Below are 72,089 nucleotides of genomic sequence, written 5' to 3'. Positions count from 1 at the left end.
TTTCCAGGTGTTGTGTGTCTCAGTTCCCCTGGCTAGGAAAAGGGATTCCCTTCCCCCTTGCGCTTCCCAGGTGAGGCAATGCCTCACCCTGCTTCAGCTCTCGCTGGTCGGGCTGCAGCAGCTGACCAGCACCGATCGTCTGGCACTCCCCAGTGAGATGAACCCAGTACCTCAGTTGAAAATGCAGAAATCACCTGTCTTCTGTGTCGCTCGCGCTGGGAGTTGGAGACTGGAGCTGTTCCTGTTCCTTGAAGAGTGTTTTCAAACTTAGTTACATTCTCCACATCACTTTCAAGTACACCAATCAAATGTAGATTTCTTCTTTTCACGTAGTCCCATGTTTCTTGAAGGCTTTGTATGTTCCTTTTCATTCTTTTTTCTCTAATGCTGTTTTCACACGTTATTTCATTAAGTTTATCTTCAATCTCTGATATCCCTTCTTCCACTTGATCATTTCGGGTATTGAAACTTGCGTATGCTTCATGAAGATCTCGTGCTGTGTTTTTCAGCTCCATCAGGTCACTTGTGTTCTTCTCTAAACTGGTTATTCTAGTTAGCAATTCCTCTAACATTTTTTCAAATTTGTTACCTTCTTTACATTGGGTTAGAATGTGCTCCTTTAGCTCGGAGGAGTTTGTTATTACCCACCTTCTGAAGCCTACTTCTGTCAATTCATGAAACTCATTCTCCATCCAGTTTTGTTTCCTTGCTGGTGAGGAGTTGTGATGCTTTAGTGGGAAAGAGGCATTCTGTTTTTGGAATTTTCAGCCTTTTTACAGTGGTTTCCTCCCATCTTCATGGATTTATCTACCTTTGGTCTTTGATGGTGGTGACCTTCATATGGGGTTCTGAGTGGATGTCCTTTTTGTTGATGTTGGTGTTGGTGCTATTCCTTTCTGTTTGTTAGTTCTCCTTCTAACAGTCCAGCCCCTCTGCTGCAGGTCTGCTGAGGTTTGCTGGAGGCCTACTTCGGACCCTGTTTCCCTGCATATCACCAGGGGAGGCTTCAGAACAGCAAAGATTGCTGCCTGTTCCTTCCTCTGGAAGCTTCGTCTTGGAGGGGCACCCACCAGAAGCCAGCCAGAGCTCTCCTGTATGAGGTTTAAGAAATGGTGGGAAGTGTCTCCTCTCAGGGACTCACCTGAGGAGGCAATCTGACTGTCAGCCATGCTTGAACTCTGTGCTGGGTGATCCGCCGCACAGAATCAACAAGCAGGGACATTTAAGTTTGCTGAAGCTGCACTCACTGCCACCCCTTCCCCCAGGTACTCTGTCCCAGAGAGATGGGATTTTTATCTATAAGTCCCTGACTAGGGCTGCTGCCATTTTTTTTTTTTGTTTTTTTTTTTTCAGTGATGCCCTGCCCAAAGAGGAGGAATCTAGAGAGGCAGTCTGGCTATGAGCAAAGATCCAGCAAAAATCTAGAGAGAATCGTCTGGTAGCTTTGCTAAGCTGCAGAGGGCTCTGCCCACTTGGAACTTCCCAGTGGTTTTGTTTACGCTGTGAGGGGAACACTACCTACTCAAGCCTCACTAATGGTGAACACCCCTCCTTCCACCAAGCTTGAGCGTCTTAGGTTGACCTCAGACTGCTGTGCTGGCAGCAAGAATTTCAAGCCAATGGAGTGGGTCTTAGCTTGCTAGCCTCCATGGGGGTGAGATTCACTGAGCTAGACCACTTGGTTATCTGGCTTCAGCCCCCTTTCCAGGGGAGTGAATTGTCCTGTCTCACTGGTGTTCCAGGTACCACTGGCATATGAGAAAAACTCCTGCAGCTAGCTTGGTGTCTGTCCAAATGGTCACCCAGTTTTGTGCTTGAAAACCAGGACCCTGGTGGTGTAGGCATCCTAGGGAATCTCCTGGTCTATGGGTTGTGAAGACCGTGGGAAAAGCATAATATTTGGGTCGGGGTGCACCATCTCTCACAGCACAGTCCCTCAAGGATTCCCTTGGCTAGGGGAGGGAGTTCTCCATCCCCTTGCACTTCCAGGGTGAGGTGTCACCCCACCCTGCTTTGGCTTGCCTCCGTTGGCTGCACCCACTCTCTAACTAGTGCCAATGAGATGAATTGTGTACCTCAGTTGCCCATTCAGAAATCACCTGCCTTCTGCATTGAGCTCACTGAGAGCTACAGACTGGAGCTGTTCTTATGTGGCCATGTTGCCAGGAGTCCCAAGAGGCCATTATTTTAAACTTGACTCATACACTAGGCCACAAAAAAGCAGACCAAACCAAAAAAGAGTGACTCATACTAAATAAACATAATAAACAAACATTTTGAAAAGAATAAATACCAAAACAAATAATTTTTTCTCTTTTAAAAATAAAAAAATCCAAAATAAAGAGGTACCTTCTAATCTAATTGTTACAAAAAATAAACTAAAGCCATTATTCCACAAGAACGAAGGGAATCCACAAATAGAGGCGCCGTACCTACAGTCAACAGATCTTTGGCAAAGTTGACCAAAATATACACTGTGGAAAGGACATCCTATTTAAGAAATGGTGCAGAAAATTTGAATTGCCTTATGCAGAAGCATAATATTGAATCCCTACCTCTCACTGTATATAAAAATTAACTCAAGATAGATTAAAGACTTAAATGTAAGACCTGAAACCATAAAAATCCTAGAAGCAAACCTAGGAAAAGCTCCCTGACATGAACCTAGGCAAAGAGGTCATGACTAAGACCTTAAAGAGAAATGAAACAATAGCTAAAGACAAATGGAATTTTGCCCAATTTTTAATGGGATTACTTGTTTTATCTTATTGAGTTTGAGTTATTTATAGATTCCAAATAAGCCCTTTTTGGATGCAGAGTTTGCAAATGTCTTCTCCCATGCTATCGATTGTGTGTTTACTCTGTTAATTATTTGTTTGCTGTGCATAAGCTTTTTAGTTTAATTAAGTTACCATGTCTTAAACCTTTTTTTTTTTTTTTTGGAAAAATAAAAATCTAGATGTAGACCTTATCCTATTCACAAAAGATAGCTCAAAATAGTTCACAGAAATTAATGTAAGACAAAAACTATAAGATCCTAAGAAGATAACATAGGAGAAAATCTAGATAATCTTGATCTGGAAATTTTTTTTAAAATTTCACAACAAATATACAGTCCATTAAATAAAGAACCAATAAGCTGGACTTCATTGAATTAAAAACTTCTACTCTAAAAAAAAGGAGAAAAACCTGTCAAGGAATTAGAATTAAAGCTAGATGAGAGGAAATAGTCCCCAAAGATATACCTTATAAAAGACTGTTATGTATATAAAAGAGTTACAAAGAACTCTTAAGGTCAATAGTATAACAGTGGACATCCTTTTTATAAACATCAGCAAAAGGTCTGAACAGACATCACACCCTATAAGACATACAGATGTCAAATAAGCATGAAAACTGTGCAACACCATACATCATTAGGGATCTGCAAACTAAAAGAATGACACATACTTATACAGTGATTAAGGGCACTGATAAAATATTGGCAAGGATGTGGAGCAATGGGAACTTTTAGTCGTTCATGGTAAGAATGCAAAATGTTACAGACACATTGTTAGAGAGTTTAGTAGTTTCTTACAAAACTGAAATATACTTACCATATGATCTAGCAATTGTGTTCCTTGATATTTGTCAAAAAAGTTGAAAACTTACATCTACACAAAAACTTCCACATGGACATTTATAGTAGCTTTATTTATTATTTCCCAAAACTGGAAGCAACCAAGATATTCTTTAATAGATGAACAGATAAACAAATGGTGGTGCATTAATACAAAAGAATATTACTGAATTATTATTATGTAGTGGTAAAAAGAAATGAGTTTTCAAGGCATGAGAAGACATGGAAGAACCTTATGAATATTAATAAAGGAAAGAAACCAATCTTGATAAGACTAAATACTATATGATTCCAACCATACAACAATGTGGTAAAGGAAAAAACTATGACAATACTCAATACTAGAATGTTTACTTGTTACCAAGGGCTTGGAGAGAAACGAGAGACAAATAGAGTACAGAGGATTTTTAGGGTAGTGAATACATTCTGTATGATGCTACAATGGTGGATATACGCCATTCTACATTAGTCAAAACCAATGGAAGTACAATACAAAGAGTGAGACCTATGTAAACTGTAAACTTTGGTTGATGATTATGGCTTGTTGTTTAGTTGACTATAACTAATGAACCACACTGATAAGAATTGCTGATTGTGGGAGAGACAATGTGTCAGTGATTGGAGGAGGTCTATGGGGACTATGTACATTCCACTTAGCATTGCTGGGAACCTAAAACTGCTCTTAAAAATACATTATATTATTTTTTTAAAAACCTGTTCTAATTAACAACTAGTCAAGTTGAGGTTTGTATCACTCCATGACTGTAGAGGGTTTAATGCTGAAACCTTCTTGATAATTTGTACTGAAGTGGGAATTAACATGGGATGGGATGGGATGTGAGATGTCACTGAACTGGGAAGTTAGAAAACTGACATTCTAATACAAAATCTTGTACTGAAACATTGGTGATGCTCTAACGTACTGCGTCATCAATCTCTCATTCTTGAAGAACAAATTAACTGTTTCTTTCATTCTATGAAAAGACAGGTCTTCGCAGGAGCCTTGACTCAGCAGAAGAAATGAGGATCAGAGTAGGGGCATCTCTCAAGGAATCAAATTATTGTTCTAAAGAGAGAATATTGGCTTATTTTATCTAAATAAACTGATTTAGTTCTTTTGGAGTTTAGACCTATGTGAGTCAGGAATTAAATCACTATTTACCATGATCTGAACTCACTCACATTTTAAAGGTTGTAAAATCAAAGTTTTTTGACCCCTATTTCTCTCAACTGGTGCTGGAATTATTAACTAAATTAATGTTTATTTTTAAAGTTAATGTTTAGTTCAGTCCTCAAATATTGAATTTCATTACACAATCAGTAAATCTTGGTGACCCAGTTGAACTGAACGTTTGCTTGGACAGATGGCAGCAAGAGGCAGGGGTTATGGTTTCCAGCTCCAGCTTGTTTACCTGTATTCTGTGTGTCCTTCATCAAAGTACTGAATCACCATGATCTAGCTTTCTGCTCTTTAAAATGGCAACAATTTTGCCTTGGACAAAGGTAATTGAGAGAACACAAAGAGACATGATGAGTATGAAAATTCTCTGTAAATTTGTCAGAATCTCTGTAAACATGACCAATAAAACATTGTGTAATTGAGTCTTCTCAATTAGCTTCTCTTCTTAATAAATTAAGAGAATTAGCTTCTCTTAATAAATTAAGAGAATTAGCTTCTCTTAATAAAAGATCTGGAAATAACTGCAGTAGTCAATTTAGAAGAAATATGAAATCTTTACACAGTATGCCTTTGTACACACAGTTTGTCATCGGTGATCTAGTGATGTGTATAAATCCAGTTGTATTTAGATCTTCATGACCACTAACTATCAGTTTCCATTCAGGTCTGCATGTTGTGGTAGTTCTGAGCCCTGGGTCCATTCAGCAATTTCCCTACCTCCTATCCTCTATTGAATCCACAACTGTTGTTCTGTGTATAATTTCCCTTTCTTGCTGTGTATTATTATATTATATTATTTTGACAATGACAGACCAAAAATAACAGAGGCAGACATGTCTGGAGGTGACTGTGAGGTGAGGTGGAGAAGCCATAGATAAAATATTATTGAGAGAAATGAAGGAAACTATATATACATGGAATAATGTGTTACATTTATTGATTAGAAACTTGATAATACAAAGATATCAATCCCAATCAAGTACCAATTATAGTCAAGATCAAAATAGATTTTTCATGTGAAAATTACATTCAGATTCTAAAATTTATGTAAAAAGTATGAAGGCCAACAACAGGTAAGGAGGAGATAGAGGCCAGTTGCATTGGCTCAAGCCTATAATCTTAGCACTTTTGGAGGCCGAGGTGGGTAGATCTCCTTGAGTTCATGAATTCGAGACTAGCCTGAACAACATGATGAAACGCTGTCTCTACCAAAAATACAAAAAGTTAGCCAGGCATGATGGCATTCACCTGTGGTTCCAGCTACTTGGGAGGCTGAGGTGGGAGGATCCCTTGAGTCTGGAAGTGAACCGTGATCACACCACTGCACTCGAGTCTGGGTGACAGGGTGAGACCCCATCTCAAAAAAAAGAAAAAAAAAATAGTTAAGGAGATCATAAAGAATGAAGTGTAAGCAATTACTCTAATAGATATAAAAGTCTATTTTTGAAGCACAGTAGTTAATAGAATGTACTATTGCTATAATGACCGATAAATAAATCATTCAAATTTAACAGAGATTCAAGAAACAGCCTCACATACATGTGAACACTTTATGATGAAGATGGCATACAGTTTTTTAAAAAAGATAGGCTTTTCAATAGATGATGCTGTGTAAATTTACTATTCTCATATAAATAAAAATGGAATTGGACCCCTATATTATACGTATACAGGAAACAATTCTAGGTGAAATGCAAATGTGAAATTTGAAACAGTTAACTGTCTAGGTCACATACACTATACTCATGATTTCAGAAAGTATGTTACCATTTTATTGCTACTATATTACAACCTTAGTAGCTTAAAGCAATGCAGATTTATTATCTGATAGGTCTGGTGTCAAAGGTCCAAAATTGTTGTCACTGGGCTAAAATTAACAGGTCTGCAGGGCTGTGTTTATTCTGGGGGGTTCTAGTTAAGAGTAAGTTTCCTTGTCTTTTTCACCTTATAGCAGTGGCCATTTGCCTTCCTTGGTTTGTGGCCCCATCCTCTATTTTCAAGGCAAGCAACAGAGCATCTTCAAATCTCTCTCTGATTCTGACTGATGTAGTTTGCCTGTGACTCCATCCAAATCTCATGTTGAATTTTAGCTCCCATAATCCCCATGTGTAATGGGAGGGACCTGGTGGGAGGTAACTGAATCATGGGGGTAGGTTTTCCCATGCTGTTCTCATGATAGTAAAAACTCTCACGAGATCTGATGGTTTTATAAAAAGCAGTTCCCTTGCACATGGTCTCTTGCCTGTCGCCATGTAAGAGGTGCCTTTGCTCCTCCTTCCCTACCACTGTGATTGTGAGGCCTCCCCAGCCACATGGAATTAAGAGTCCATTAAACTTCTCTTGCTTTATCAATTACCCAGTCTTGGGTATTTCTTCATAGTAGTATGAAAATGGACTAATATATTAACCCTCCTTCCTCTCCTTATTGCTTGTAAGAACCTATCTCATTAAATGCATCCCATCTAGATAATTCTGTATGTCATGATTGCTAACTTAATTACATCTTCAGTTTATTGTAGACATGTAAGATAATATATTCACAAGTTCTGGGTGTTAGGCCATGGACATTTTGGCAGTTCATTATTCTGCCTACCACAGGTAGGAAAATATTCCTTAAGTAGGATTTTTAAAAGCACCAATCATAATGGAAAAGATTATTATATTGATGAAAGTCCTCATTTTAGAAGCAACATGTCATTTAATTTCCATAATTAGAGAGTGGGATTCTTCTCAAAATAAAGAAACAGTGTAAGAGAAGTAAAGCAAACTGGGGCTGTGGCTGAGACAGGCATGAAGTCCAATCCTGTGTTCTTTCCCTAGCTCTTGACTTCTCCAGTAATGTAATTGATGCCTCACCTTCACCAGATGTGATGCTGATTACAACCATATAGGGTATGGAATAAACCATGGTTTCTCAGTAACTCTCTCATCTTTCAAGGCCAGGTCTCAGGTACTAGGGAAATTTTCTAAGCTCACGATCACTGGTTGGTTATAGAAAGAGACAGACACAATAATCTGTAATTATGTTTACTAGATTCTTAATTTAATCACACCTGCCAATTCTATTTTTTTCATGTAAAGTAACATATTCACAGGTTCCAGTGATCAGGTTGTAGACTTATTTTGGTGTCTATTATGCTGCCTACCACAAGTAGAAAAATATTTCCTAATTGGGACGAAAGAGGTACCAACCATAACAAAAGAGATTAATGAATTGTTGAAAGTCTTCATTGAAAGATAAAAACACATGCAACTGAAAAGACATTTGCAATATATATAACTGAATTCCCTCTTTCCTTCTCTGGTTCCTTTTCCTTTTCTTCTAAAAAAAAATTAGTACCAAATCCACTTTGGGTCCAAGCAAATTAGTTGTTTTTGGCACTAGAGATAAGCTAGGTATACCAAGTCAGTTGTCAGATCCCAATCAAGTTGAAAATGACACTCTTGCAGACAGGCATCCTGGGGTAGTATATGAGACCATAATCAGGGAGAAGAGGTTGTTTGCAGAGAGAGGTGGCCTGGCATGATGGATCAGACCCTGAGCAAATGAGCAGGACCTCTATGCTGATGATCACCTAATTTGGAGTTTCATAGACCAAACCAAGCAAGAATAGGGTATCCATTGTGGGAACTGGGCATGGGGTATCCGGGCTTGAGTAAGTGAGGAGGACATTCATGCAGAAAACAGGGCTGCCTGACAAGGGAACTCAGAACCAAGCATGTTGAAAAGGGCACCTGTGGAGGCTGAAGTAACTCTATCTTGAATACTAATCTACAGTGTTAGCTTCTAAATAACCCCATTTCTGGGAAGACCTCTGAAATTTCCAGTTTACCTATTGTCCCTTGTTTAAGAACAGGTACTTATCCTAAATCCTGCCCTTAGGGCAATCTTAATAAACAGGTTAATCCTACCCTTAGGGCAAACTTCCACCCATTCTTTCTGATATTTGTACCCCTCTCCTATGGTATATAATCCCTGGGTCTTGCAGGGGAATGGTGACAGATTCCATTGCCTTGTCTCACCACCATGACAACCCAGACATGGCTTTTGTTCATTAGTCTCTATTAAATATTTCTTTAAAGAAACTGAATTTCTCAGCCTCTTTTTGCAGCCTCTTAGCCTCCTTCGACTTTGTGGGGTAGGTTTACATAGGCCTTCCCACGGAGAAACAGCATCCCCATAAAGGGGCAATTCAGAATGGATGTCAGAGCCCAAGAGAGGCAAGAAAGGCATCCATATGAGAAAGGTGGGAGAGCCCGCCTTGTTTTGAGAGTTGGAGAATGAATTCTTAGGTGCACATAGAGGATTTCATTAGAATTTATTGGGAAAACACAAACGGGGTCTGGGATTAGATGACTCTAATGCTTAATATTAATTCCTTGATTTAGATAGTTGTGTTATAGTTACATAGGAGAATTGCCTTGTTTTAAGAAATTCATACTAACTTATTTTGGTCTTAGGAACATCAGGTCAGCAATTTAGTGTAAAATAGTTTAAAAGAAAAGAAAGTCTCTGTATACACATTCAACTTTTCTTTACACTTGTGATTTAAATATCTATCTACCGAGGCAGAGCAAGATGGCTGAATAGGAACAGCTCCAGTCTCCAACTCCCAGCGTGAGCGACACAGAAGACCGGTGATTTCTGCATTTTCAACTGAGGTACTGGGTTCATCTCACTGGGGAGTGCCAGACAATCGGTGCTGGTCAGCTGCTGCAGCCCCACCAGCGAGAGCTGAAGCAGGGCGAGGCATTGCCTCACCTGGAAAGCACAAGGGGGAAGGGAATCCCTTTTCCTAGCCAGGGGAACTGAGACACACAACACCTGGAAAATCGGGTAACTCCCACCCCAATACTGCGCTTTAAGCAGACAGGCACACCAGGAGATCATATCCCACACCTGGCCGGGAGGGTCCCACACCCACGGAGCCTCCCTCATTGCTAGCACAGCAGTCTGTGATCTACCGGCAAGGCAGCAGCGAGGCTGGGGGAGGGGCGCCCACCATTGCTGAGGTTTAACTAGGTAAACAAAGCTGCTGGGAAGCTCGAACTGGGTGGAGCTCACAGCAGCTCAAGGAAACCTGCCTGTCTCTGTAGACTCCACCTCTGGGGACAGGGCACAGTAAACAATAACAAATGCAGCAGCTCTGCAGACGCAAACGACTCTGTCTGACAGCTTTGAAGAGAGCAGTGGATCTCCCAACACGGAGGTTGAGATCTGAGAAGGGACAGACTCCCTGCTCAAGTGGGTCCCTGACCCCTGAGTAGCCTAACTGGGAGACATCCCCCACTAGGGGCAGTCTGACACCCCACACCTCACAGGGTGGAGTACACCCCTGAGAGGAAGCGTCCAAAGCAAGAATCAGACAGGTACACTCGCTGTTCAGAAATATTCTATCTTCTGCAGCCTCTGCTGCTGATACCCAGGCAAACAGGGTCTGGAGTGGACCTCAAGCAATCTCCAACAGACCTACAGCTGAGGGTCCTGACTGTTAGAAGGAAAACTATCAAACAGGAAGGACACCTACACCAAAACCCCATCAGTACATCACCATCATCAAAGACCAGAGGCAGATAAAACCACAAAGATGGGGAAAAAGCAGGGCAGAAAAGCTGGAAATTCAAAACATAAGAGCGCATCTCCCCCGGCAAAGGAGCGCAGCTCATCGCCAGCAACGGATCAAAGCTGGACGGAGAATGACTTCGACGAGATGAGAGAAGAAGGCTTCAGTCCATCAAATTTCTCAGAGCTAAAGGAGGAATTACGTACCCAGCGCAAAGAAACTAAAAATCTTGAAAAAAAAGTGGAAGAATTGATGGCTAGAGTAATTAATGCAGAGAAGCTCATAAACGAAATGAAAGAGACGAAAACCATGACACGAGAAATACGTGACAAATGCACAAGCTTCAGTAACCGACTCGATCAACTGGAAGAAAGAATGTCAGCGATTGAGGATCAAATGAATGAAATGAAGCGAGAAGAGAAACCAAAAGAAAAAAGAAGAAAAAGAAATGAACAAAACCTGCAAGAAGTATGGGATTATGTAAAAAGACCAAATCTACGTCTGATTGGGGTGCCTGAAAGTGAGGGGGAAAATGGAACCAAGCTGGAAAACACTCTTCAGGATATCATCCAGGAGAACTTCCCCAACCTAGTAGGGCAGGCCAACATTCAAATCCAGGAAATACAGAGAACGCCACAAAGATACTCCTCGAGAAGAGCAACTCCAAGACACATAATTGCCAGATTCACCAAAGTTGAAATGAAGGAAAAAATCTTAAGGGCAGCCAGAGAGAAAGGTTGGGTTACCCACAAAGGGAAGCCCATCAGACTAACAGCAGATCTTTCGGCAGAAACTCTTCAAGCCAGAAGAGAGTGGGGGCCAATATTCAACATTCTTAAAGAAAAGAATTTTAAACCCAGAATTTTATATCCAGCCAAACTAAGTTTCATAAGTGAAGGAGAAATAAAATCCTTTACAGATAAGCAAATGCTTAGAGATTTTGTCACCACTAGGCGTGCCTTACAAGAGACCCTGAAGGAAGCACTAAACATGGAAAGGAACAACCGGTACCAGCCATTGCAAAAACATGCCAAAATGTAAAGACTATCAAGGCTAGGAAGAAACTGCATCAACTAACGAGCAAAATAACCAGTTAATATCATAATGGCAGGATCAAGTTCACACATAACAATCTTAACCTTAAATGTAAATGGACTAAATGCTCCAATTAAAAGACACAGACTGGCAAACTGGATAAAGAGTCAAGACCCATCAGTCTGCTGTATTCAGGAGACCCATCTCAAACGCAGAGACATACATAGGCTCAAAATAAAGGGATGGAGGAAGATTTACCAAGCAAATGGAGAACACAAAAAAGCGGGGGTTGCAATACTAGTCTCTGATAAAAGAGACTTTAAACTATCAAAGATCAAAAGAGACAAAGAAGGCCATTACATAATGGTAAAGGGATCAATTCAACAGGAAGAGCTAACTATCCTAAATATATATGCACCCAATACAGGAGCACCCAGATTCATAAAGCAAGTCCTTAGAGACTTACAAAGAGACTTAGACTCCCATACAATAATAATGGGAGACTTCAACACTCCACTGTCAACATTAGACAGATCAACGAGACAGAAAGTTAACAAGGATATCCAGGAATTGAACTCATCTCTGCAGCAAGCAGACCTAATAGACATCTATAGAACTCTCCACCCCAAATCAACAGAATATACATTCTTCTCAGCACCATATCGTACTTACTCCAAAATTGACCACGTAATTGGAAGTAAAGCACTCTTCAGCAAATGTACAAGAACAGAAATTATAACAAACTGTCTCTCAGACCACAGTGCAATCAGACTAGCACTCAGGACTAAGAAACTCAATCAAAACCGCTCAACTACATGGAAACTGAACAACCTGCTCCTGAATGACTACTGGGTACATAACGAAATGAAGGCAGAAATAAAGATGTTCTTTGAAACCAATGAGAACAAAGATACAACATACCAGAATCTCTGGGACACATTTAAAGCAGTGTGTAGAGGGAAATTTATAGCACTAAATGCCCACAAGACAAAGCAGGAAAGATCTAAAATTGACACTCTAACATCGCAATTAAAAGAACTAGAGAAGCAAGAGCAAACACATTCGAAAGCTAGCAGAAGGCAAGAAATAACTAAGATCAGAGCAGAACTGAAGGAGATAGAGACACAAAAAACCCTCCAAAAAATCAATGAATCCAGGAGTTGGTTTTTTGAAAAGATCAACAAAATTGACAGACCACTAGCAAGACTAATAAAGAAGAAAAGAGAGAAGAATCAAATCGACGCAATTAAAAATGATAAAGGGGATATCACCACCGACCCCACAGAAATACAAACTACCATCAGAGAATACTATAAACACCTCTACGCAAATAAACTGGAAAATCTAGAAGAAATGGATAATTTCCTGGACACTTATACTCCTCCAAGACTAAACCAGGAAGAAGTTGAATCCCTGAATAGACCAATAGCAGGCTCTGAAATTGAGGCAATAATTAATAGCCTACCAACCAAAAAAAGTCCAGGACCAGATGGATTCACAGCTGAATTCTACCAGAGGTACAAGGAGGAGCTGGTACCATTCCTTCTGAAACTATTCCAATCAATAGAAAAAGAGGGAATCCTCCCTAACTCATTTTATGAGGCCAACATCATCCTGATACCAAAGCCTGGCAGAGACACAACAAAAAAAGAGAATTTTAGACCAATATCCCTGATGAACATCGATGCAAAAATCCTCAATAAAATACTGGCAAACCGGATTCAGCAACACATCAAAAAGCTTATCCACCATGATCAAGTGGGCTTCATCCCTGGGATGCAAGGCTGGTTCAACATTTGCAAATCAATAAACATAATCCAGCATATAAACAGAACCAAAGACAAGAACCACATCATTATCTCAATAGATGCAGGAAAGGCTTTTGACAAAATTCAACAGCCCTTCATGCTAAAAATGCTCAATAAATTCGGTATTGATGGAACGTACCTCAAAATAATAAGAGCTATTTATGACAAACCCACAGCCAATATCATACTGAATGGGCAAAAACTGGAAAAATTCCCTTTGAAAACTGGCACAAGACAGGGATGCCCTCTCTCACCACTCCTATTCAACATAGTGTTGGAAGTTCTGGCTAGGGCAATGAGGCAAGAGAAAGAAATCAAGGGGATTCAGTTAGGAAAAGAAGAAGTGAAATTGTCCCTGTTTGCAGATGACATGATTATATATTTAGAAAACCCCATTGTCTCAGCCCCAAATCTCCTTAAGCTGATAAGCAACTTCAGCAAAGTCTCAGGATACAAAATTCATGTGCAAAAATCACAAGCATTCTTATACACCAGTAACAGTCAAACAGAGAGCCAAATCAGGAATGAACTTCCATTCACAATTGCTTCAAAGAGAATAAAATACCTAGGAATCCAACTTACAAGGGATGTAAAGGACCTCTTCAAGGAGAACTACAAACCACTGCTCAGTGAAATAAAAGAGGACACAAACAAATGGAAGAACATACCATGCTCATGGATAGGAAGAATCAATATCGTGAAAATGGCCATACTGCCCAAGGTAATTTATAGATTCAATGCCATCCCTATCAAGCTACCAATGAGCTTCTTCACAGAATTGGAAAAAACTGCTTTAAAGTTCATATGGAACCAAAAAAGAGCCCGCATCTCCAAGACAATCCTAAGTCAAAAGAACAAAGCTGGAGGCATCATGCCACCTGACTTCAAACTATACTACAAGGCTACAGTAACCAAAACAGCATGGTACTGGTATCAAAACAGAGATATAGACCAATGGAACAGAACAGACTCCTCAGAAATAATACCACACATCTACAGCCATCTGATCTTTGACAAACCTGAGAGAAACAAGAAATGGGGAAAGGATTCCCTATTTAATAAATGGTGCTGGGAAAATTGGCTAGCCATAAGTAGAAAGCTGAAACTGGATCCTTTCCTTACTCCTTATACGAAAATTAATTCAAGATGGATTAGAGACTTAAATGTTAGACCTAATACCATAAAAATCCTAGAGGAAAACCTAGGTAGTACCATTCAGGACATAGGCATGGGCAAAGACTTCATGTCTAAAACACCAAAAGCAACGGCAGCAAAAGCCAAAATTGACAAATGGGATCTCATTAAACTAAAGAGCTTCTGCACAGCAAAGGAAACTACCATCAGAGTGAACAGGCAACCTACAGAATGGGAGAAAATTTTTGCAATCTACTCATCTGACAAAGGGCTAATATCCAGAACCTACAAAGAACTCAAACAAATTTACAAGAAAAAAACAAACAACCCCATCCAAAAGTGGGCAAAGGATATGAACAGACATTTCTCAAAAGAAGACATTCATACAGCCAACAGACACATGAAAAAATGCTCATCATCACTGGCCATCAGAGAAATGCAAATCAAAACCACAATGAGATACCATCTCACACCAGTTAGAATGGCGATCATTCAAAAGTCAGGAAACAACAGGTGCTGGAGAGGATGTGGAGAAATAGGAACACTTTTACACTGTTGGTGGGATTGTAAACTAGTTCAACCATTATGGAAAACAGTATGGCGATTCCTCAAGGATCTAGAACTAGATGTACCATATGACCCAGCCATCCCATTACTGGGTATATACCCAAAGGATTATAAATTATGCTGCTATAAAGACACATGCACACGTATGTTTATTGCAGCACTATTCACAATAGCAAAGACTTGGAATCAACCCAAATGTCCATCAGTGACAGATTGGATTAAGAAAATGTGGCACATATACACCATGGAATACTATGCAGCCATAAAAAAGGATGAGTTTGTGTCCTTTGTAGGGACATGGATGCAGCTGGAAACCATCATTCTTAGCAAACTATCACAAGAACAGAAAACCAAACACCGCATGTTCTCACTCATAGGCGGGAACTGAACAATGCGATCACTTGGACTCGGGAAGGGGAACATCACACACCGGGGCCTATCATGGGGAGGGGGGAGGGGGCAGGGATTGCATTGGGAGTTATACCTGATGTAAATGACGAGTTGATGGGTGCAGCACACCAACATGGCACAAGTATAGATATGTAGCAAACCTGCACGTTGTGCACATGTACCCTACAACTTAAAGTTTAATAAATAAATTTAAAAAAAAAAATCTATCTACCTGTGAGTAGGAGGAAGCATAAGGAAGCTTCTGGGGTCCTGAAAGTTTTTTTTTTTTTTTTCCTGGCCCAAGAGGAATTATGTCTGTGTTAGCTAAACAGATATATTCACTTCATCATAATTCACTGAGCTATATATTTAGCACATGTGCAGCATTCTTTATGTATATTCTTTTTCAGTGAAAACAGTTATTTAGAAACGGAAACTCTAGCCAGGCAAAGTTCATTACCCTGTGTCTGTGGAGTGCTTTATGCCAATGACATCTCATCTATCCATTTGGGCAGTGATGGGAAATCTTATTGATATGAGAAGTTATAAACTGGGAACTGGAAACCTGAACTCCAAAACAAGGTCTTTTTCTGATGCATCGATAACACTTAACCTCGCTGAGTCACCAATTGCTTATTCTTAAAAATAAAGTAGGGGATTAGGCGAGTGTACCCTGAGATTCCTTTTGTCTCCAATTATCTATAATTCTCTCATTTTATAACAAGATACGGGGCAAGGCAGGAACCTCATGATAGGAAGGAAGAGTGCAGAGACCTGCATCTCTCGGGAATAAAGCAATGATCTAAAGAGAGTCTGAGTTTATTTTACCCAAAATAAGGGAGTGTGGTGCCTTAAGAGTTTAGAGCTTGTGAATCAGGCATCAAGTTACTACTTCTCTTTGTCCTAGTATGAAAAGTTCACCTGGACCTGGATTCATGCAAGTTCTAAAGTTTACAAAGTCAAACTTTCCTAATCCCCATTGCAATGAACGGGTACTGCAATGGTTAACTCAATGTTTACTTTGAAAGTCACTGATTAGAGGAAATCATGAAATACCGTATTACAGTGCACACTCAGTGAATGTTGGACTGAATATTTTTCCTAGAGAGAAGTATATGAGGTGCAAACGTGTGGGTACTAGCTTTTGCTCTACCACCAGTAGACACTATATTCTTGGCCAAGGTACAACATCTCTAAGCCCCTGAAAATACGAGGGTTAAACACTACGTAACTGAGATCTTGACAGAAACTTAATTTTTCCTTACAAAACAGCTTAGAAATAACTACTCAGACCAATTTAAAACAAATATGATAATATCTCTAAGGACATAACTTTGCACAAGCATTCCCATTAGTGATCTAGTAATGTATATCATTCTAGTAGTATATACATCCTCATGACCACTGAATGTCATCTCCCATTCAGGTTTGCATATTATGGTTCTTATGTGCTGTGCATTTGTTTAATGAAGTCTTCTCCTCCCATCCACCTCCAACGCACACACCTGTTGTTCTACTTCCAATATTACTTTCTTGACATACTATACTTTGTTCCATTATTTCTGACAATGATATACTAAAAAAAGCAACAATAGCAGCTTTATCTGGTGGTGACTGGAAACTGGAGAAGCCATAGTTTCTCAAGCCCTCCACACCAAATCCTCTGAGATTGGCACTTTCCCCAGTTATAAAATTTCACCTCTGCAGTGATGAATGGGGAAAACCCTATGTGTTTCTTCTTTTATAGCATCTACAACCTACTTATTATCCTTGGAGTAAAATAAGAGGTATCTAATAGGAAGCCTGTGGTTTTGTAAGCAGTCAGTGGGGAGTATATTTAGAGTAACTAATGCTTTAGTGGATTGGATTTGTTTTGCTAAAATTGTTTTCAATGCAGCAGCAGTATTAATCATAGTACACCACAATGGACATCAGAAGATCTGTTTAAATCCCAGTTCTGCCACTTATATATGCTGAGCATTACTGACAGGTCTCTTACCAGAGACTGTCTTTCCCCACTTGAAACAAATGGTATTTGATACTTTTCAGTGTTTTTAGGGTGCTTAATGGTAAAATTTGTATATATTTACTTATGTAATTACTTGATATGTGTCTGGGTATTCAAAATCTATGGATTATACTAGGCATTTTATGTTCAGGCAGCTGAGAAGTTAGTAGCATGCATTAATTATTTAAAAGGATTTCATTTACAAGGAAAAAAATATTATAGTGCTTGGTAAAGTATTACAACATTCAATTCTTTTAATATACAAGCCATAGAATGCACTGATTTCCCCCAAAGGCATAGATTCCCAACTGGTCATCGGCATGGGAATCCAGATTGAAACTACCTGAGGGTTTCTTAAAAAAATTAAATTGATACATAATACTTGTACATATTTATGGGAGTACATGTGATATTTTGTTACATGCACAGACTATGTAATGATAACGTCAGGGTATTTGGGGTGTCGATTACCTTGAGTATTTATTATTTCTATGTATTGGGAACATTTCAAATCCTCTCTTCCAGCTATTTTGAAATATATAATACTTTATTGCTAAATATAGTCACACTACCCTGCTATGTAACAGACCTTATTCTTTCTATGTTTGTATCCATTAAGCAACCTCTTTTCATCCTGCTCCACACCCATACAAATTTCCCAACCTCTGATATCTGTTATTTTACTTACTATCCCCATGAGATCAAGTTTTTTTCGCTTTCACATATGAGTGAGAACATGTGGTATTAGTCTTTCTGTCCTTGGCTTATTTCACTTCATGTAATGTCCTCCAGTTCCATCCACGGTGCTGCAAATGACATGATTTCATTCCTTTTTACAGGTACATAGTATTCCATTCTGCAGATATTCCATTGTGTATATTTTCTTTATCCATTCATCTGTTGATAGACACAAGTTGATTTCGTATTTTTGTTATTGTGAATAGCATTTCAATAAACACGGGAGCACATACTGAGATTTCATTTCCCTTGGATACATATTCAGTAGTTGGATTGCTGGATTGTATGATAGTTCTATTTTTAGTTTTTTGAGAAATCTCCATACAATTTTCTATATGGCTGTATTAATTTATGTTCTCATCAATAGGGTGTAGGAGTTCCCCTTTTTCCACCTCCTCACCAGTATGTTTTTTGTCCTTTTAATAATGGCCATTCTAACTAGGGTAAGATAGTACCTCACTGTGGTTTTGATTTGCATTTTTCTGATGATTAGTGATATTGAAACTTTTTTCATATGCCTGTGAGCCATTTGTATTTCTTTTTTTTTAAAAAAAGAAACGCTTGCTCATATCTTTTGCCCAATTTTTGATTTTTTAAAAAAATGTTATTTGAGTTTCTTCTATAGTCTGGATATTAGTCCCTTGTTGGGTGAATAGTTTGCAAGTATTTTTCCCAGTTAAACAGATTATCTCTTTGCTCTGTTGATTGTTTCCTTCGCCATGGAGAAGCTTTTTAGTTTAATATAGTCCCATTTGTCATTTTGCTTTTGTTGCCTGTGCTTTAGAGGTTTTATCCATAAAGTCTTTGTGTAGACCAATGTCCTGAAGTTTCACTACGTTTTCATCTAGTGCTTTCATAGTAATGGGTCTTATGTTTAAGTTCTTAATCCATTTTGAGTTGATATTTGTATATTGTGAGAGCTAGGGGTCCAGTTTTATTCTTCTGCATATAGATATTCATCTTTTGCACACCTTTATTGAGGAGTGTATCCTTTCCCCGATGTATATTCTTGTGCTTTTGTCAAAAATTAGTTAGCTTTAAATATGTGGATCAATTTCTGAGTTCTGTATTCTGTTCCTTAGTCTGTGTGTCTGTTTTCATACCAATACCATGCTGTTTTAAATACTACAGCCTTATATATTTTGAAGTCAGATAGTGTGATGCTTCTAGCTTTGTTCTTTTGCTCAGGATTGCTTCGGCTATTATGGCTCTTTTTTGGCTCCACAGAATTTTAGGATTTTTCTATTTCTATGAAGAATGTCATTGGTATTTTGATAGCAATTGCAATTAATCTGTAGATTATTTTGGCTATATGAGCATTTAAACAACATGAATTTTTCCAATTCCATGAGCACAGGATGTCTTTCCATTTGTTTCCTCTGTAATTTCTTTCATCAATATTTTGTGGTTTTCCTTGTAGAGGTCTTTCACCACCTTGTTAAATGTATTCCTATATATTTTATTTTTTGTAGCTGTTGTAAATGGGACTGCCTTTTTTATTTCTTTCTCAGATACTTCATTAATGACTTATAGAAAATGTACTGAGTTTTGCGTGTTGATATTTTTTCCTGCAACTTTACTGAATATAGTTATCAGATCTAAGTGCTTTTTTGTGGAGTCTTTAGAGTTTCTAGCTATAAGATCTTGTCATTTGTGAAGAGGGACAATTTGACTTTCTCTTTTCTAGTTTGAATGCCTTTTATTTCTTTCTTTTGCCTGAATGCTCTGGCTAGGACTTTCAGTGCTATGTTTAATATAAGTGGAAACAGTGAGTGTTCTTGTCTTTTTCCAGTTCTTAGAGGGAACTTCAGTATGATGTTAGCTGTACATTTGCCATACATGGGTTTTATTATGTTATGTTCCTTCTATTCCTAATTTGTTGACACTTTTTATCATGAAACAATGTTGAATTTTACCAATTTTTTCCTGCATCTATTGAGATGATTATTTGGTATTTGTCCTTCATTCTGTTGACGTGGTGTATCACATTTATTGATTTATGTATGTTAAATAATCTTGCATCTTTTAGTAAAATTTCACATGATTATTGTATGTCGTCTTTTTGATGTGCTGTTGGATTAAGTTTGCTAGTATTTTGTTTTGAGTTTTTGCATCTATGCTCATCGGGGATTTTTGTCTCTAGATTTCTCTTTTTCGGTTGTGTCTTTTTCTTTTATTTTTTGAAATGGAGTCTTGCTGTGTCACCCAGGCTGGAGTACAGTGGCACAATCTCGGCAATCTCGGCTCACTGCAACCTCTGCCTCCCAGGTTCAAGTGATTTTCCTGCCTCACCCTCCTGAGTAGCTGGGATTACAAGCATGCACCACCACACCTGGCCAGTTTTCGTATTATTATTATTATTATTTTTAGTAGTGATGGGGTTTCACCATGTTGGTCAGGCTGGTCTCAAACTCCTGACCCCGTGATCTGCCTGCCTTGGCCTCCCAAAGTGCTGGGATTACAGGTGTGAGCCACCACGCCTGGCCTCGGTTGTGTCTTTTTCTTGTTTTGGTATCAGGGTAATGGTGGTCTTGGAGTTTGAATTAAGGTTGATTGTTTCCTCTTCAATTTTTTTGAAATAATTTGTGGAGAGTGATGTTAGTTCATTGATTTTTTTAAAAATATAATTAAGCAGTAAAGCCATCAAGTCTTAGACTTTTTTTTGTTAAGAGTCATTTTCTTACTGATTGTCTTCTAATATTGACATGTCCTTTCTATTTTCCAGTTCTCAAAAGTCTGTGACTCCATTTTCACTGTGTATTTTGGAATGAAGCCCATTCTGCTATTGCATGTATAGGAAGCTCTGATTGATGTGGGCGAGAAGTTCTCTGGAAGAGGCAGTTTTTGGAAGAGGAAATGATAGAAAAATTTCATAAAGTACTTGGTAGATGTGCATGTACTTGTGTTAGCATTAGTATTGGGGGTGGGAAGAATGAGAGACAGAGACTTGTAGAGCTCCTTAGACAGCACGTGGCCTATCCATGTGGCTGCTCAGCTCCTACTTCCTTGTCTAAATTATTTCTCCTAGTTTCTGCCCCGCTTCTATTAGGATTCATTTTCAACAATGGAAAGAGATGGATGGCTATCCAGCACTTCTCTCTCACAACCTTGTGGAGTTCGGGGAAGGGAAAGAGGAGCACTGCAGACTATGTTCAAGAGGAAGCCCACTGCCTGGTTGAGAAGTTGAGAAAAATTAGGGGTGAGTGACTCTTTACTCTGTGTCACTGACTTTAACAGACTGCACTCTTGTCTAATAACGTACTTGAAAACATATCGGGGTAGCCAGGTCTTTCATAATAGGCAGTAGTTGTGAGTTCTTAAGTGGAGGAGTGAAGTTTAAAGCAGAGAGCCAAGGGAGCTTTAGAGCACTTATGATTGTTGTGTTTGTACACAATGACTGCACATGCAATGTGAATTTAGAAAGATCATTTAATTTCATTCTATAAAAAACACTATCTATTTTTTATTTTTTATTTGTTTCTGAGTACACAGGAGGATTTATTATACTGGTCTATTTCTTATTATGATTGAGATTTTCCATTATGAAAAGGAGAAAAACAAAAACAAACTTAAGATTCTCGGCTACTTCTTTTCTTCTTTCATTTTGCTTACCATTGCTTCTAGTTACACTCTGTTTTTATTTTTGTTTTTTAAATCTGGTTTGATTTGACTCAAATTTCATTTTTTAAAATTATACTTTTAGTTTGGGGATACATGTGCAGAATGTGCAGGTTTGTTACATAGGTATAAACGTGCCGTGGTGGTTTGCTGTACCCATCAACCCGTCACCTACATTAGGTATTCCTCCTAATGCTATCCTTCCCCTACCCCCCCAACCACTGATGGGCCCTAGTGTATGATGTTCCCCTCCCTGTATCCATGTGCTCTCATTGTCCAACTCCCACTTATGAGTGAGAACATGTGGTGTTTAACTTTCTGTTCCTGTGTTAGTTTGCTGAGAATGATGGTTTCCAGCTTCATCCATGTCCCTGCAAAGTACATGAACTGATCCTTTTTTATGGCTGCCTAGTATTCCATGGTGTATATATGCCACATTTTCTTTATCCAGTATATCATTGATGGGCATTTGGATTGGTTCCAAGTCTTCACTATCGAGAATAGTGCCACAATAAACATACGTGTGCATATGTCTTTATGGTAGAATGATTTATAATACTTTGGGTATATATCCAGTAATGGTATTGCTGGGTTAAATGGTATTTCTTGTTCTACATCCTTGAGGAATCACGACACTGTCTTCCACAATGGTTGAACTAATTTACACTCCCACTAACAGTGTAAAAGTGTTCCTATTTCTCCATATCCTTTCCAGCATCTGTTGTTTTCTGACTTTTTGATGATTGCCGTTCTAACAGGCATGAGATGGTATCTCATTGTGGTTTTGATTTGCATTTCTCTAATGACCAGTGATAATGAGCTTTTTTTCACCTGTTTGTTGGCTGCATAAAAGTGTTCTTTTGAGAAGTGTCTGTTCATATCCTTTGCCCACTTTTTGATGGTGTTGTTTTTTTCCTGTAAATTTGTTTAAGTTCCTTGTAGATTCTGGATATTAGCCCTTTTTCAGATGGATAGATTGCAAAAATTTTCTTGCATTCCATAGGTTGCCTGTTCCCTCTGCTGATAGTTGCTTTTGCTGTGCAGAAGCTCTTTAGTTTAATTAGATCCCATTTGTCCATTTTGGCTTTTGTTGTCATTGCTTTTGGTGTTTTAGTCATAAAGTCTATGCCCATGCCTATGTCCTGGATGCTATTGCCTAGGTTTTCTTTTTGACTTTTTATAGTTTTAGGTCTTACATTTAAGTCTTTAATCCATCTTGAGTTAATTTTTGTATAAGGTGTAAGGAAGGGGTCCAGTTTCAGTTTTCCACATATGGCTAACCAGTTTTCCCAACACCGTTTATTAAATAGGGAATCCTCTCCCCATTGCTTGTTTTTGTCAGGGCTGTCAAACATGAGATGGTTATAGGTGTGTAGCATTATTTCTGAGGCTTCTGTTCTATTCCATTGGTCTTTATATCTGTTTTGGTACAAGTACCATGCTGTTTTGGTTACTGTGGCCTTGTAGTATAGTTTAAAATCAGGTAGCGTGATGCCTCCAGCTTTGTTCTTTTTACTTAGGATTGTCTTGGCAATGCGGGCTCTTTTTTGGTTCCATATGAACTTTAAAGTAGTTTTTTCCAATTCTGTGAAGAAAGTCATTAGTGGCTTGATGGGGATGACATTGAATCTATAAATTACCTTGGGCAGTACGGCCATTTTCACAATATTGATTCTTCCTATCCAGGAGCATGGAATGTTCTTCCATTTGTTTGTGTCCTCTTTTATTTCATTGAGCAGTGGTTTATAGTTCTCCTTGAAGAGTTCCTTCACATCCCTTGTAAGTTGGATTCTTAGGTATTTTATTCTCTTTGTAGCAATTGTGAATGGGAGTTCACTCATGATTTGGCTCTCTGTTTGTCTGTTATTGGTGTATAGGAATGCTTGTGATTTTTGCACATTGGTTTTGTATACTGAGACTTTGCTGAAATTGCTTATCATCTTAAGGAGATTTTGGACTGAGACGATGGGGTTTTCTAAATATACAATCATGCCGTCTGCAAACAGAGACAATTTGACTTCCTTTCTTCCTATTCGAATATCCTTTATTTCTTTCTCTTTCCTGATTGCCATGGCCAAAACTTCCAACACTATGTTGAATAGGAGTGGTGAGAGAAGGCATTCTTTTCTTGTGCTGGTTTTCAAAGGGAATGCTTTCAGTTTTTGCCCATTCAGTATGATAAAGGGAATATCACATTTATCATACATAAATATCTCTTATATTTTTGGGATATGTATTTTGGATATGTTCCATCAATATCTAGTTTATTGAGAGTTGAAGTGGTGTTGAATTGTATCCAATGCCTTTTCTGCATCTATTGAAATAATTGTATGGTTTTTGTCATTGGTTCTGTTTATGTGATGGATTATGGTTATTGATTTGTGTATGTTGAACCATCCTTGCGTTCCAAGAATGAAGCCAACTTGATCGTGGTGGATAAACTTTTTGACATGCTGCTGGATTCAGTTTGCCAGTAGTTTATTGAGGATTTTTGTGTCAATATTCATCAGGAATATTGGACTGAAATTTTTGTGTGTGTCCCTGCCAGGTTTTGGTATCAGGATGATGCTGGTTTTATGAAATGAGTTAGGGAGGAGTCCCTCTCTTTCTATTGTTTGGAATAGTTTCAGAAGTAATGGTACCAGCTCCTCTTTGTACCTCTGGTAGAATTTGGCTGTGAATCTGTGTGGTCCTGGGCTTTTTTGGTTGGTAGGTTATTAATTACTGCCTCAAATTTAGAACTTGTTATTGGTCTATTCCGGGATTCAACTTCTTACTGGTTTAGTCTTCAGACAATATATGTGTACATGAATTTATCCATCTCTTCTAGATTTTCTAGTTTATTTGCATAGAGGTGTTTATAGTATTCTCTGATGGTAGTTTGTATTTCTATGGGATCAGGGGTGATATCCCTTTTATCATTTTTTATGGTGTCTATTTGATTCTCCTCTCTTTTCTTTTTTATTAGTCTGTCTAGTGGTCTATCTATTTTATTAATATTTTCAAAAAACTAGGTCCTGGATTCATTGATATTTTGAAGGGTTTTTTTGTATTTCTATTTCCTTCAGTTCTGCCCTGATCTTAGGTGTTTCTTGCCTTCTGCTAGCTTTTGAATTTGTTCGCTCTTGCTTCTTTAGATCTTTTAATTGTGATGTTAGGGTGTCAATTTTAGATCTTTCTCATTTCTCCTGTGGGCATTTGGTGCTATAAATTTCCCTCTAAACACTGCTTTAGCTCTGTCCCAGAGATTCTGGAACATATCTGTGTTCTCATTGGTTTCAAATAACTTAACATATTTCTGTCTTAATTTCTTTATTTTCCCAGTAGTCATTCAGGAGCAGATTGTTCAGTTTCCTGTAGTTGTGTGATTTTGAGTGAGCTTCTTAATCCTGAGATCCAATTTGATTGTGCGTGGTCTGAAGGACGGTTTGTTATTATTTCTGTGTTTTGCATTTGCTGGAGTGTTTTACTTCTGATTATGTAGTCAATTTTAGAATAAGTGCAATGAGGTACTGAGAAGAATGTATATTCTATTGATTTTGGGTGGAGAGTTATGTAGATGTCTCTTCAGTCCGCTTGGTCCAGAGCTGAGTTCAAGTTCTGAATATCCTTGTTAATTTTCTGTCTCATTGATCTAATATTGACAGTGGGATGTTAAAGTCTCCCACTATTATTGTGTGGGAGTCTAAGTCTCTCTGTTGGTGTCTAAGAACTTGCTTTATGAATCTGGGTGCTCCTGTATTGGGTGCATATATATTTATAATAGCTCCTCTTGTTGCATTGATCCCTTCACCATTATGTAATGCCCTTCTTGGTTTCTTTGTGTCTTTGTTGGCTTAAAGACTATTTAATCAGAGACTAGGATTGCAACCCCTGCTTGTTTTTTCTTTCAATTTGCTTGGTAAATATTCCTCCATACCTTTATTTTGAGCTTATGTGTGTCTTTGCACGTGAGATGGGACTCCTGAATACAGCACACTGATGGGTCTTGACTATCCGATTTGTCAGTCTTGTCTTGTAATTGGAGAATTTAATACATTTGTATTTAAGGTTAATATTGTTATGCATGAATTTGATCCTGTCATTATGATGCTGGCTGGTCATTTTGCCCATTAGTTGATGCAGTATCTTCCTAGTGTCGATGGTTTTTACAATTTGGTATGTTTTAGCAGTGGCTGGTACCAGTTGTTCCTATCCATATTTAGTGCTTCCTTCAGGAGGTCTTGTAAGGCAGTCCTGGTGGTGCCAAAATCTCTCAGAATTTGCTTGTCTGTAAAGGATTTTATTTCTCCTTTGCTTATGAATCTCAGTTTGGCTGGATATGGGTTGAAAATTCTTTTCTTTAAGAATGTTGAATATTGGCCCCCTCTCTCTTCCAGCTTGTAGGGTTTCTGTAGAGAGATCTGCTGTTAGTCTGAATGGCTTCCTTTTTGGGTAAACCGACCTTTCTCTCTGGTTGCCCTTAACACTTTTTCTTTCATTTCAACCTTGGTGAATCTGATGATTATGTGTCTTGGGATTTCTCTTCTCCAGGAGTACGTTTGTCATGTTCGGTGTATTTCCTGAATTTGAATGTTGGCCTGTCTTTCTGGGCTGGGGACATTCTCCTGGATATTCTAAAGGGTATTTGCCTACTTGGTTTCATTATCCTCATCACTTTCAGGTACACCAATGAAATGTAGTTTTGGTCTTTTCTCATAGTCCCATATTTCTTGGAGCCTTTTCTTGTTCATTTTTTTTTCATTATGTTTTTCTCTAATCTTGTCTTCATGTTTATTTTATTAAATTGATCTTCAATCTCTGATATCCTTTCTTCCACTTGATCGTTTCAGGTATTGATACTTGTGTATGCTTCATGAAGTTCTCGTGCTGTGGTTTTCAGATGCATCAGGTCATTTGTGTTCTTCTCTAAACTGATTATTCTAGTTAGCAATTCCTCTAACCTTGTTTCAAGGTTCTTAGCTTTGTTGCATTGGGTTAGAACATGCTCCTTTAGCTCAGAGGAGTTTGTTATCACCCACCTTCTGAAAGCTACTTCTGTCAATTCATCAAACTCATTCTCCACCCAGTTTTGTTCCCTTGCTTGTAAGGAATTGTGATCCTTTGGAGGAGAAGAGGCATTCTGGTTTTTGGAATTTTCAGCCTTTTTGAGGTGGCTCCTCTGCATCTTCATGGATTTATTTATCTTTGGTGTCTGAACCCACCTAGAGATGGGGTTCCGAGTGGATGTCAGAACCCCACTGTAGAACAAAAAGGATGTCATTTTTGTTGACGTTGATGCTATTCCTTTCTGTTTGTTAGTCTGTCAGCAGACTTTTCAGTGGAAAATTTATAGGCCTGGAGAGAGTGGTGTGACACATTTAAAGTGCTGAAGGATAAAAACTTTAACCCTAGCTTACTATATCCACTTAATTTCTCCAACATGCAGAAAGAAACACTTTCTCAGAGAAACCAAAGCTAAGGGATTTGATTGACACCAGACTTGTCCTGCAAGAAATGCTCCAGAGAGTACTTCAATCAGAAAGAAAAGGATGTGGATGAGCAATAAGTAATCAACTGGTGATACAAAACTCTCTGACAATAATAAGTACACAGAAAACCACAGAATATTATAACACTGTAACTCTTGTGTGTAAACTACTCTTGTTCTAAATAGAAAGATTAAATGGTAAAATGATCAAACACAGTAATTACAAAAACTTTTAAAGACAGACTATACAAAAAGATATAAATAGAAACCACAAAAGTGAAGCAACAAAGTTAAGGCAAATAATTATTATTTCTTATTGTCTCTTTGGATGTTTATTCGAACAAAGTTAAATTCTTATCACATTAAAAGAATAGGTTATACTATAGTATTTGGAATCCTCATGGTAACATCAAACCAAAAAACATGCAACAGATACACAAAAAATAAAAAGCAAGAAACTAAATCATATCACCAGAGAAAATCACTTGCACTAAACAGAAAACAGGAAGGGAGAACAAAAGAAAGAGAAGACCACAAAACAACAAGTTAACAACAAAAATGCCATGAGTAAGTCTTCACTTATCAATAATAACACTGAATGTAAATGAACTAAACTCTCCAATCAAAAGATACAGAGTGACTGAATGGATGAAAAAACAAGACCCATTGATCTGTTGCCTTGAAGAAATACATGTTGCTTATAAAGACTCATATAGAATGATAATAAAGGGGTGAAAAAAGATACTTCATCCCAATGGCAATCAAACAAAGGCACGAGTAGCTGTATGTATATTATACAACATCGGTTTCAAGACAAAAACTATAAGAAGAGACAAAGAAAGTCACTGTATAATATCTCAACCACACAAAGATACCTAAAAAAAAAGAAAGCTACATGCCAATATATCTGATGAATATTGATGGAAAATCCCCAACAAAGTATTAGCAAATTTAACTCAAAAATACTATTGAAGGATTATTAATCATGTCCAGGGACGCATGCAATTATTATGGGCCACAAAATTAACCAAATTTCCCTGTTAATTTTGTCTTTAACAGTAGCCATTTTATATCATTCCCACAATTAATTACTTAATTCAAATATACTTTTCTAAAAGGTCTTTACAAACAAGTGAAATCCTGGAGTGTTGTGTCTTCAAAGAGGTACATAAAAAACTTTAAAAGGATTCTGACAGATGATTTTAAGCACAAGTTTTTAATAACTTTAATATTCATATCATTTAGACTAGATAAAAATCCCCAAAACTTTAATGAGATTGTCTCATTTATAAAAATTCTAACCAAAACAAAAATAATAATCACCAAATACCAAAGAATACTCTGTCAAATTTTCATACTAAATTACCCAATACTAAAATTATTAAGGTACATAATTTAAAGAAACTCCATGGTCTGAGTTCAATTGCCTGTAGTAACCCATTTAATAAACAGTATTGCACACCTAAATTCAAAACACAAAATTTGTATTTAAAAAGATGGAGAATGTGATACATATACACCATGGAATACTATGAAGCTATAAAAAAGAATGAGTTCATGTCCTTTGCAGGGACATGGATGAAGCTGGAAACTATCATTCTCAGCAAACTAACACAAGGACAGAAAACCAAACATGACAGGTTCTCACTCATAAGTAGGAGTTAAACAATGAGAACATATAGGCACAGGGAGGGGAACATCACACACCGGGGCCCTTGGAGGTGTGGAGGGCTAGGGGAAGGATAGCATTAGGAGAAATACCTAATGTAGATGACAGGTTGATGGATGCAGCAAACCACAATGGCACACGTAAACCTATGTAACAAACCTGCACATTCTGTATGTGTATCCCAGAACTTAAAGTGTAATAAAAAGAAATAAACAAAAAGATGAAAATCCAGTGTTAAGCATAGATACATAGAGAGCTTAGATGACTTTCTGGTCCTTCTTTTATTATTATTATTATACTTTATGTTCTAGGGTACATGTGCACAATGTGCAGGGTTGTTACATATGTATATATGTGCCATGTTGGTGTGCCGCACCCATTAACTGATCATTTACATTAGGTGTATCTCCTAATGCTATCCATCCCCCCTTCCCCCACTGCACAACGGGCCCCAGTGTGTGATGTTCACCTTCCTGTGTCCAAGTGTTCTCGTTCAATTCCCAAATATGAGTGAGAACATGCGATGTTTGGTTTTCTGTTCTTGCAATAGTTTGCTGAGAATGGTGGTTTCCAGCTGCACCCATGTCCCTACAAAGGACATGAACTCATCGTTTTTTATGACTGCATAGTATTCCATGGTGTATATGTGCCACATTTTCTTAATCCAGTCTGTCATTGATGGACATTTAGGTTGGTTCCAAGTCTTTGCTATTGTGAATAGTGCCATAATAAACATACGTGTGCATGTGTCTTTATAGCAGCATGATTTATCATCCTTTGGGTATATACCCCATAATGGGATGGCTGGGTCAAATGGTATTTCTAGTTCTAGATCCTTGAGGAATTGCCACACTGTCTTCCACAATGACTGAACTAGTTTACAGTCCCACCAATAGTGTAAAAGTGTTCCTATTTCTCCACATCCTCTCCAGCACCTGTTGTTTCCTGGCTTTTTAATGATCGCCATTCTAACTGGTGTGAGATGGTATCTCATTGTGGTTTTGATTTACATTTCTCTGATGGCTAGTGATGATGAGCATTTTTTCATGTGTCTGTTGGCTGCATAAATATCTTCTTTTGAGAAGTGTCTGTTCATATGCTTTGCCCACTTTTGGATGTTTTTTTTTTTTTTTTTCTTGTAAATTTGTTTGAGTTCTTTGTAGGTTCCGGATATTAGCCCTTTGCAGATGAGCAGATTGCAAACATTTTCTCCCATTCTGTAGGTTGCCTGTTCACTCTGATGGTAGTTTCTTTTGCTGTGCAGAGGCTCTTTAGTTAATTAGATCCCATTTGTCAATTTTGGCTTTTGTTGCCGTTGCTTTTGGTGCTTTAGACATGAAGTCCTTGCCCATGCCTATGTCCTGAATGGTATTGCCTAGGTTTTCTTCTAGGGTTTTTATGGTTTTAGGTCTAACATTTAAGTCTCTAATCCATCTTGAATTAATTTTTGTGTAAGGTGTAAGGAAGGGATCCAGTTTCAGCTTTCTACTTATGGGTAGGCAGTTTTCCCAGCACCATTTATTAAATAGGAAATCCTTTCCCCATTTCTTGTTTTTGTCAGATTTGTCAAAGATCAGAGGGCTGTAGATGTGTGGTATTATTTCTGAGGGCTCTGTTCTGTTCCATTGGTCTATATCTCTGTTTTGGTACCAGTACCATGCTGTTTTGGTTACTGTAGCCTTGTAGTATAGTTTGAAGTCAGGTAGCATGATGACTCTAGCTTTGTTCTTTTGGCTTAGGATTGTCTTGGCAATGCTGGGTCTTTTTTGGTTCTATATGAAGTTTAAAGTAGCTTTTTCCAATTCTGTAAAGAAAGTCATTAGTAGCTTAATGGGGATGGCACTGAATCTATAAATTACCTTGGACAGTATGACCATTTTTACATTATTGATTCTTCCTATCCATGAGCATGGAATGTTCTTCCATTTGTTTGTGTCCTCTTTTATTTCATTGAGCAGTGTTTTGTAGTTCTCCTTGAAGAGGTCCTTCACATCCCTTGTAAGTTGGATTCCTAGATATTTTATTCTCTTCAAAGCAGTTGTGAATGGGAGTTCACTGAGACCCATCTCACATGCAGAGACACATATAGACTCAAAATAAAGGGATGGAGGAAGATCTACCAAGCAAAAGGAAAACAAAAAAAGGCAGGGGTTGCAATCCTAGTCTCTGATAAAAACAGACTTTAAACCAACAAAGATCAAAAGAGACAAAGAAGGCCATTACATAATGGTAAAGGGATCAGTGCAACAAGAAGAGCTAACTATCCCAAATGTATATGCACCCAATACAGGAGCACCCAGATTCATAAAGCAAGTCCTTAGAGACTTACAAAGAGACTTGGACTCCCACACAATAATAATGGGAGACTTTAACACCCCACTGTCAACATTAGACTGATAAACAAGACAGAAATTTAACAAGGATAGCCAGGAATTGAACTCAACTCTGCACCAAGTGGACCTAATAGACATCTACAGAACTCTCCACCCCAAATCAACAGAATATACATTCTTCTCAGCACCACATCACACTTATTCCAAAATTGACCACATAGTTGGAAGTAAAGCACTCCTCAGCAAATGTACAAGAACAGAAATTATAACAAACTGTCTCTCAGACCACAGTGCAATCAAACTAGAACTCAGGACTAAGAAACTCAATCAAAACCGCTCAACTACATGGAAACTGAACAACCTGCTCCTGAATGATTACTGGGTACATAATGAAATGAAGGCAGAAATAAAGATGTTCTTTGAAACCAATGAGAACAAAGATACAACATACCTTCTGGTCCTTCTTCAGTCCTTAAAACTTCCATTATTATACTATTAAAAAAACTGCACTTTGTTACTCATGATAAAAAAAAATAATCTAAGTGTGTACATATATATATAAACACACACACATATATAATATACATATACACATATGTATATATTTGTGTTGTTAGTGTTCTAAATTACTAAAATAATTAATGGCTAATTTAGTTGGTCAAACCCGCAATCTTAAAAAGACAATTAAAACTTCACATACATTTCTACTACCCTAATGGGCCATTTTGATATTTTTAGAACCATTTCATTCAATTATTATTTTCAATGCATGTTTTCTGGCTACTTAAAAATTTCCCCATACAAAAAGACTAATACTATAGCAGTAACTAAAAGGTTGCTAAAAACGCATTTCTCTCATGGGACATTTTGAACAATATCTTTCAATAAGAGTTATAAAATATTACAAATACAATAATATTAGATAAGGTTGACTAAATCAATTAGATTGCATTACTAAAACTAACACAGAATAATGGTAATCAGATCTACTTCCAACAAAAAACAATTTAACCCTTTATAAAATAGTCACTAAAAGACCTTTGCCCCTAGTAATAAAACCTCATATATCATTCATACTTGCACTCTAATATCACTAAATTTTATGAGACTGTAATACATTATGCCAAAATATATTTTCCCTGGTAAAAAAGCTTTTCATAATTTACTAACTAAATATGATCAAACCTATCACAATCTAAAACCTAAAATTTGGGTCTTCTAAAACAGCATCAAACAAAGACTGCCTTTGCTGACCAGACTACAACAAAACTTTGAGATCTCAAACCTTAGGTTTGTAATCTCACAACTCAAAATGGTCATCCAGACTCTTAAAACTATACACTTATTACAAATCTAAAGGTAAATGTTTCTCAGATAACATCCTAGATGTAGACAGTGATCCCAAACTAACACATCAAGATTTCTCTAACATCACAGAGACTCTTACTTCTTTTTTCTTACTTATGTGTCTATAAAAATTAAAACTAAAATAGAGGATCTTATGTACACTCATAAGATAGACTTTCATGCATAAAACATTTCACAATCAACCTTATACACAATAAACTTATGGTTTAATAAATAAAAATAAAAGAGCCATTGTGGGCAAAAACATTGAATAGTACCGTTGTTATTCCATAATCAGTCAAAAAACAAAACACTGGACCACTCCTCTTAACCAATAACACTGTTTTAAAAAATTGACAAAATCGTAGGCCCTGTGGCTCACACCTGTAATCTCAACACTTTGGGATGCCGAGGAGGGTGGATCAGGAAGTCAGGAGATGGAGACCATCCTGGCCAACATGATGAAACCCCGTCTTTACTAAAAATACAAAAAGTAGCTGGGTGTGGTGGTACACGCCTGTAATCCCCACTACTCAGGAGGCTGAGGCAGGAGAATCGCTTGAACCCAGGAGGTGGAGGTTTCAGTGAGCCAAGATCACGCCACTGCACTCCAGCCTGGCAACAATGCAAGACTCCATCTAAAAAAAAAAAAAAAAAAAAAAATTGACAAAATGCATTCACTACTCTAGATAGACATCATTTGTTAGATCCCTTTTCCATAGTTACTTGAAATATATAAAACAATAATTAAAAATGTATCCCTCATAATAGGCTCTTTAACAAATTATACCACAAAGGCTATGATGACACAACGGACTTCTTTAAATTCCCTTACTAGAGTCATACAAAATAACAAAATGACTCTAAATTACTGAAGTGACTGAACACAAAAACTATCCAATTGTTAACACTTCTTGATTCACATAAATATGACAAATATTATAAAAATTCAATGATAAAACTAGGACTATTTAGTTAAAAATAGACTCTTTAGCTAACTCATTCTTTAATCTATTTTGTTTTAATTAGTTTGGTTCATAAAAATCCTGACCAAAAAAAGACTTAAAACTATTAAAATTATTCTCCTAATAGTCATAATGATAGCTCCTTGATATACTGTATTCTTTCAGAAGCTTTAAAATGTACATACAGCCATTCATAAAATGTCAAATAATCTCCCACTAAAACACAAAAACTTAAATATAATATAGTCATAAAATCACTAAAACTTGTACTAAGACAAAAAGCAAAATAATAATGAAACATCAAAGTTCTAAATTTATGTCATTCTCTCATCTAAATCAAAACCAAACCCAAAATATTTTTAAACAAAATTATGGGACCAATTTTTCTGGCGCTTATTTATTTAATCAGTTAGTCTTCTTTCTACTTTTAATTTTATTTTCAGGATGTACATGGGCAATTTTGTAACATGAGTAAATTGTGTGTGTAACATGAGTAACATCAGTAAACTGAGGCTTAATGTGCAAATGATGCTATCATCCAGGTAGTGAGTATAGTACCCATTAAGAAGCCTTCCAATCCATGTGCCCTTTCCACTCTCAAGCAATCCCCAGTATCTGTTGTTTCTGTCTTTGTGCCCATGTGTAATCAATATGTAGCTCCCACTTAAATGCAAGAAATACAGTATTTGGTTTTCTGTTCCTGCATTAGTTCACTTAGGATAATGGCCTCTAGCTGCATTCATGTTGCTGCAAAGATATGATTTCTTTTCTTTTTTATGGATGTGCAGCATTCTATTATGCATTTGTATTACATTTTCTTTATGCAGTCCATCACTGATGGGCATCTCTGTTGATTACATGTCTTTGCTATTGTGAATAGTGCTGCAATGAACATACATGTGTGTTTTTGGTAGAATAATTTATTTTCCTTTGGGTATATACTCATTAATTGAATTGCTGAGTTAAATGGCATTTCTATTTTAAGTTCACTGAGTAATTTCCACACTGATTTCTACAGCGGCTGAACTAGTTTATATTCCTATGAACAGTGTATAAATGTTTCCTTTTGTCCACATCTTCACCAGCATATCTTGGTTTTGACTTCTTAATAGTAGCCATTTTGACAAGTGTGAGATGGTGTTATTGCAAGTAATGATGAGAATTTTTTCATATATTGATTGGCTGCATCTATGTCTTCTCTTGGTAAGTATCTGTTCATGTCCTTTGCCCTTTTTAAATGAGGTTATTTGTTTTCTGTTTGTTGAATTTTTTAAGTACCTTATAGATTTTGGATAATAGAACATTTCTGCATGCATATTTTTGACTATATTTTTCTATGAATTGTCTGTTTACTTTTGATAGTTTCTTTTTCTGTGCATAAGCTCCTTAATTGCTTTCCATTGTTAATTTTGTTTATTGTTGCAATTGCTTTTGGAGACTTAGTCAAAAATTATTTGCTAAGGCCAAAGTCCAGAATGGTATTTTCTAGGTTTTCTTCTAGGGTGTTTTTGTTTTAGGTTTTATGTGTAAGTGTTTAATCCATCTTGAGCTAATTTTTGTGTATGGTGAAAGGAAGGGAGACAGTTTCAATCTTCTGCATATGGCTAGCCAGTTATCCAAGCACACTGTATTCAATAGGGAGTTCTTTTCTGACTGTTATTGTTGACTTTGTTGAAGATGCAAAACTCACTGGTATTGTAAGTACACAGAAAATCACAGGATATTATAACAGTGTAACTGTGGTGTGTAAAACTACTGTTATCCTAAGTAGAAAGACTAAATGATAAACCAATCAAAAATAATGACTGAACACTTTTCAAGATGCATAGAACACAATGAGATACAAATAGCAACAACAATAAGTTTAAAAATAGAGAAAAGCATTTCAGACATCGTTTTTATTATTTGAGTTTTGCTTGCCTGTTCATTGTTCATAACACTCTTTATGTAAACAGTGTTAAGTTGTTATCAGCTTAAAATAAAGGGTTATAACATAGTATTTGCAAGCTTCATAATAACCTCAAACCAAAAAACGTACAACAGAAATGCAAAACATGAAAAGCAAGAAACTAAATCATATCACCGGAGAAATTCACCCTCATTAAAAGGATGATAGAAAGGAAAAAAGAAAGAAGAGAAAACCACAAAACAATCAGAAAATAAATAACAAAATGGCAGAAGTATATCTTTACTTATCAAAAATAAAACTGAATATAAATGGACTAAACTCTCTAGTTAAAAGATATAAATTGGCTGAATGGATGATAGAACAGGATTCATTGATCTGTTGTGTACCATAAACACACTTCACCTATAAAGATATTGAAAATATCATATTTGGTTACTTCAGATAGGCTAAAAGTAAAGGAATGCAAAAAGACATTCCATGCCATTGGAACACAAAAAAGAGCAGAAGTACCTCTGTTTATATCTGACAAAATATATTTTAAGCTAAAAGCTGTAAGAAGAAACAGAGAAACTATATAATGATAAAGTGGAAAGTTCAAAAACAGGATATATCAATTTTAAATATATATGCTTCAAAGAGTACATCACCTAGATATATAAAGCGAATATGATTAAACCTAACGAAAGTGATAAGCTTCAGTACAGTATTTCCTGGAGACTTCAATACCCTGCTTTAAGTATTGGACAGATCTTCCAGATAGAAAATCAACAAAGAAACATCAGATTTAATCTGTACTGTAGACTAAATGGATCTAATAGATACTTACAGATTTGATCCAATAACTCCAGGAAACACATTCCTTTCCTTGACACATGGATTATTCTCAAGGAGAGACCATGTGTTAGGTCACAGGACAAGTTTTAAAACATTCAAAAAATTGAAATAATATATAGCGTCTTCCCTGGCCACAGTGAAATAAAACTGAAAGCAATAAAAAGAGGAATTTTGGAAACTACAAAAATACATGTAAATTAAACAATGTCCTCCTGAATGACCACTGGGTCAATGAAGAACCCACTGCTGGGTCCATATTCCCCCAAAAGGAAATCAGTATATTGGAGTGATAGCTGCACTTCCATGTTTCTCACAGCACTGTTCGCAAGAGATAAGAATTTTAAACAATCCAAGTGTCCATCAACAGATGAACGAATAAAGAAAATGTGGTATTAATACATATACACTATGGAGTACTATTGAGCCATAAAAAGGGAATGAGATCCTGTCATTTGAAACAACATAGATGAAACTGGAGATCATTATGTTAAGGAAATAAGCCAGAGACAGAAAGACAAATATGGCATGTTCTCACTTATTTGTGGGTTCTAAACATCAAAGCAATTAAACTCAGTGATGTAGAGAGGAAATGGATGGTTACCAGAGGCTGGGAGGGGTAGTGGGAAGGTGCGGTGGATCTGGCGTAGTTAATGGGTTCCACGAAATAGTTAGAAGAAGTAAGGCCTACTAGTGGACAGCAGAACAGGGTGAATATAGTCATTAATAATTTAATTATACATTTAAAAATAATTAAAAGAGTATAACTGGATTGTAACACAAAGGATAAATGCTTGATGAAATGGAGAGCCCATTCTTCATGTTGTGATTATTACACATTGTATGCCTGTATTAAAACATCTCATGTTGCCCATAAATAAATACACCTACTATATACCCACATAAATAAAATAAAATAAGTAAATATAATCCAAAATAAAGAGGTGACTTCTACTTTAAACATTCCAAAAAATAACCTAAAGTCTTATTCCTACATTAGAACAGAATAGAGAATCCATAAATAAAGCCACATATCCATGGCCAGCAGATCTTGGACAAAGTTTTCAAAGATATACACTGTAGGAAGGACATCCTATTTAATAAATGGTACTGGGAAAGTTGGCTTGCTACTTGCAGATGAATGAAATTGGACCCCTGTCTTTCACTGTATATAAAAATTAATTAAAGATGGATTAAATACTTAAATGTAAGACCTGAAACCATAAAAATCCTAAAAGAAAACCTAGGAAAACCTCTCTGACATTGGCCTAGGCAAAGAATTCATGACTAAGACCTCAAAAGCAAATGCAAGAATAGTTCAAGACAAATGGAATTTTGTCCAATTTTTAATGGGGCTATTTGTTTTGTCTTTTGAGTTGAGTTCCTTGTAGACTTTGGATATTAGCTTTTTTTTTTTGGGATTCACAATTTGCAAATTCTTTATCCCATTCTGTAGGCTGTCTATTAACTCTTATTTATTTGCTGTACAGAAGCTTTTTTTGTTTGTCCCACTTTTCTTAAGCATTGTTTTGCAAAAATAAGAATCTAGATGTCAACCTTACACTGTTTACAAAAGTTAACTGAAATTTGTTTATAGAGATAATGTAACACACTAATATAAAATTCCGAGAAGATGACATAAGAGAAAATCTAGATGACCTTGGCCTCACAATGGTTTTTTAAATACAACAACAAATGCACAATACATGAAAGAAAAAACAATTATCTGGACTTCATTAAAATTAAAAACTTCTACTCTATGAAAGACACTTTTATGGGAATGAGAAGTTAAGTTCGATGAGAATAAATAATTCCAAAAAATATATCTTGTAAAATATTATTATCTAAAATATTCAAAGATGTTTTAAAGCTCAACAATAAGAAATTGGTGATTTCTTACAAAACAAAAATATGCTTACCATATGATCCAGCTGGTGTGCTTTTGATATTTGCTAAATGAGTTGAAAAATTATGTCCACACAAAAACTTGCACATGGACATTCACGGGACCTTTATTCATTGTTGCCAAAATTGGAAGCAACCAAGATGTTCAACAGATGAATAGACAAACAAATGTGGTACATCAGTATAAGGAAATACTGTTTTATTATTATTTAGTAGTAAAAAGAAATAAGCTTTTGAGGTATGACAAGATATGGAGAAATCTTATGCATATTAGTAAATGAATGATACCAACCTGAAAAGGCTACATGCTGTGTGATTCCAACTATATAATAATCTAGTAAAGACAAAACTATGGCAACACTAAAATGTTCACTTCTTACCAAAGACTAGCAGGGAAAGGCCTAAAGAATAGGCAGAGGGCGGACGCGGTGGCTCATGCCTGTAATCCCAGCACTTTGGGAGGCTGAGGCGGGTGGATCACAAGGTCAGGAGATCGACACCATCCTGGCTAACACGGTGAAACCCCATCTCTACTAAAAATAACAAAAAATTAGTCAAGTGTGGTGGCGGGCACCTGTAGTACCAGCTACTTGGGAGACTGAGGCAGGAGAATGGTGTGAACCCAGGAGGCAGAACTTGCAGTGAGCCGAGATCACGCTGCTGCACTCCAGCCTGGGCGACAGAGCGAGACTCCGTCTCAAAACAAAAAACAAAAACAAAAAAAAAAACAAATTGGCAGAGCACTGAGATTTTTAGGCAGTGAAACGATTCTGTGTGATGCTACGGTGGTGGATATATGGCATTATACACTAGTCAAAATCTATAGAATGTACAACACAAAGTGTGAATCCTTTGTAAACTATGAACTTTGGTTGACGATTATATCTGATTGTTGATTTATTAACCATAATTAATGAACCTCACTAACAAGGTTGTTGATTGTGGGAGACTATGTGTTGGTGCTGGGAAGGAGTTAGTGGGAACTGTGTACTTTCCACTTAGTGTTGCTGGGAACTTAAAGCTGCTGTAAAAATTAACCTTATTAATTTCTTTAAAAACCCTCGAATTCACCACTCTAGCAAAGCTGAGATTAGCATCATTCTGTGACTGTAGAAGGCTTAATGTTGATACCCTATTGATCATTTGGATTGAGGTGGGGATTCTGTAGGATGACATGTGAGACGTCACTGAAGCAGCAAGGAGGGAAACTTGGATTCTAATGCAAAATCTTGTATTGATGCATTAATGACACTGTAATTCACTGAGTCACCAAGTGCCAATTTCTAAACAAAACACACACACACACACACACACACACACACACACAATTTAGATTAGTTGGTGTCAGAGACCCCTTTTGTCTCTAAATTGTCTATATTTCTTTCATTCTATTAAAGAAACTGTCAAGGCAGGAGCCCTACCTTAGCCGAAGAAAGGAGGAGCAGAGCAAGGACAACTATCTCTTGAGGAGTAAATTTATTGCTCTAAGCTAGTTTGGTTTTTAGAGTTTATAGCTACATGAGTCAGGCAGTAAATTACTGCTTCTCTTCGCCCTGGATAAAGGGCTCATGAGGACCTGGACTCACGATTTAAAGGTAATAAAACCAAACTCTTCGGACCCACATTTTACTCAACTGGTGCTGGAATTATTAACTAAATTAATGTTTGTTTTGAAAGTCACTAATTAGATCAGTCCTGAAATATTGAATTTCAGTAGTTCTTGGTGATATAGTTGAAATGAATTTTTAGGATAGAGAGAAGGCAGCAAGATGCAACAGTTGTTGGTTCCAGCTCCAGCTTGTCCACATGTATTCTTTGTGTCCTTGGCCAAAGTACTGAATCTCCATGGCCCAGTTTCTCCTCTCTAAAGTGGGAATAATTGAAAGAATAGAAATATATGTGATCAGTGTGAAAATTCTCTGTAAATTTTTCATTATCTCTGTAAACATAATCAATAAAACACTGTATATGTGGGTCTTAAATTTTTATTAATTAAAAAGCTGGAAATTACTGCACTAGTCAATGTAAAATCAGTATTATGATATCTTTTCAGAACATGGATTTGCACACACACTTTGTCATTGGTGATCTAGTAACATGTATAAATCTAATTGTATTTAGATCTTCATGACCACTGACTATCAGTTTCCATTCAAGTCTGCACATACTGATAGTTTTGTGCTCTGGGTCCATTCAATGATTTTTTTTACTTCCCATCATCTATTGAATCCACAGCTGTTGTTCTGTGTATCACTTTCTCTTCCTTGATGTGCATTATTGCATTCTATTATTTTTTACAATGACAGACCAAAAACAACAGAAGCAGCCATGTCTGGAGGTGACTGAGAGGTGGAGAAGCCACATATTCTCAAGTTCTCTCCAGTAAATTATCTGAAATTGACCTTTTCCTCAATAATGCTGACAACTTTCACTATATGGTGATGCAGAGGAGAGGACTCTAATTTTTATTCCTTCTTTTGAGCATCTCTGGTCCTCTTATTCTTCTAGACAAATGAGCCTCTATTTAATGTGAAGCCTGTTGCTTTCTGAACAGAGTCAACGTGGTGTATCTTTAGAGTAACTAATATCTAGGGGTTTGTTTTGTTTTTCTAAAATTGTTTTTGAGCCAGCTCTGGTGTAAGTGATAATGCACCCCAATGGGCATTAGAAGATCTCTGCTCATATGCCAGTTTTACCACCTGTCAGCTGTGTGGCACTGACAGGTGTCCTGTCCTCCCAGAGTTTCTCTTTCCTCATTTGAAAAATAAAAAAATGATAATCTTTGTCTTGCAGTGTTTAACTTAATGATGAAAGGCATGTAAATTTATTAGCTAATAATTTGATTTATTAGCTAATTATTAGCTAATAATTTGGTCATTAAAGATGTATGAGTAATTTTTGCTATTTCATGTCTAAAGCGATGTATTTTTTTTCTTGTTTTTGTTTTTCCTTATTATTATTATTATTATACATTAAGTTCTAGGGTATGTGTACATAATGTGCAAATTTGTTACATATGTATACTTGTGCCATGTTGGTGTGCTGCACCCATCAACTCGTCAGCACCCATCAACTCGTCCTTTACATCAGGTATAACTCCCAATGCAATTCCTCCCCCCTCCCCCCTCCCCATAATAGGCCCCAGTGTGATGTTCCCCTTCCCGGTCCAACTGATCTCATTGTTCAGTTCCCACCTGTGAGTGAGAACATGTGGTGTTTGGTTTTCTGTTCTTGTGATAGTTTGCTGAGAATGATGGTTTCCAGCTACATCCGTGTCCCTACAAAGGACATGAACTCATCCTTTTTTATGGCTGCATAGTATTCCATGGTGTATAGGTGCCACATTTTCTTAATCCAGTCTTCCACTGATGGACATTTGGGTTGATTCCACATCTTTGCTATTGTGAATAGTGCCACAATAAACATACATGTGCATGTGTCTTTATAGCAGCATGATTTATAATCCTTTGAGTATATACCCAGTAATGGGATGGCTGGGTCATATGGTATTTCTTTCTTTTTTTTTTTTTTTTAAGCAGATGGTGTTTTGTTTTTATTGTGGTAAAACATACATGATATAAAATTTACCATTTTAACCATTTTTAGATCCTTGAGAAATCGCCATACTGTTTTCCACAATGGTTGAACTAGTTTACAATGCCACCGACAGTGTAAAAATTGTTCCTATTTCTCCACATCTTCTCCAGCACCTGTTGTTTCCTGACTTTTTAATGATTTAGAGTGATGTATTTTTAGTCAATTATATTAAATATCTGAAAGGCTTTCATTATCAAAGTTTCCTATTATTTGAAGTAGCATTAAGATACATTTTTCTTTTTTTTTTTTTTTCACGTTCTTCGTATGTTTAATGAAGTTTTATAAAATAGATTTATAATTCCTGCCACGTATCATGAATGCTAAAGATGTCAAATTTTCTCAGTGACATGCAAGTAAATATAAGGTTTATTTGTAAAACACCATGCACAACTGGAAAGGAGAAATTAAGTATTTAGATCACTTTTTAGCATGCCCTCCAGTAAGTTGGCCAAAATATAATGAGATCATACTCGGTTGTAAGAAAAGAGTAACAGGGAAAACTTCAGAAAAGGTGGGTCTTATAAAGGCAGTTTCCTAAATGTAGTAATGTATAAGTAATCATGCCATGCTCCACAGACAAGCAAGAAATGTTAAGAAGATGCCAGCACGATTCCAATTATCAATTGTGTTAAGGTATAGTCTTTACATTTCTTTTTTTTTTTTTTTTTTTTAATTTATTTATTATTATTAAACTTCAAGTTGTAGGGTACATGTGCACAACGTGCAGGTTTGCTACATATGTATACTTGTGCCATGTTGGTGTGCTGCACCCATCAACTCGTCATTTACATCAGGTATAACTCCCAATGCAATCCCTCCCCCCTCCCCCCTCCCCATGATAGGCCCCGGTGTGTGATGTTCCCCTTCCCGAGTCCAAGTGATCTCATTGTTCAGTTCCCACCTACAAGTGAGAACATGCGGTGTTTGGTTTTCTGTTCTTGTGATAGTTTGCTAAGAATGATGGTTTCCAGCTGCATCCATGTCCCTACAAAGGACACAAACTCATCCTTTTTTATGGCTGCATAGTATTCCATGGTGTATATGTGCCACATTTTCTTAATCCAATCTGTCACTGATGGACATGTGGGTTGATTCCAAGTCTTTGCTATTGTGAATAGTGCTGCAATAAACATACGTGTGCATGTGTCCTTATAGCAGCATAATTTATAATCCTTTGGGTATATACCCAGTAATGGGATGGCTGGGTCATATGGTACATCTAGTTCTAGATCCTTGAGGAATCGCCATACTGTTTTCCATAATGGTTGAACTAGTTTACACTCCCACCAACAGTGTAAAAGTGTTCCTATTTCTCCACATCCTCTCCAGCACCTGTTGTTACATTTTTCTTTATATGAGGCATAGAATACACTGATTTCTCTCAAAGTCATAAATTCCCAACTGGTCATTAATGTGAAGAATACTGACTTTTGAGTGATTTTCTAGCATCCAGTGTAAATGACTTCAGTGTTTCTCCATCATCATTGCACATCGAAACAACCAGGGTCTTTTATGTTTTTAATTATCACTACCTAGACTCCAATCCAATGCAATTAAACCACAGTGTCCTGGGTGGACACTGGAAAGAAAAAGACAACAAGACTAAAAAATATTTTTAATTGCTCAATGAGCCAAAGTCCATTCAGAAAATAGCATAATGTGTATCTAGGTGATTGGTCACCGTACATGTTAACAAGGCATGCCTGAATTAGCGGGGAGAGATATAAAAGCCTTGCGGTGCAAGCTGCCAGTTGTCTTAGTAAGAAGAGAAGGCTTCAATGGATCCTTTTGTGGTCCTGGTGCTCTGTCTCTCCTGCTTGCTCCTCCTTTCACTCTGGAGACAGAATTCTGGGAGAGGGAAGCTCCCTCCTGGCCCCACTCCTCTCCCTATTATTGGAAATATCCTACAGTTAGATATTAGGAATATCAGCAAATCTTTCAGCAATGTAAGTATGCTTTATATTCCTCCAGTGACTTGAAAAGGGTAAGTTCTTTGACTTCTATTTTTAAATAAAATATATTCCTGGTACCACACTATTAAAATGGATCACTGTAAAACAAAATACTCCCTGCAAACTTTGATATTTCTCTTGTCTTTTCCATTCTGTCATTGTGGGAAATAGTGGGATGAGTTAATGTATTTTGTGAGTGGAGAAACATTTTGGTCAGTATATGGTAGAATCAAATCAATATAGTGGAAAAAGTTTGGAGTGATGGTTCTCTTTTTTGCTTCATACCACTTTGCTCTAATTTTTGGCTGAAGGTAAATTGTAAGGAAAGTGTATGAGTTTAAAGTTGTTATCCAATAAGTCATCTATTCTATTAATCATGTGTTTTATTCAGAATTGCTATGAAAATTGAAGTTCTCTGAAGAATAAATTAATGCTTAATGTGAAGGCAACAGCTATGGGTTCAGGATCAACATAAGTAGATGAAAGAAAGACATATTCAGTCAGGGACCAATTGATGGTAACAGAGTTCTTTTGAATTCTGCATAAAACTGCCATCTGTGGCTAAGGTTACTGGAGGATGGAAGACATTGTTCTTCCAGCAGATGCTGAATGTCCTGTTTCTGTCTCTGTGGTGCTTACTTTTTCTGTATTGGCAGTAGCAGCAGTTAGAAACTTGACTTGGTATTAGAATCACCTGGAGTGCCTTATAAAATATGGATTACTAGTGTTCATCACAGGACTACTGAGTCAGAATCCTTACTGTTGGAGCCTTCCAGGTGACACTAAAATTGTCAGCTGGGTATTGGTCTCAAGGTGGACACGGGGCACTGATAAATTGCTCAAGCATCAGAGTTTAAATTAGCAGAAGTTCCAGTTTGGAGCTTCTATAGACTACCTGTGGGACTCTGAAAATGAATTTGGAGTTCTCCTGACCTCCGTTTCTTTATTTATAAAACAGGGCAAATAAATGTGCTGAATGTGTTAAAGTGAGGATGAACCGTGACTTGTGCACCAATTGCCTGGGTCATTACATGGCATGTCACAGGCCATCTAAAATGGCAGCTATAGCAATCACCATCACATTTATGTATAAAATTCAGAAATATCAAATCTGTGTGTAATAAATATAAACATTAAACTATACAATGATAATATCAGTCTGAATCATGCATAATATTTGAACCAAACAGCCACTTATTTTGCTGCTATTTGCATCTCCTTTCCCAGTTCTCAAAACTCTATGGCCCTGTGTTCACTGTGTATTTTGGCCTAAAGCCCACTGTGGTTTTGCATGGATATGAAGCTCTGAAGGAAGCCCTGATTGATCATGGAGAGGAGTTTTCTGGGAGAGGTGCTTTGCCACTAATTGAAAGAAGTCAGAAAGGGCATGGTAAGTGTGCAGGTGCCTGTGTCAGCATTGGTAATTAGGGTTAGGAGGATGAAAAGCAGAGACTTGAAGGCAGAGCTTAGCCCATCTGCATGGCTGTTGAGTTTCATCTTCATCTTCTTTACCTGAGAATCCCCTCCTAGTTTCTGTTCTTTTTTTGTTAGGAATCATTTTCAGCACTGGAAAGAGATGGAAAGAGATGCGGCGTTTCTCTCTTTTGACCTTGCGAAATTTTGGGATGGGTAAGAGAAGCATTGAGGACTGCGTTCAAAAGGAAGCCCGCTGTATTGTGGAGGAGTTGAGAAAAACCAACGGTGAGTGACTCTACTGTGCATCACTGACCTTAACAGTCAGCTCTCTTTACTAAGGATGTCCTTGGTACATTTCAAGGATGGTCAGATCTTCATTGAGCATCCTGGTTGTCAGCCCCCGAGTGGTGGAGGGAGGTTTAAAGCAGAGAGAAAAGGGAGCTTGTGTGTGTCTTTGTGGGTGTACAGGCATGATAATGTACACAGTGTGGGTATAAAAGGTCATTTAATCCTGTTTTTTCCTCAATTTTGTTTCCTTGTTTTCAAATTAGAAATCATAAATGCAGGTCTTCAGTTCATTTTTGAAAAGCATTAAACAGCAATGTTTACCCTATAGCATAAACCTGGGTTCCAGCTTTCAGAACATTTCACCAGAAAATACTTGGCTAGTGAACATGGTGGGAATTACCCCATCACATCCTTATGGAACATGAACCAAGTGACATGTGCTTTCATTTAACTGAACTTTATTCATATGGTCAAACTCACTGACATGTCTGGGGATTTCTCCCAGGTCCATGCCTATAGTTTTGGCCAGTGGTGATACTATGTATGGTTTTACCTGTTTAATTGTATCTCAGTGCAGTTCTCAGTTGTTATTTCTCAGGAAATACGGTATTATTTGGAAAATATCAGGATTAATTATTTTTTATTAACCATTACTTATTGTAGCAATTTATAAATTTTGAGTAAGCATATGCTATGGTATGTTTCAGCAAAATATATAAATACCAATTTATAAATGATCTGTTTAAGTATTATGAATAACTCTTTATTCTGTTTTTCTTAAATGTAATAAGGCTCTGCTTTCAGTTTTGCTTATCTTTTCCTCTTGTTTATTGGATTTTAGCTTGGACATTTATGGTAATTCCTTTCCTCCCCGTGCCAACTCTACTTACCTATGAGGGGCATGTCACAGTGAATCTGAATATCAGCTAGGATTCCAAATTAACTTTTAAAAAATTATCTCTTCTAAGCGCAGTGAATGGAAAGACTGAAAATCAAATTTTACCTCAGTAAACACATAAACACATGCACACATACAATCCTCAAGGCTTCTGAAATTACCCTCCATGCCCTCAGCTAAAATAAACCTTTTTCTGAAAGCTTAGAACACTGTTATGTTTACAGGAACCCAGCTTGAAAGCAGCTAACTCAACAGGTTTCCTGTTGTTTAATGTCCTTCCATTTATTTAGAACACTTTCAATTTACTTCACCTTATTTAGGATATATAGATGTGAATTTGGGAACTCTTTACATATAAAGTTTATTCATCACTTGATTACAACAATTTCACTTAGAGAACCCCCCCTACTAAAAAAGAAAACCTTTCTTATAATTTAATTTATTTACCCATAAAATGATATACTTACTCTAACATATGGTGAAAATTTAAAAATTTATTAAAACATGCTTATCTTGATGGCTATATGGAACAATGTCCCAGAATCCTCAAGAGTGGTTTTGTCCAAATGAATTAAATTTGGAGCATGACTGGGAATAATAAACAATAGTTCCTAAGAAATGAAATTCATTGTTTTAAACATTGAAATAAGAAATAAAAAGTCTCCATTATCAGTTTACTTTTACTTTTTGTTTGCCTTACTGGGATTTATGTTGAAATAAAAAGTTTTCATTTTATTTTTTATTTTTTGGATAATAAAATCACTTTCATGTTTATAGTTCATTTATATTAGTTTTTCTTCTCATATAACATGGACGTATTCTGCTTTTTGCATTTTTTTTTCTTCAACCACGTGAATTCACCCACAGTCTCTCTAACTTTAGCTCCTCTTTACTAATGTAACACAATTCTTTTAGCTATTTATTATGTATAAAAAGTTTCTAGGTCCTCAACTTTTCTCTCCCTTTGTGCTTTATTGTCCACGGGCATTGCAGACAGATGTGATTCTGCTTGAAAAACGCAATTAGAGTTTTTCGAACGTCTTCTTTTAATTCCAAAATAGCGGATACCTTGGGTTATAAGGGTTTAAATAAAGGCAGTGGGTGTGAATTGCCACATGTGAAATGCCAGTCTTTAACGATCTAGGTTGTTATACTCCACTCAGATTTCAGGTAAAACTGATGCGCTGATTTCACACATGCTGATTTTTATTTTTGAGGTGCAAGAGGAATTTGTCAGGAATTGCTTACAATTTCTAAATTTCCTTTACATCTTAACAAACGCATATCTTAAAATTATTTATATTTTAATTGAATTTTAAAGTTGTTTCCAATCCTTTAGCCTCACCCTGTGATCCCACTTTCATCCTGGGCTGTGCTCCCTGCAATGTGATCTGCTCCATCGTTTTCCAAAATCGATTTCAGTATGAAGATAAGAATTTTCTTACCTTAATGGAAAGATTCAATGAGAACTTCAGGATTGCAAGCACCCCATGGATCCAGGTGAGGTCAGGATTTTATCTTCCCAAAAAATCACTCTCTTTTCTTTTAAGTCCAAAATTCTGTGTGAACTAATCCTTGAAGTGCATGTTTGAACGCCACAGTCCTCCCCAGAAATTCAAGTAAACATCTGGGAAAGATGACTGAGCCTTTCATTTTACACAAAGACACTTAATGCCTGAATATTGGCCTGGCTTTCAAGTCTGTTAGCTTCCCGACTCGTGGCTTTCCTGCTAAACCCCAAAGCCGTGTTTCTGTACTTTGATGACCGCCCAAAAGCATGCCCACGTCATTCCATGGACATCTGGGCCCTTTCTGAAGGCTTCCATTACTCACTAGTTTCGTCCTCCAGTTCACACTTAGAGACCTCTTCACCATACTCTTGGCAGAAATATCCTAATTTGGGAAGGGAATATCTCCTTCAAGAAGAAAGAAAAAGCCGGGTGCGGTGGCTCACGCCTGTAATCCCAGCACTTTGGGAGGCAGAGGCAGGCGGATCGCGAGGTCAGGAAATCGAGACCATCCTGGCTAACAAGGTGAAACCCATCTCTACTAAAAATACAAAAATTAGCCGGGCACAGTGGCGGACGCCTGTCGTGCCAACTACTCAGGAGGCGGCTGAGGCAAGAGAATGGTGTGAGCCCAGGAGAGAGAGCTTGCAGTGAGCCGAGATTGCACCACGGCACTCCAGCCTGGGCAACAGAGCGAGACTCTGTCTCAAGAAAAAAAAAAAAAAAAAAAAAAAAATATATATATATATATATATATGTATATATATATGTATATATAGAGAGGTGACCCTAGAAGCTACCAGAAAACACTGAGTAGGGCAGGGGTGTTTGGTGCTCCATTTGGGATCCTGGCTGATGAGGTAACTGGATTAGGAATGACAAAATAATTGGCTTTATAGTGTATGAACCAGAAACAAACATCCCAATTTTACCCTGTGCTGAGTTAGCATGCCCTAGGCTCTGCCTGAATAATAATTGTGTGATCGTACGGAAGTCACTTAACTGCTTAGGTGTACAGTTGGGATTCAAGGTATCTTTGAGCGCCTCTAATTTCTAAAATACTTGTTCCATTTTTGAGGCTGCTATGTGGAAATGAAAATAGCAGGGACTATCTTTGTGCTCCAGTCACGTTGACCAAACTCCCTTAACATTGGTGTCATCTACTAAATGTGAATCATAGTACTTTATACCGTCTTATATTTCAAGGTTGTAGGCAAGAATTGTTGTAAAAATGAGAAAATTAACATAAAGATACTTTTATTCAATAAAAATAATGTATTATATAGAAAATAACTCTCATCTTCTATTCTCTGGTCAGAATTTTCTCCCTCAAATCTTTCTGTGAGTAGAGAGAACTGCTGTATATTTACAATAAAAATTTACCCATTAAGATCTATACCATATATTATTTATGTTTATAGCTATAATTTCTAATCAGGACTTGGTATATGGTACATATGTCTTTATGATGTGTTTATATTTAATCATTTTTTTTTTTAGGTTTGCAATATTTTTCCTTTTCTCATCGATTACTTCCCAGGGACTCACAACAAATTCCTTAAAAATGGTGCTTTTACAAAAAGTTATATTTTGGAGAAAGTAAAAGAACACCAAGAATCACTGGACATTAACAATCCTCGGGACTTTATTGATTGCTTCCTGATTAAAATGGAGCAGGTAAGACGTTTGCAACAGATCAGCATTTTGATTTCTTTTCCATTTCGTGCTTCATTAAATCCTTCTCTAATTATTAGGAATGTTTAAATGGTCAGACCCATAATGCTTGATTAGCATTTTAAGAATATATAGTATTTATGTGTCTGCAGTAAACATCATGGAAAACATAAGATTATCAAATGGCTAGAATACATTGACATTCTTCTTCAAAAAAAAATAATCTACCAGAGGAGAATAGAATGGACACTGCAGCCAAAGGGAAGCAATTACAAATGAGGTAGCAAATATAAAATATTACCATAAATTGAATATGGGCATTATCATTACACATAATGTATGTGAGAATGGAAAAGAATGGCTTAACCAAGATGGACTTCCTGAATGTCCCATAGATTGAAATATACCTTAAATTATTTACAGTAAGGAACAGGGGAGAGGTTTCAGATGGGTTGAGTAGTTTGTGGAGAGGTATATGGTAAGAAAGAGTAGGTGGATGGAACAGAGAAACCTGAATTTGGTGCAACCTAAAGTGAATTTGCACCAATAAGGAGTTAGAGGTTGGTGTCTCTCAGGTAACCTGTAAGCATGAATCCTATTGTCACTGTACTGTTTATTGAACAAACTCTTTTTGTTCCTACTGAATTGTCTTGGCAATCTTACCAAACACCAATTGATTATAAAGGGGAAAGTTTGTTTGTGGGCTCCCAATTCGTCCCAATTGATCTATTTCTGTCCTTATGCTGGTAATACATCATTTTGAAATCTTAATTACTATAGCTGAATTACTATACTGAATTACTATAGGTAAATTACTATAGCTACATCTTAAATGCAATAGCTTGATACCATAGTATCAAGTTTTAAAACCAAGAAATGAGAGTCCTCAAAGTTTGTTCTTTTATTTTTTTCATTTTTATTTGTATTTTTACTTTTCTTTTGAGATGGAGTCTCGCTCTATTGCCAGCCTGGAGTGCAGTGGCATAATCCTGGCTCACTGCAACTTCTGACTCCCAGGTTCAAGTGCTTTTCCTGCCTCAGCCTCCCGAGTAGCTGGGACTACAGATCCACACCACCACGCCCAGCTAATATTTGTATTTTTAGTAGAAACAGGATTTCACCACGTTGGCCAGGATGGTCTCGATCTCTTGACCTTGTGATTGGCCTGCCTCTGCCTCCCAAAGTGCTGGGATTAGAGGCATGTGCCACCACACCCGGCCAAGTTTGTTCTTTTGAAGACTATTTGGTTTATTTTGGGTTTGTTGAGTCTCCACATGAATTTTAAGATAGGCTTGTTCATTTCCCCAAAGAATTCAGTTGGGATTTTGACAAGAATTGCATTAAATCTGTAGATTGATTCAATGAATTATGACATTTAAAGATTGAGGTGGAATTCACAATCCATACATTATCCAATTTAAAGTGTATACTTTATTGGTATTTAATGTAATCACAATGCTGTGCAATTAACAACTCTCTTTACTTTCAAAACTTATCACTCTGTAAAAATATACCATAGTCATTAAATGATCACATCTCATTCCCACCTCATCATGTAGTAAATAGTAATCTGCTTTCTGTCTCTATGGATTTCCCTATTGCTAGCATATGTGACCTTTGTTTCCGACTTCTTTCACTTACCATAATGACATGGAGGCTCCAAAAAGTTGTAGCATATGTCAGCATTTTTGTTTTTTTGTGGCTTATATTCCATTATACATGTACACATAACAACAATTTGTTAATTATTCATCTATTGGTGTATATTTGTGTTATTTTCATCTTATGGCTCTTATAAATAATGCTGCTATGTGTATTTGTTATAAGTTTCTTCATGGACATACTTTCATTGTCCTTGGGTATAGTCCTAGGAGTGTTAATTCTGGGTCATGTGGTAATTTTATGTCTAATTTTTTGACAAGCAATTAACATTTCTAAACTGAATGCACCATTTTACAATCCCACTGGCAATATTTGAGGGTTCCTATTTTTCTATCTGTTAATATTTTTTAATTTTACAGTATTTTGTGTCAGTGCAAAGTGGAATTTCATTGTGATTTTGACTTATATATACTTAATGCCCAATGAAAATGAACATCGTTTCATATATTTTTTCCTATTTTCATATGTCCTTTATAGAAATGTTATTCGCATCCTTTGTGCATTCTTTAATTGAGTTGCTTATAATTTTATTGTTGAACTGTAAGAATTATTTGTGCATTCTGAACATTAAATCCCTATGTATGTATGATAAGAAAAATAGTTTCTTCCATTCTGTAGGTTGTGATTTCACATTCTTAATTATGTTCTTTGATATACAAACATTTTATTTTTATTATTTTATTTATTTTGTTTGTTTCCTTTTTTCTCTGTTTTTTGATTTGATGTACAAAAACATTTTACTTTTCTAAAGTCCAGTTTATCTATTTAATCTTTTGTTGCTTTAGTGTCAAATCTATGAATTCATTGCCACATCTGAAGGCATTAATATTTACCCCTATGTTTTATTCTAAGAATTTTATAGTTTTAACTCATATTTGAGTTTTTCATCCACTTTCAGTTATATTTTGCATATGGAATGAGGTAGGAGTCTAACTTCATTCTTTTGCATTTGGTTATCAAATTGTTGCAGCACTGTTTGTTGAAGAAACTCTTCCTTTAGATTGAATGGTCTTGGGATGCTTGTTGAAAATGAACTGGCTATTGATGTTTACAGTTATGTTTGGGATTTAAATTTTATTCCATTGTTCTTCTCTTTCCTTGTGCCAGTACCACACTGTTTTCATGTTTACATTTATGTTTGGGATTTTGCCTTTTAGATGTTTATATTTATGTTGGGATTTAAATTTTATTCCATTAATCTTGTCTTTCCTTATGCCAGTACCACACTGCTTTCACTAATATAGCTTTGTTTCGAAGTTTTCAAGTTGGAAATTGATTCCAGTCCCTGTAGTTGCATATAAATTCTGGATTGGCTTTCCCATTTCTGCAAAACAGGCCATTAGAATTTTAATAGTCATTACACTGAATCTTTACATTACTTTGGGGAGCATTGCCATCTTAACAATCTTATGTCTTTCAACCCTAGAGTATGAGTTTTTTTATTATTTAGATATTTTTATATTGTTTTAGGCAACGTTTGATTATTTTCAGTGTGAGAATCTTTCACCTCCTTGTTTATAGATTTTTAGAGCTTTCATTCGTTTGCATGCTATTGCAAATGTAATTATTTCCTTGATTTCATTTTCAGATTGTTCATTGCTGGGGCACAGCTGAGTTTTGCATTGATCTTATACTCTGAGATTTTGCCTAAAACATTTATGATATGGTTTGTCTGTGTCCCCACCCAAATCTCATCTTGAATTATAGTTCCCATATTCCCCACATGTGGTGGGAGGGACCTGGAAGGAGGTAACTGAATCATGGGAGCAGTTTCCCCCATGATATTTCCATGATAGTGAGTAAGTTCTCTTGAGATCTCATGGTGTTATAAGGGGTTTCCCCCTTTGCTCAGCTCTCATTCTTCTCCTTCCTGCTGCCTTGGGAAGAAGGACATAAACATATCCTCTTGCTTTCCCTTCCACCATGACTGTAAGTTTCCTGAGGCATCGCTAGCCAATTAAACCTCTTTTCTTTATAAATTACCAAGTCTCAGATATGTTTTTATTAGCAGCATGAGAATGGACTAATATAACTTATTAGCTCTAGTTTTTTTGTGTGAATTGTATGGACTTATCTTTATATAGAATCCTGTTATCTTTAAATAGAAATAGTTTTACATCTTCCTTTGTTATCTAAATGCCTTTTATATCTTTTGGTTGCCTAATTGTTCTGGTTTGGACTTTAAGTACTACGCTGAATAGTAGTGGTGAAAGTGTATACATTTTTTTTTTCCTCCCTGATTTTAGGGCATAAACTTTTAGACTTTCACAATTTAGTATGAAGTACCTTTGGAGTTTTTATAAATATATTTTATTATGATAATGAATTTTCCTTGTGTTCATAGTTTTTGGGTGATTTTACCCTGAAGAGTGTTGAATTTTGTTCTATGCTTTTTCTGCTTCTCTTGAGATAATCATATTACCATTTTTTTCCTTTCATGCTAATAATGTGATGTATTAAAGTGATTGATTTTCTTGTTGAACCACTCTTGCATTTCTGGTATAGATTCTACTTTGTCATGATGTATAAGCCTTAAACATTTTTAAAAAGTGTGTCAAAATATGCATAACATACAAGTTGCTATATCAGACATTTTAAATGCATAATTTAGGGACATTAAGTACATTCACATTGTTTTACAACCATCACCTCTATTTCCAGAATTACTTCATCTTGCAAAATAGAAACTCTATACCCAATGTACAATTTCTCCCTCCTCCCAGCCCCTAGCAACCATTCTAACAAACCAAAACATCCTGTTTTCTGTGTCTATGAATTTAACTGTTTTAGGTACTTCATAAAAATCAAATCATACGGTATTTGTCTTTTGTGACTGGACTTTTTCACATAGCATGATAACTGCATAGGTCATTTATGCTACCACTCTACCATAAAAAGAATAAAATAATGTCTTTTGTGGCAACTTGGATGGAATTGGAGGCTATTATACCAAGTGAAGTAACTCAAGAATGAAAAATCAAATACTGCATGTTCTCACTTATAATATGTCTTATTTTTTCATTCACTCTTAAGTTAATGGGCACTTAAATTTACTCCATATCTTTGCAATTGTAAATTGTGTTGCAATAAACAGGCATGTGCAGGGGTCTTTTTGATATAATGACTTCTTTTCCTTTGGGTAGATAACCAAGAGTGGGGTTCCTGGATTGAATAATAGATCTACTTTTGGTTGTCTGAGAAATTTCTATACTGTTTTCCATAGAGGTTATACTAATTTACATTCCCACCAGCAGTGTATAAGTGTTCCTTTTCTCTGTACCTACACCAACGTCTATTGTTTTTTTGACTTTTTAATAATGGTCATTCTGACTAGGGTAAATGTGGTACTTCATTGTCATTTTAATTTGCATTTCCCTGGTTACTGGTGATGCTGAACTTCAAAAAAATTAATATGTTTGTTTGCCATTTGTATATCTTCTATTGAGAAATATCTGTTCATGCCATTTGCCCAGTTTTTTCTTTCTTTCTTTTTATTTTTTTTCCTGAGACACGGTATACTCTGTTGCCCAGGCTGAAGTACAGTGGTTTGCTCACAGCTCACTGCAGCCTCAATCTTTGGGGCTCAAATGATCCTTCCACTCCCTCAGCTTCCTGAGCAGCTCAGACTACAGCCATGTGCCACTATATCCCACTAAATTTTTTCTTTTTTCTTTTTGTAGATATAAAGGTTCACCATATTGCCCAGGCTGGTCTCGAACTCCTGGGCTCACGTGCTCCTTCTGCCTTGGCATCCCAGCATTCTGGGATGATAGGAGTGAGCTGCTGTGACTTGCCTGTCTACTTTTTCTTGGGATTATTTGTTTTTTTCTTGTTGATTTGTTTGAGTTTCTTGTAGATTTTGGATATTAGATTTTTGTTGGAGGTATACTTTGCAGATATTTTTTTCTATTCTACAAGTTGTCTAGTTATTCTGCTCATAGTTGCTTTTGCTGTGTGGAAGTTCTTTTAGTTAATTAAGTCCCATTGTCAGTTGTTGTTATTGTTGAAATTGCTTAAATTATTAGCCTAGGCCAATGTCTGGAAGAGTTTTTCATAGGTTTTCATCCAGAATTTTTATGGTCTCAAGTCTTAGATTTGATATTTTAATCCATCTTGAGTTAATTTTTGTTTATAGATAGGCATTCAATTTCATTCTTCTACATGTTCCCCTGGGTAACATAAGCCAACTACAAATCTCATAGCTACCACTGACGCTGGCTGTCTTTTGCAAGTACCACCTACTGGCCAGAGGCCAATACACACAGCCCATTACAACATCTGCTGACACAATAGCACAGCTTTTGGGAAGGAAAAATATTTTGTGTGACCTCAGCTAACACCATTATTCACATCTCCCCAGCTGGACAGGAAGTCTTGAGCCTGTTCACATGCCTAGTACATTACTACTACAGCTGACATTTGAGAAAACCACCACACTACGGCTATTTATTAACAAGGAAACCTCACAGAGTGTCTGTTAGTCCTCTGCCAATCTCATCAGAGGTTGTGCTTGCACCTGCTGCTAGGGGACCAGGGGACAGGTCAGCTTGGTCCTGCTCTGCCCAACATTGCTCTTCTCTGGAGCTAAGAACAGAGCCAAGCCACTGCACATCCCACAGATCTGTCCACAGCTTGAGGCATCATAGTGCTTCTCCAGTTGGCTGACAACAGATGTCAGTGACCGATTCTCTGCAGAATGGAGAACCAAAATTACAGGTGAATAATCATAGCCCAGATGGAGTAAGGGGAGAGTAATGGAACCTAGCAGAGAGATCATTGGAAGGATCTACAACATACACAAAGAGAAAGTAATAAGAAGCTGGCGGATATCAAACTGTGAGAGGATTTGTAATCCATAGAAGGGTAAATAAGAAATAATAAGGATTATAAAAGATTACTATAAACAATTGTACACCAATAAATTAGATGACCTAAATAAAGAGAGGCTTTAGTGGTAATATCCCTGCTCTCATTTTTGAGTTTAGTTATTGGTGTCTTCTCTTTTTCTTTTTATTTAGTCTGTCTTGCTAGACATTTGTCAATTTTGTTGATCTTTTCAGAGAACCAATATTTGGTGTCATTGTTTGTTGTATTGCCAGAATCTATTGGACTTAATTCTCTTTTTTCATTTATCTCTGCTTCCATTTATTGTCTTTGAGTTTAGTTTGATATTCTTTTGCTAGTTCCTAGGTTGTAAAGTTATGTTGATTCAAGCACTTGTTTCTTTTTAAATGTAGATGTCTACTGCTGTAAATTTTCTTCCAAGAACTTCTTTTGTTGTGTATCATTATTTTGATAATTTAGTGTTTATTTTCATTTATCTCTCAATATTTTCTAATTTCCCTAATAATTTTTTTTCTTTAACACACTGGTTGTTAAACACCATGTTGTTTGATATTTAATTTTCTTCCTGTTACTGATTTCTAAGTCCATTATGTTGTGGCTTGAGAAGATATTTTGTATGATTTTGGTCTTAAAAATTATTCAAAAGTGTTTATACTCTACCTGGAGAAAGTTGCACTTGAGAAGTTGTATATACTACTGTTGTTGAATAAAATATTCTCTATATGTTTGTCAGGTATAGTAATATCTAGTGTTGTTCAAGTCTTCTGTTTCCCATTAATCTTTTTTCTAGATGTTTTATTAGTGAAAATTTGGTACTGAAATTTCTCACTATTTTTGTGTGAAATCTATCTGTCCCTTCAATGCTGCCAAATTTTGTGTCACATATTTTGGATGTGTATTGATTGGTGCACACACATTAATAATTTTATATCTTTGTGATGAATTCATCCTTGATTCCAACAGAAAATACCTTTATTTGCTTATCTTAAGAATTTTAGCATAAAATCTTTTTGTGGTGTTAATATAGCCATTCCATCTTGCTTCAGCCAAAATTTGCATGGAAAATAGTTTTCTATTTTTTGCTTTCAGGATTATTGTTTCTTTTGGTATAAGGTGAGCCTCTTATAGACAGCATATAACTTTCTATTAAAGAGCCCATTCCTTCCAGACCTGTATTTTAAATGGCAAATTCAGTCATGCTATGTGCCCTTAGTATTTCCATTTACAATGAAAGTGATAAGCTACATCAAAGGACTTACTTCTGCTATAATGCTATTTTAAATTTGTTTTGTATCTTTATTTTTCCCTCAATTTCCACAATATTGCCCTATTTTTGTCTGATCATTTTTTATCTACTGAAACTTTTGATTCCTTCTTGACTTCTTTCCTGGTATATTTTGTTTCTTTTGTAGTAGTTTCCCTGAAAATTTCTGTTATATCATTCCTTGTACATCATTTTCTTCAGCTCTCTGAGGAAATGTTAGATATTTAAAGGTTTTTTTAGTAAGTCCAATGTCTGGGCTTCCTCTGGGATGGTTTCTGTCAAATTCCTTTTTTAGTTGCTAATGCACTATATTACTTGATTCTTTATATGCTACGTAATTTTTGTTGAGAAGTAGACATTTCACATATTGTAAGGCATTAAACCTGAAAATAAGATGTTTTCATCGTCTAGCCATTGCTGATGTTGCTTGATGAATGCTTCAGTCATCAATTTGTTTAGTGACTTTTCCAAACTATTATTGCAAAGACTGTATTTTTTGTCTTATGTGATCGCTTAAGTCATTGTACTGTTATTTCTACAGTCAGGTAATGATCTGACAAAGGTTTTCTTAAGTCCCTGGATTAAGCATCAAAAGGACAGAAAATAAAAGAGAAAAGTTTTTTCTGTTTAATTCATCACATGTAATGTCACTGGGGAAGTCGCTGGAGCCCGTGGGGATTGAAACATTGGCCAGCCTCTGTACTATTTCATCAGCAATCAAACAATACAACCCCGATTTTTGAAGGAAAATGTTTCTATTGTCCAGTTTGGAACCAAGAAACTGCACCGGCCACACAGTACACTGTTCCCCAAATTGCCATGTAACAGCTATAAGGGATGTTAGCCTCTCTGAAAGATGCCAAATTTACTGAAACTTACCAGTTGCTTTCTTTATCCCTTACTTCCCTGGGTGCCACAATTGTTTGACTAGGCTTTAGAGTCCCAAAATAATTTCTTCAGACAGATTATGCAGGGTCAATGGTTGCTTTAGTGCAGCCATTGATTCCTGAACTTCCCAATAATTATGACATTACCCCAGTAATGCCACCATAAGAATATTAGCATTTCAATCTATGAAATAAATATCCTTCCATGTATTTAGATTTTCTTAATTTCTTCAAACATTGTTTTGTATAGTCTAGCTTAATTATTATAGGCGATGTGCATATTACCTGAAAATCTCCAAATTCACTTCAACAGAATTGACATATTAATATTAGTTTATGAGCATAATGCTTTTCTTACTAAAAGTAATTTTTTTGAGACATAATCTGGCTCTGTTGCCAGGTTGGAGTGCAGTGGTATGATCTTGGTTCCCTGCAGCTTCTGCCTCTTGGGTTCAAGTGATTACCCTTCCTCAGCCTCCTGAGTAGCTGGGATTACAGGTGCCTGCCACCATGCCTGGGTATTTAAAAAAAATGTAGAAATGGGGTTTCACCATATTGGCCAGGCTGATCTTGAACTCCTGACCTTGAGTGATCCACCTGCCTCAGCCTCCTAAAATGCTGTGATTACAGGCGTGAGCCACTGTGCCTGGCCCTGACTTAAAAGTAACTTTATCTTCATGAGTTTAGAAAACTGTGAAGCTGTTGGTACCAAGGGAGATGACTATCTTTGTCTAGCAAGTATAGGTTTTGAGAGTATTTGTTTTATCTTAATGGTGTTTATTACGTAATATTAGGCATGTCACATGTCACCTGTAGATTATAAAAATATTATCAAATTAAGGCTGGCCTAGGGATTGGTTAGAAAATAATATGTTGGTATATTTATGATTCCCTGTACTCAATATTAAAGACTGCCTCTTTATTGTCAATTCTGTGTCATATCATCTCAGTCCTAAAAGAAACTACTTATCTTTGCCAATTACTTTCTCTATCTTGACTTTCAACTAATGAGCACTTCATTCAGTTAGTCCCTTAGCCTTGGCATCTATCTGCATTATCCCTACTGTCTTCTTCTTTACCCTTTATGGGCAGGTGGTGCCTCAAATCTCTGTCTTAATGATTGCCATTTCTCTTCACTTTTTATATTCCTATTCGTTTCTGAACTTGTTCCCTAGAAAAAGTTGCAGGTTGCCTTCTATCTGGATTATAATTTTGCTGTCCTAATCTTGTCTTTGTGAATTGTGTCCCTTTCACTATATTTCATTCTAGGTTTTGTCATCACATTAGTGTTTACACACAATTTTAGCTTCATAATGAGTCTCTAGGCAATATTGAGCCTATGTAAATTTTTGACAGAAGAAGACAATTGCAAACTCATGATTCAGGCTTGTAACACCTTCCATGATATGAACCTAAATTACCTATTTCTATTAACTAAAATTATATTCATTTACTAATAAGAAAAAATAGTAAATAATGGCTTAACTAAACAGTGGATTTCTTTATCTCAAATACAAATAGTTTTATGGTGGGTCAAACTAGAAATAATATGGTATTCCTGAAGCATCATAGAGCCAAATGTTTTATATTATTTTCACCATATTTAGTATTGAAGCTGTATTAACCCATTCTTGCATTGCTATAAAGAAATATCCGATACTGGATCATTTATAAAGAGAAGAGTTTTAACAGACTTATGGTTTCATAGATTGTACAGGAAGCATGGCAGCATCTGCTTGGCTTCTGGGGAGGCCTCAGGAAGCTTGCAATTATGGCAGAAGGTGAAGGGGAAGCAGGCATGTCTTACATAGCTGGAACAGAGAGAAAAAGGGGAGGTGCCACACGGTTTTAAACAACCAGATCTTATGTCAACTCACTCACTATTGTGACATAGTACCAAGCGAGAAATCTGCCTCCATGATCCAATCACTTCCCACCAGGTCCTACCTTCAACATTGGGGATTACAATTCAACATGACATTTGGGTAGGAACGCAGATCCAAATCATATAAGAAGCCTTCATTTTTATGATTAAGTAGTCATGTCCCAAGATGATGTTTATCCTAACACCTCCTTCACATCTGTCTCTTGAGTAAGAAGGAGTAAATAGAAGAAGACTCATACTATGGTTTGAATGTATCCCCTCAAGTTCATGTGTAAAAACTGAGTGCCAGTTTATTAGGTGGAGCCTAATAAAATTGTTTGGCCTTCTCTGGCTCACTCACTTACTCTTCCATGCCTTTCTACCTTTTGCCATGTAATGACACAGCATGAAGGCCATTGCCAGAGGCCAGTGCAATGCTCCTGACCTTCCCAGGCTTCAGAACCATGAAAAATAAATTTATTTTCTTTATAAAGTTCCTAGTCTGTAATATTCTGTTATATAACACAAATTGTACAAAGACAGTGCACCAAAATGCTTCTGCATATATATATTTGGAAAAATAATATGATGTGTGGCTAACCTAAGCAGCAAAGAGTTTCATGAATGGAATTCATGGGCAAGCTGGGAAAACAGGGCAGGAAATGAAGTTTGGGTCAACTGATACACTGTTTCTGCCATACCATACCATACCATACCATACCATACCATACCATACCATACCATACCGTACCATTGTTTTGTCTAATACTGTACTCTCCAGTCTCTTTTTTTGTCTAATTTTATAACATGAGTTTCAAAAAATCCAGTGTAATTAAATATGCTGGCACATAATTTGTCAGATAATTGCATGAAATTATTTCTAGGAAAAGGACAACCAACAGTCTGAATTCACTGTTGAAAACTTGGTTAGCACTGTATTTGACCTATTTGTTGCTGGAACACACACAACAAGCACCACTCTGAGATATGGACTCCTGCTCCTTCTGAAGCACCCAGAGGTCACAGGTAGGACCACAGATGATGAACAAAGTGAATTTCAGAACAATGCTGAGAAGATGGTGCCAGTGTCCTCCACCCTGTTTCTCTTAAAGAAGCTTCATTTTTTAAACTTCTCTGTCACTAGCTGTAATCAGTCTAAATTTAATGACATGATTAAGAAAGACGTCTTTGCACAATGGAGGAGGAGACTGAGAGCAGTAAAATAGTGTGGCAGTAGCAAAAGCAATAGAGCTCTGGTGGTGTCAGGATTTCAGTGGAGGTAATTTGTAGTAAGCAGAGCCAGCATAAATTGGCCTGAGACTGATGTTGGTTTTACTACAGAAGTCCACTTTGAACAGTAGGTACATTATTGAAGATATCCTTTTCTCATTCTTTTTTTAATTCCATGCTCTAATGCTCGGGTAAGAAAATGAAAACTCTCTTTCCTGAAGCAAAAGTGGAAATCCTATCATTTTAGTGAGACTTCCTGAGGTAAATTTCAGTCTAGGAAGTAATCTAAAAAGTTAGACTAATAAAAAAGGTGTTTTGGGCCGGGTGCAGTGGCTCACGCTTGTAATCCCAGAACTTTGGGAGGCTGAGGTGAGCAGATCACTTGAGGTTGGGAGTTTGAGACCAGAAACCCCGTCTCTACTAAAAATACAAAATTAGCTGGGCATGGTGGCGCATGTCTGTAATCCGAGCTATTCGGGACACTGAGACAGGGGAATCACTTGAACCCGGGAGGCGGAGGTTGCAGTGAGCCAAGATCGTGCTGTTGCACTCCAACCTGGGCAACAAGAGCGAAACTCCATCTCAAAAAAAAAATAAAAAATAAAAAACAAAATAAAAAAAAAAGAAAAGTGTTTTCATTTAGGCAGAGGATGCACTTAAGGAATTTTATTATTCCAGAAGTATGTTTCATAAAACTGGTGTTTGCCAAAATAGGAATTTTTTGAAGGAGAGTTAATAATTTTATCTTTTGCAGGCAACTTTTATTTAGAATTTAGAATTTACCTCTAGAGTAAATTCCACCTTTCTTTAGAATTTATATTTAAAGAGTTTCGGTTTTGCAGTAGATAACATACTTTTTCTCCCTGTGTCAGGATGTCACTGAAATTTCAATAACCTAATTAGAAATCAGAATTAGCCTTTTAATAAAAAGTGAGAAGAACAGGCGAGAGCCAACTAGTCTTTGACAAATTTCTGAAACACAGCGAGCAGTTAGAGGGGTGATAATGAACTCAGCACAGAGGATGAAGTTGTAACTTAACTTCAATATCAGAAGTTAACTGATAAATGTTAGAAGAGGACAATTTATCACAAGGAAACACTAATCTGTATCACTACAATACCATAGGGTTCAGTATAGGAGGTATCGAGGGTCAGAGAAGGTAGGAAGTGAGGTTGAAAAAGGAGGCTCTCTCACCCAGGTTTCCTCCACAGCTCCTTTTTTCAGGTAACTGATTTCCCCCCACAGGAAAAGGGAGGCTCGTTCTCTAGAGTAACTGAGCCTAAGAAGCTCTGTACTCAGGGACGCTAGGCAGCGACAGGAAAGTGTGAGGTGTAGGGCTCAAAAGAAAGGTACAGAAAGGGTTTCCTCCTTGAATTCAGGGACTCAAATTGTTCACCCTCTTCCTTCTTGAAATTTATCAGCCAGATGTATTCTTCAGAGAGGAAACAACTCCCCAAATACAAAGGTCTAGGAAAGACCTCTGTATTTTGGTATCTGAATATCACCTCATCCACAAATGTTCACTAGAGGGAATGAAACAAAAACATCCACTCCAAGACAGGGGGTCATGGAATTTCAGAACACCAGGATTAAAGGGAAAATCAAAACCTTTCAGAGAGATATATCAGGTCATATATAAATGATTAACATTCAGACAGTACCAGAATTCTCAAGCATAAGTATTACCTTGTATATTAATAGAAAAAGGCTATTTTGAGACTTGAATGTTTGCCACAAACTTTACCCTTTCTTTAATAATACAGGTTGTGTTCCATCCAAATGTCAGAAACCATGTCAGAAGTCATGAGCTCCAGGAATTAGGAAATCTCATGTAGGAGAATGAGAGTGTCAGGGAGGCTGCTTGGCACCAGGCCTAGAAAACAACCACTTCCGAATGGACCAGGTGGATAACACAGGTGTGGGAGGAGACATCAAGGACCAAAGAGAGGAGAGCAACAGTCTGAGGTTTCTCTATGATTTGTAAATTATTACTAGGAGTTTGAAACATCTGCCTGAGCATTTGGAAACAATTCTAACTTGAAAATGGAAAACTATGATTTATGTAAAAAGACACTGTTAAATCCAAGAAAGTACCAAGTACGAAATGTAATCATATTATCATTGTCTTACCAAGAAAGAGTAAATATGTAGTAGAAATATGTAAAGAATGAATATTGATATAACCAGAAATTATGGCCTAAGGTATTCTGGTAAATAGAGGGAGGAGAATTGTGTGTGTGTTTATGTGTATATGTGTGTGTGTGTACATATCAGTTTGTGGATGTGTGTCTATATATGGGGTGAAGACAGAGATGAAAATTATTATCTCCCATACCAGTAAACCATTAAATATTGTCTAAAAATTGTTAAGGAAAACAATAGAAACAGAGAGTCATCATTTAGAAATATAAATATAAATTTCAGAAGAAAGTGCTAGCATGCTCAGAGTGGCCACATTTGGGAAGTGTAAGAATGAAGAGAGTACCACAGCTAATCGCACACCTCCTTCCTACACAAACACACAAAAACACATACATATATATATATAAATTCATTCAAAATTACAGTTTTGAATTCTTCAAAATTCAAACCGAATTGTTCGAATTTCAAATGCAATTTGAATTGTTCAAAATTAAACTGTTCAAAATTAGTTTAATTTTGAACCCCATATATTATGTTGGTATACATGTAATACTGAATTTCTGTTTTTCTTTTTGTGAGCACTGTAATTTCTTGACTTATGTTGTTTATTTTTGAAATAACTTATGTTTTTATGAATTGTCATGTATACTAATTTATAGGAGCGTGCTTATGCATTGTGATGCTTACTTTGTAGGAGACTGGTATGTAGCCATACTCTGGCAATTCTCTATATGGTTCTGGGCATGTAATCGTGTTTGTAATGCTGTTGGGACCCCTACCTGATGGCTTATGAGCCATTCACTGCTATGACAAATGTGCCACATATCTTCTTTCTTCATCAGCTCTTACTTGTGTCTTATCAGCTAAAGTCCAGGAAGAGATTGACCGTGTAATTGGCAGACACAGGAGCCCCTGCATGCAGGACAGAAGCCACATGCCTTACACGGATGCTGTATTGCATGAGATCCAGAGATACATTGACCTTATCCCCAATGGCTTGCTTCATACAGTGACCTCTGACATTAAATTCAGAAACTACCTCATCCCTAAGGTAAGCTTGTTTCTCCTACATCGTACTTCTGTGCTTTTGAAATTCTCAAATTCCCAGTGTGGTTCCAATCCTCTACCAACACAAGATGAGAGAAGTACAAAGCTTATACATGTGGTGGCTTGATGGACTTTCTGCTATTTCTTTTGGGACTATATTTATAAAATTGTATAATATATATCTTTAATATTGTTTGGGCTACTCTGTGTTTATACTTTCAAATAATTGTTGAAAATATTGGTGTCAATTTCCCAAACACTCTTTTGGGATTTTTATCAGGATTACATTAAATCTACAGTTCAATTTGGAAAGACCATCTTAATGTGTTGAAACTTTCAATTCATGAATATGATTATGCTCTCAATTTATTGGCTTTCTTCTATTTTCTCAGTAATGTTTAGTTTTCAGTGCACTGACTTGCAACTCTTCTGCTGAATTTTTCCTAGATAAATAATGTTTTGTTGTTTTTATAAATAAAGTGCCTTTTTCATTTCTTTGTACCCAGTATTTGGAAATATATTTTATCATTCTGATGACATTATATCTAGCACCTTTGCTAAATTTACTAATCATCACAAACTACTAATCATTTTTTGTCTGCAGATGCATTTGGAATTTCCATGTACCTTATTCTGCTACCTGGGTTAATATTTATTTTATTTATTTACTATTTTCCAGTTCTTGTGTCCTTAATTTATCTTTATTGCATTATTGCACTGGCTAGGATATTCAGAATAGTGTTAAACAGAACAGAATAGTGTTGAACAGAATTGATGATAGAAGTCATCTTTGTTTCATTTCTGATCTGCAGGGAGGGGTGGAGGTTTAATGTTTCACTATTGAGAATGGTGCTTTCAGTAGATTTTGGTAGATATTCCTTATCAGATTAGGGAAGTTTTCCCTCTTGTCTTATTTGTATATACATTTTTGTGATGAACATGTGTACAATTTTATGAAATTGATTCCCTGAATGTGTTTGTATGATTTTATATATTGGCCTCACTATCCTCACTAAATATACATAAGTATACATGAGCAACTGGATTTAATCTTCTACATACTGTTCAGGACTTCTGTATTTTTATTTACAAGAGAGTTGGTCTTCAGTTCTTCTCCCTCAAAATTTTCTTTTCAGGGTTTTAAAATCAAGGTAATGTTGGGTGCATAAAACTTCTTGAAAATGATTCCGTAATGTGGGTCTGTTTTTGTTGTCTTCCCTTTCTTCTACTTTCTTTTTGTGATCACTCAGTTGTATCCTTGAAATACTTAAAACTTATGGCTAACTACCAGATATTATATATGAAGAAATGCAGAATTTCAGTGGATGTTTATCTTCTTCCAGAATAGATTCATTCCTCTCCCATAGGCAGTCAGAATAACTTACCTCCTGTCCTGATTCAGAACTGATGTGAACACAGTTGAAAATTCACTGCAGATATTAGCTTAGCTCTCTGAGGGTCTACTATCACTGGAATCTTGGGACAAAATTTTGTCTTTTTAGCTCTGTAATGCCTTCTATCATATAGTTTCTGTATTGGTTTATAGTTACAATGCCATAAGCTTACTCTATTCCACTTATTATTATCATTAAATTAAAAATAATATAACTAAAAGTTGTCTTTTCATGGGAAAAACAATGATATTGGTAAGCTTGTCTGGAAAAGAAAGAATTGGCAACTTACTAGGAAGTTTTGCCGCTTGCTCTAATCACCAATTTGTTATAACGGTTCGGGCTTGAATTGTCTCTGTGTTCACTAAAGCACACAACCAAGAGAGACTTTCATTTCTCAATGTTAGGATCTATCTATACCTCAATACTTCAGCATATATGTCCCAAGAACAAAAATTTTATTCTATATAATAATAACAGTATTCACAACCAGGAGTTATTAATATAATAACATTATATTAATTAATATACAGCCTGTATTTAAATTTATCAACTTTTCTAGACTATTTTATGGCTTTTTTTCTTTTGAAATTTGCTATCCAGGCAAGGAACAGCACATAATTCAGCTATCACATGTTTGTAATCTCTTGTAATCAAGGACACTCCCTTTCCCTTCTTTGTTTCCTTTCAGTATCTTGACTTTTTGAAGAGTCTCAGCCAGTAATCATTTAACCAGCAGCCTGTTCCTCAGGTGGCTTTGTGTGACTGTTTCATAGAGCTAGATTCTGGTTGTGATTTTGGCAAGAAAATTACATAGTATTCCACTGAATGTTATTGGTCAGGTGGGGGCATATAATATTACATATGCCATTGTAGGTTATTCTAAGTCTCTCGTTTAATAAGGTGGTGATTGCTAGAGCTCTTTATTGCAGAGGTTCTGCTTTTTTTGTAGGTCATTAATAAAAATCTGTGACAGTACTTTAAGACTGTGTGAAAATACTGCTTCCAAAGTATTGGAAGTAGTTTTAGCTTTAATTGATGATCCTTGCCTGACCTGATGATTCTGACCTGAATTGTTAAAAAATAATGATTTTTAAAATTTCATTGTCCCTTCTGTGGATTTAAGTTAGAGTTAATCTGGAATGAATAGCTTCTGCATATTTTTGAATAAAGACAAACAAACTTCATGTTAATGATAAACCCTCAATGGTGTTTACTTCTTACTGTATTTATTGCTGTCATCCTAGAAGATATAATTTTAAAGTAGATTAAATATTTACTTACAGAAGTCCTATTAACAGATACTCTGGAAATTTCCAGCATCAACAGAGATTCCTATTTTAAATCATACTCAACATATGAGATGTGTGAAAACTGAAGTGATGAACTAGAGCAGGAAGTGAGGATACACACCTTTGCCCAAGCTTGATGATAGGGAGAACAAATTCAGAAGCTTGCACCCAAGTGCCCAAGTACTTAAACTTTCAGATATGATTGGGAAACCCTTTAACAACATTCTGCCACTGGCCTTAAACCCATTTCTGTTTATTACTGTGTCTGGGTAGACCTTAGTTTCCTCATCTAAAGGTAAATGCTATTGGACTATGTGATGTCCACTATTTCTTTTCAATTCTGGACTTCTTTATAACTCATATTATCTGTTCTGTTACTTCCAGGGCACAAACATAGTGCCATCACTGACTTCAGTGCTTTACGATGACAAAGAATTTCCCAACCCAGAGGTGTTTGACCCTGGCCACTTTCTGGATGAGAGTGGCAACTTTAAGAAAAGTGAAAACTTCATGCCCTTCTCAGCAGGTAATGGAAATTCATTCCCATCTGTACTTTAGGGAACAAGGTAATTTGGGGGAATCTGTTGGAACATATGTGGCATCTACTCTGGGGCTGGTAGAATTGCTCTTTGTCCATGATCAGGAGCACCACTTCCAATCCTCGTGTGCTCCACCCTCATAATACAACCTCATTATTGGGATAGATTAGTGGGGCTTTGGGGAGTTAACCCCTTTCTTCCCAGTTGAGAACACTGAAGTGTAGGTTGGTTGGATTCTGTCACTAGATACATCACTGAGGTACCCAAGAGCTCCACATAGGAGGTGAGACTCATTTAGACTTTCATCACCTGCCATGAGAAAGATATCTAAGTCTACAACTCCACTGACTATCTTCCACATGGTGTCCCTCACCCCATAGGCTGAACTCTGAGGATACAAGAAATAACCATAAGCACAGAATGGACTATAAAGAGTCTCACTGCCAAGTTAGGGAAGCAGATCATTGTACTTCAGTAGAACTAGGGCTATGAGAGAGGAAATCGCAAGCTTCTGGGGGATAGACAATAGAGGGAGAACCTGCGTGCTTTTTGCTCCTCATGCCTCACAGTGAGGCATAAAATGAGCTAAGCAACATTCTAATAACAGAAATGATGTCTGAGCTGCCTCAAAGGAGACAGAGAAAATGTAAGAGAAGGTATGGCATTTTCCTTTTCCTTTTTACTTTTTTTGTGTGACAGAGTCTCACTCTGTCACTCAGACTGGAGTGCAGTGGTGCAATCTCAGCTCATTGCAACCTCCACCTCCTGGGTTCAGGCAATTCTCATGCCTTAGCCTCCCAAATAGCTGGGACTGCAGGTGCATGCCACCATGCCTGGCTAATGTTTTTGTAGTTTTAGTAGAGACAGGGTTTCACCATGTTGGCCAGGCTGGCCTTGAACTCCTGGCCTCAAGTGTTCCACCCGCCTCTGCCTCCCAAAGTGCTGGAACTACAGGCATGAGCCGCAGCACCCAGCTGGCATTTTCAAGGAGGTAATAAACGACAGGGCAAGACATTCGCTCTAAATAAAGGATGTCAGAACCTTTGCCAAACAACTGTGGGGTTACAGAAACATTGGGAATGTAGTAGGATACTTTGCTGTGATTCCAGACCATCTTGCACTTCCTCCAATCATGATCATGTATCTTGGATGCTGAATTTTCACACCTGCATTTTGTGTGGTGAGTCTCTGGCCATGGAATCTCCTTCTTTTATCCTGTGACCTTTGATGTCTGCTTTATATTTGTCACTGTAGATACCAAGTTGACAAGGTCAGAGACCTCTCTTCAAGAATTCACATTTTTGCACAATAGAAAAATAAATAAATAGGGAATAATGATTATATGTGATCCATGCTTCAATGAAAACATTAATATGACATTGTGGAAACCTAGGCAGTGTAAGATATTATTACTTGAGGGGACTGTAAAGAGTGTAAAGAGGAAATGAAACTTGACCTATGTTCTGAGTGCAGCATAACCAAGGTACACCTTGACCAAAAGGAACAATATGATGTAAAACTTGAACTTCATGGTGCGTTGTGGATTGATAAAGTGTGTGTATGGCTAAAGCTGAGAGTAGAGGGTGTGAAGGGTTGGAGGAAAGATCATGGAATATCAGGCTTGGAACAGGAAACAAGTGTTTCTATAAAGGCTGATGGAAACTCAAAATATCAAAACAGCTGTTATAATGTGGGAATGCCTAATGAAGTGCTTGTTATGGAGCTGACACTCAAGGAATATTTGTTGAATGGAGGGTGCCTATTAAGATCAGAAGCTAGAAAGATAGCAAGTATGTTCATTCTTTATTCATTTGTCCGTACAAACATCCATACATCCATCTGTTTCATGCATTCACCCACTCATCTATCCATCCATCCTTCCGTTTATCTATCTATCCACTCAATCATTTATCAGATATTTACTACATATTCTATTTGTGCAAGTCATAAACAGATTGTCATAGTCACAGTTACACACAAGGAGTAACTACAATCTCTGTTTATTATTTTCAGGAAAACGGATTTGTGTTGGAGAAGGACTTGCCCGCATGGAGCTATTTTTATTCCTGACTACCATTTTACAGAACTTTAACCTGAAATCTCTTACTGATTTAAAGGCCCTCAATGCCACTCCCACTGCCAAAGGACTTGTTTCTATGCTACCTTCATACCAGATCTGCTTCATTCCTGTCTGAAGAAGGTTAAGTCACCTGGCTACTGATCTTTTGTCACCTGCAAGTCTTTTTTTATTTTTTTAAAATCAGGGAGAGTTCCAATATTAGGGATATCTTTTCTGACCTCTAATCACATTTTCCCATTCCCTGAAGATGCACTGAACATCCGATCTTCATTAAGGAGACTTGCTTGGGTCATTGCATAAATATATCTGCTATTATTAATATTCTGTATTACTTTTATTGACTGCCATACATACTAATAATTTGTGCTGAGTTTTTAATGTTTTTGTTATAAAACAGAGAAAAATGATTACCATATCATAATTCAGATTCATTTCTTCTGTGAATATTCTAAATGGAAAGTGTTACTAATTGCTAGCTCATTCTCAGATTTTTCCTCTTTTGTCCATAATGCAAGAAAGAAATGAAACAGAATATCAGCCATGCTGTCCCTCATAATGATAAGCATAGAGGGACAAAGGGAAAGAGGGTAGGGAAGCTTTCTTGGCTGCGTGTTATCTAGAGTTTCTCAAGGTTTGGATTTGAGAAAGAAGGTCTGTCAAAGAGCAAAACTAACCTTTAGGGAAATATTAAAAGGATAAGTGATAGGTAGGAATGAACATTAAGTGTCAGAATTCATGCCCTTACTTAGGTGTTACTGTCCACACTAAATACAAATTTGAAATATTATTTTTACTTCATGTTTCCAACTTAGAATCAAGTATAAATATATGCTCTCAAATTGCTACTCATGTGTTCTGAATGTTATTCTTCTCTCCCCAAACAAGAACAAGATCTCCGCAAAGCCTCAGTAGATTATATTATTTTTCTAACTTATACCTCGTTGTTTTACACTTATCATTAATGTGATGATAATTTAATTCCATGGCCCTGAAGTGATTAGCCTCATTTTATCTCCAAAATATACACAATTGAACATCTAACACACATCAAATTCTAGTCATCCATTCCCATTCCTTCTATCTTCTTTTTTTTTTTTTTTTTTTTTTTTTTAGGAGGCTTTTTTTTTTTTTTTTTAATTTATTTATTATTATTAAACTTCAAGTTGTAGGGTACATGTGCACAACGTGCAGGTTTGCTACATATGTATACTTGTGCCATGTTGGTGTGCTGCACCCATCAACTCGTCATTTACATCAGGTATAACTCCCAATGCAATCCCTCCCCCCTCCCCCCTCCCCATGATAGGCCCCGGTGTGTGATGTTCCCCTTCCCGAGTCCAAGTGATCTCATTGTTCAGTTCCCACCTACGAGTGAGAACATGCGGTGTTTGGTTTTCTGTTCTTGTGATAGTTTGCTAAGAATGATGGTTTCCAGCTGCATCCATGTCCCTACAAAGGACACAAACTCATCCTTTTTTATGGCTGCATAGTATTCCATGGTGTATATGTGCCACATTTTCTTAATCCAATCTGTCACTGATGGACATGTGGGTTGATTCCAAGTCTTTGCTATTGTGAATAGTGCTGCAATAAACATACGTGTGCATGTGTCCTTATAGCAGCATAATTTATAATCCTTTGGGTATATACCCAGTAATGGGATGGCTGGGTCATATGGTACATCTAGTTCTAGATCCTTGAGGAATCGCCATACTGTTTTCCATAATGGTTGAACTAGTTTACAATCCCACCAACAGTGTAAAAGTGTTCCTATTTCTCCACATCCTCTCCAGCACCTGTTGTTTCCTGACTTTTTAATGATCGCCATTCTAACTGGTGTGAGATGGTATCTCATTGTGGTTTTGATTTGCATTTCTCTGATGGCCAGTGATGATGAGCATTTTTTCATGTGTCTGTTGGCTGTATGAATGTCTTCTTTTGAGAAATGTCTGTTCATATCCTTTGCCCACTTTTGGATGGGGTTGTTTGTTTTTTTCTTGTAAATTTGTTTGAGTTCTTTGTAGGTTCTGGATATTAGCCCTTTGTCAGATGAGTAGATTGCAAAAATTTTCTCCCATTCTGTAGGTTGCCTGCTCACTCTGATGGTAGTTTCTTTTGCTGTGCAGAAACTCTTTAGTTTGATGAGATCCCATTTGTCAATTTTGGCTTTTGCTGCCGTTGCTTTTGGTGTTTTAGACATGAAGTCTTTGCCCATGCCTATGTCCTGAATGGTACTACCTAGGTTTTCCTCTAGGATTTTTATGGTATTAGGTCTAACATTTAAGTCTCTAATCCATCTTGAATTAATTTTCGTATAAGGAGTAAGGAAAGGATCCAGTTTCAGCTTTCTACTTATGGCTAGCCAATTTTCCCAGCACCATTTATTAAATAGGGAATCCTTTCCCCATTTCTTGTTTCTCTC

The 72,089-nt window shown here is 36.8% G+C and overlaps 1 protein-coding gene across 1 annotated transcript; it reads left to right on the top strand.

Moving 5' to 3' along the window:
• Nucleotides 1–43,417: 43,417 nt before the first annotated feature.
• Nucleotides 43,418–70,691, top strand: LOC103216308 (cytochrome P450 2C20-like). The gene is made up of 9 exons (XM_007963643.3): nucleotides 43,418–43,633; nucleotides 44,867–45,029; nucleotides 45,191–45,340; nucleotides 47,581–47,741; nucleotides 49,250–49,426; nucleotides 60,830–60,971; nucleotides 64,182–64,369; nucleotides 67,433–67,574; nucleotides 69,601–70,691. The coding sequence occupies exons 1-9, from the start codon at nucleotides 43,466–43,468 to the stop codon at nucleotides 69,780–69,782; spliced, it is 1,473 nt and encodes a 490-aa protein (XP_007961834.3). The 5' UTR covers nucleotides 43,418–43,465; the 3' UTR covers nucleotides 69,783–70,691.
• The last annotated feature ends 1,398 nt before the right edge of the window (nucleotides 70,692–72,089 follow it).

Source organism: Chlorocebus sabaeus, chromosome 9, assembly GCF_047675955.1.
Source record: "Chlorocebus sabaeus isolate Y175 chromosome 9, mChlSab1.0.hap1, whole genome shotgun sequence".
NCBI lineage: Eukaryota > Metazoa > Chordata > Mammalia > Primates > Cercopithecidae > Chlorocebus > Chlorocebus sabaeus.
The sequence above is the reverse complement of the archived record's forward strand: the minus strand, read 5'-3'. Positions and strand labels throughout refer to the sequence as shown.

Coding starts and splice junctions, on each gene's coding strand:
- LOC103216308 (XM_007963643.3), top strand. CDS start 43,466: ATGGATCCTTTTGTGGTCCTGGTGCTCTGTCTCTCCTGCTTGCTCCTC. Junction 47,742..49,249: donor CAAGCACCCCATGGATCCAG/GTGAGGTCAGGA, acceptor TTTTTTTTTTAG/GTTTGCAATATTTTTCCTTT. Junction 67,575..69,600: donor CTTCATGCCCTTCTCAGCAG/GTAATGGAAATT, acceptor TATTATTTTCAG/GAAAACGGATTTGTGTTGGA.